The sequence below is a fragment of the Mustela nigripes genome, chromosome 12 (assembly GCF_022355385.1).
Source record: "Mustela nigripes isolate SB6536 chromosome 12, MUSNIG.SB6536, whole genome shotgun sequence".
Classification (NCBI taxonomy): domain Eukaryota; kingdom Metazoa; phylum Chordata; class Mammalia; order Carnivora; family Mustelidae; genus Mustela; species Mustela nigripes.
The window spans coordinates 133,716,570-133,777,517 of NC_081568.1; the positions used below are offsets into that span (position 1 = coordinate 133,716,570).

Consider the following 60,948-nt stretch of genomic DNA (forward strand, 5'->3'; position numbering starts at 1 on the left):
AGAAACCACATTACAGCTGGTTTAGACAGTAACTTGGGGCTTGACTATTTTCTCAAGCCATACTGCTAGAAAGCGAGCCCTTATTAATCTCCGAGGTATGGAAATGGAGTGATGTGCTTCCTACATTAAATAAAACGATTTCTTTGATACGCAAGAGGATCTTTTCATGAAGGGTTTTTGCTTTTTATCCTAAGATATGAACAATCTTTGTTCTAAATCTTTTGTCCTAAATGAACAATATTTTCAATGTCTAAATCTCCCCAAGTGGCCACTGCAATTCCAACTGTCACTGGTGAAATCGTACCACTTAGAAAACTAAGGGTACAAGTTGGTGGTATTAGAGTGAGAAAATATGCAGGAAGCAAGTGTTTGACCTGGAATAGGCATAGTTTTAAATGAGAAAGAAGCCATGGAACTGAATGGCCCAAAAGGATGTTGCATGTGTAACTCTATTTTTCTGGAACTTAGCCAAAGACCTATCAGTCATCACCTATCAAGGCCAGACGCAACCTCCTAAATCCAAGCAGACTAAACTGAACAAAATAGTTCTCAGTGACATAAGGACAAGGATCAAAGAAGAAATCCTTGCAAGGCTTTCAAATGATGACCTAAAGGACACCTGGGTGGCTCAGTCAGTTAAGCATCTGCCTTCGGCTTGGGTCATGATCCCAGGGTCCCACAGCAGGCTCCTTTCTCCCCCTGCCTGCAGCTCCCTTGCTTGTACTCTCTCTCTCTCTCTCTGACAAATAAATAAATAAAATCTTTAAATGACCTAAGACAAAGCATGTCCAGAGGACCATAGGGCCAGCTGGAAAACAGATTTATCTGGTTTATGCCCATCTTTCCCTATAGAATTTTCGTCTTCAAGAAATAACAGGTGCAGGGGCCTGAGTGGCTCAGTCATTGAGTGTCTGCCTTCCGCTCAGGATCGAGCACTGCACTGGGCTCCCTGCTTAGCGGGAAGCCTGCTCCTCCTTCTCCCACTCCCCCTGCTTGTATTCCCTCTCTTGCTGTGTCTCTCAGTCAAACAAATACTTAAAATCTTAAAAAAAAAAGAAAGAAAGAAAGAAAGAAAGTAGAGGTGTTGTGAGGATGTGAAGAAAAGGGAACCCCTTGCACAGGAAGGCAAGTTAGTGCAGCCAAAATGGAAAACAGCATGGATATTCCTCAAAAAATTTAAACTAGAACTACCATGTGATCCAGCAGTTCTACTACTGGACATTTATCTGAAAAAAAAAAAAAAAAAGAAAGAAAGAAATCTTTTTCTCCAAAAGCTATCCACACCCCCGTGTTCACTCCAGCATTATTTTTTTTTAAAGATTTTATTTATTTCTTTGACACACAGAGAGAGAGATCACAAGTAGGCAGAGCAGCACAGAGAGAGAGCATGGGGGAAAGCAGACTCCCTGCTGAGCAGAGAGCCAATGTGGGGCTCAATCCCAGGACCCTGGGATCATGACCTGAGCCGAAGGCAGAGGCTTAACCCACTGAGCCACTCAGGCACCCCACTCCAGCATTATTTACAATAGTCCAGACATGGAAACAACCTAAGTGTCCATCAATGGATGAATAAATAAAGAAGATGTGGTATACAATGGAATATTATTCAGCCATAAAAAGAAAGAAATACTTATATTTGTGACAATATGGATGGACTTAGAAGGCATTACACTAAGTAAAAAAATGTCAATGATTTGTATACCATATGATCTCACCTATATGTGGAATTTAAGAAACAAAACAGAGGATCATAGGGGAAAGGAGAGAAAAAATAAAACAAGATGAAACCAGAGAGGGAGCCAAACCATAAAGGACTTTTAATCATAGGAAACAAACTGAGGGTTGCTGGAGGGTGGGGGGGGGTGGATAGGGTAACTGGGTGATGGACATTAAGGAGGGCATGTGATGTAACAAGCACTGGGTGTTGTACAAGACTGATGGATCACTGACCTCTACCTCTGAAACTAACAATACATTATGTTACTTAATTGAATTTAAATAAAAAATTTAAAAATAATAAACAGAAATAAATGTGATCACATATAGAATGACAGAAATGAAATAACTCTCATTCAGTTGGGCTTTAAAAATCATTAGGCTATCATTGTTACTTTGGAATGTTCTGTAGGGGCGCCTGGGTGGCTCAGTCATTAATCATCCATCTTACGCTCAGGTCCTGATCCCAGGGTTCTGGGGTCAAGCCCCGCATCGGGCTCCCTACTCGGCAGGAAGCCTGCTTCTCCCTCTCCCACGCCTCCTGCTTCTGTTCCCTCTCTTGCTGTATCTCTCTCTGTCAAATAAATAAATAAAATTGTTTAAAAATAAAAAATAAAAAAATTAAAATTAAAAGCCAAGAATATATGCTACCACAGGGACTGAAAACACAGACCACTCTTGGTAGCTCCAACAATTCCAAAATATTACAGTATTTCTCTTGCAAAGAAGGCTGGTGGGCTTGTGCTTGGAGGGGGACAGGTGGGAAGGATAGCTGTGATTATGACTGTATAACTGGGAGTTCTCTCAATTAACTTCCATATAGAACACAGTGTTTATATTTATTAGAAGATAAGTAATACTGCGGCACCTGAGTGGCTCAGCGGGTTAAGCCTTTGCCTTCAGCTCAGGTCACGATCTCAGGGTCCTGGGATGGAGCCCTGAATCAGGCTCTCTGCTCAGCAGGCAGCCTTCTTCCCCCTATCTCTCTGCCTGATCTCTCTCTCTCTCTCTCTGTCAATAAATAAATAAAATCTTTTAAAAAAAGAATATAAGTAACACAAACATACTGATTTGAAACACATATGTGTATCATTAAAACTCATCAATAACCACAGCAATTGTTTAAAACTTAGATTATTTAAAGTTATTTTTAGGGGGGTGTATTATGTGACATAATTTAGAGTTGCCAGCATAGCAATGATAAAAGGCAGACTGACTTATAACTGATGTTTTATTTTTAAATTATCTGCAGACACATCCTTCATTGCCTACATTCTGGGTGGAAGCTTCCATTACCCATCTTTGGTCAGCCACCACATTCCTTACAGAAGGAACAGCACGTACAAAGGCCCTGGGGTGGTAGCACAGAGAGCAAGGGGCCAAGTGGCTGGGACAATGCCAGCAAGGGGGAGAGGAGGGGCTCAGAAGTCGAAGAGGATGAGGTAAAGCCTCTTAAGACCACACTGAGGATTTCAGTTTTCACTCTGGGTGATGTGCAGAGGTCTAGCTGAGCACTGACATGTCCTGGGTGTATCTGAGAAGCTGGGTGAACCAGAGGACTCACCCATGGGAGATAAGGGTATCACCCATATAAGGGAGGCCCAGAAAATAGGCAGTAGTTGCCAGATGAGGCAATGAGAACATGCTTTCTCCACAACCCAGGCTCTGTGGAAAGCCATCTTGGATGCAGAAATCCTCAGCCTCGGAGGACAAAGCTAAAGCATAGGGCATTTCTACCCCAGATGCTCTCCAAGAAAAGATTTCTGAAGGGAGGTTGTCACCCTTGTAGCTATCTGCAAAGACTTATCTACAGAAAAGAATGTAGCCAGCTTTGTTTCCTCTCATCTCCCCAAGGGATGTCCCACCTGTGGGCTAGAAAATGAAGGTGGGCTTTGCAATGGAGAAAAACAAATGCACCAAATTCAAGGCCACCAGTGTGGTCCAGTCCAACATCAGAGTCTCTGGAGGCTCTAATTGAGTAGAATGCTTTTCTCCTCGAGGAGATGACAAGGGTGAGCCAGATCCTGCAACTTCCCACAGCTTTCTCCCTCCCATGGCCACTGATGGTATAAAAGTGGAAATGGTCTGAGTGATGGTGGCAGAGCCCCAGCTTCCTGAGGACACTCCAATCACACCACAACAGACTTCCTCACCCCTGGTGGATTCTGGACACACAGTGGGGCTCGGGCAGCAACAGCAGCCAGAGAAATCAGGGTGCTTCTGAAGATTCCTCAAGTTTTCCAGGATCCTATCGTGTAAATATCAGCACCCAGGGCAACTTGAGTTGTGGACCTACAATGGGAAGAAGGACATTCTTGGGATTGTGACTAGGACCCCAAGCCAATTAATAGAAACATTAAAAGACATGAAACTTCGTTTTTATGGGGAAGAACCTAAGCTGCTCCTGTCAGCGTGACGTCATCCACTTAGTAAATTAGCATAATGCCCTATAGATCAAGGTCGCCATGCACTAAGTTGTTGCCCAGAAACCGGATATATCCTATGACAGCATGAGGTCAGGTGTGAAATCTACCCTAAAGTTCATTCATTCATTGTTGCTCACAGCGTTTCAAGGCTTACTTGCTACAATGATGTGCTTCCTTCTCCTGGCCCTTCCTTCCTCTCAAGCTGAACAGTTCAGCTTTAATACTTTGTGTTTGGAGTGGGGGACCTCTTCTCTTCTCCATCTTGGTAATCCAAGGATACATGAGACAGCAGCCTTATAGTGGCCAGCCTCCAAGATGACTCTGAATGATTCTCCCTTACTGGTGTTCATGGCCCTGCATAGTCCCTTGTCACACTGAACAGCAATGACCTGTGTAACCAACAGGATCCTGTAGAAATGAGAACATGTGATTTCCAGGGCTGTGTCATAATGGCATTACACTTCTGCCTTACTCTGTCTTGGAACACTTACTTGAGGGAAGTCAGCCACCAAGTCAGGAGGACACTCCAGCAGCCCTGTGGAGAGCCCCATATGGTGAGGAACTGCCCACTGCCAAGAGCCAGATGAGTGAGCCACCTTGAGAGATCCTCCAGCCCCATCAGAGCCTTCAGATGATGTGGCCCTGAGTGACACTGTGACTGCACCTCATGCTAGATCCTGGGCCAGAACACCCAGCTGAGCTGCTCCAAATTCCTGACCCACAGAGAAATGATGAGAGATAATGCCTTTTATTTTAAGCCATGAAGCTTTAGTGTAATTTCTTACTAAAACAGACTAACTACTCTGGAGAAGCCACTTTTTACAGACTAACTTAACTGTTGTTGTTGTTGTTTTTAAAAATTCTCTGCAGACACACCCCTTATTGCCTCCATCCTGGGAAGAAACTTCCATCACATACCCACTGTGTGGCTACATGGAAGCCGCCCTGCATTAACTCCTCTTCAAGAAGCCAACGTCAAGGGCATTGTGGATGTGAGCAATATAGCATCCCCACTCACCACAGACTTGGGTCCCTGGGTGTGGGCTTCAAGCCCACTGGAGTTCACATCCCTTGGAGACTACTAGTCCTCTCATCTGCTGGCTCCACTTTAAGCCACGAAAAACAGTGGGACTAGGGAGTGTGAAAGTGGGCTGCCACCTGAAGCCTGCCGATCCACACTCTGCCCTAATCTGAATGAGTCCCTACCACTACCACATATTCTCAAGAATGTGCATGAGACCCTTTCTCATGTCCAGTTGATGGAGAATTCTTCCTATGACTTCAGTTTGACTATTTCAATAGGAAACCAGCAAGAGCCTTAGTCAAGCACACAAACGTGTGATGCCACTTTGGAAAAAGGAAATTACTAAAACCCTGCATTATGGAATGCTTGGGTGGCTCAGTCAGTTGTCTACCTTTGGCTCATGTCATGGTCCTGGAGTACTGGGATCGAGCCCCACATTGGGCTCTCTGTTCAGCAGGGAGCCTGCTTCCCCCTCTCCCTCTGCCTGCATCTCTGCTTACTTGTGCTCTCTCTGTCAAATATATATAAAATCTTTTTAAAATAAAATAAAACCCTATGTATAGAAAAGATATAAAATCTCTTTAAAAATAAATAAAACCCTATGTATAGAATTCCAACACTAATATACCTATTAAAAAATTATAGGGCAGTGTATGGCAGGGGGCTGGAGGGGCAAACTCAGAGTCATAGGGCGTTGCAGTGGAGATATTATTGGCCAACAGAATGGTGATGACCTCATTGGTGTGATGACCTCATTGTTGCTTCCATAATAAATCACCGTATTAGCTGACTCCTGACAGGGCAGGCTGTATTAGTTATCACAGCATTTCAAGATGCCCTGGCCTTTAACTCTCTCTTGGCCAAGGCCTTGTTAGGACCCCTTTGTTTACAAACACCCTATGGTATGTGCCAGGCTCTGTGCTGAAGGGCAGCAGAATACGCCCCCCCCAAATTTGCATCTATGACATAAGGATTATTGAGCTAAAGCCACTTGAAAAATAGCAGGTACAAGAAAGGAACTTTGACTTTCCTTTACTTCCTGAAATCAGGAGATAAAAATCCCATGTGAAAGATGGTCTCTTTATCCCAGGAGGAGAGAAATGTTATAATCACTAGAAACACAGAGTGGAGGCCAAGAGAAATCTGTACAAATAGATTGTGTTAAAATAATTCTTATCTTGGGGCACCTGAGTGGCTCAGTGGGTTAAGCCTCTGCCTTTGGTTCAGGTCATGATCTCAGGGTCCTGGGTTCGAGCTCCTCATTAGCTCTCTGCTCAGCGGGGAGCCTGCTTCCCTCTCTCTCTCTCTGCCTGCCTCTCTGTCTACTTGTGATTTCTGTCAAATAAACTCTTAAAAATTTTAAAAAATAATTCTTATCTCTAGTCTCCCCATATATTTATTTTTCCACAATTGACTCTCTTTGTTCAACCTACTATATAAACACTTAGGCCTGGCCAATTCTCTGGGTCTCCATTTTCCTGTGGGGGCTCCCGTGCACAAACAAAAATCTCCATGCTTTTCTCCTATTAATCTGTCCTATGTCAATTTAGTTCTCTGGCCCAGAGACCTTAAGAGGATGGAGGTGAAGTTTTGCCTCCCTATAGTGCTGTGGTCTCTGTTTGTAGGTCACAATCCCATGGGACACTGCCTTTATCCCCATTCTGTACATAATAAAACTGAGACCCGAGACACTCAGGGCTTTCCTGAGGTCACATAGCCAGTAAATGGCAAAATCTAAGTCTGTCTGAGTCCCACGACTTTCTGCTACAATGTGCACAGGAGTGAGTTGGGTGAATTCAAAGAAGAGACCCTTGGACTGGCCTTGCAATGATCAGTATAAGTTTATCAGATCCAGGAGAAGTAAAGGAGAGAATACAGTGCTGAGCACCTCAAGTTTGCAAAATGGGGTTGAAACCCAAGGCTCCAGGGAAACAGGGGTGAGGGAAGAGGCTGCTGTAGGCAAAGGCCAGCTCACAAAGGGCCCTAAATACCAGGTCTGGGGTCTTGGAACTTACCTGGGTTGCTCTCAGCTGGGGAGATACAGTCAGAGTCAGTGTTGGAAACCTGGGGACAGCATGGAGGCTGAATTGGAACAGCAGTTCCCAGCATGGGTGTGGATCAGAATCATCGAGCCTGCTCATAAAACACACCTGGAACCCACACTCAAAGTGTGTGATTCAGCCAGGCTGGAGAGAGACCCAGGGATCTGCATTTTAACATTTTCCATGGGATTCCGAGATGAGTCATCACTGAAGAAACACCAGTACAGTAATCCAGAGGGAGAGAAGCAGCAAGGAGACTAATTATGAGGTTGTCACCTGAGATAAATGATGAGTCCTGAACTCCCAACAGTGGTAAGGAAAATGGAAACAGCCTCACTGCTCTAGCAGGATAATGTTTTTATAATGTTACCCTTTGTTTTTCCTTTTTCTGGTAATCCATCCCCCAGCCCCTTCCAAATAGCTAGCCCATTATGTGCTCATTGCCCCTAGGGAGTGGGATGTGACAGGACAGAAAACAAGTCTTTCTGGTATGATGTATTGGGCTTGTTTCAATTAATACAGGAGTTGGGGGGTGGGAGGAAGTTATAGATGAATCATAACTGGCCAGGAGCTGATAACTGTGGAAGCTGGATGATGGCTGCAAGGGATTTGTTATAGAATTCTGTTTACATTTGTTTTTTTAAGTTTTATTTGAAAATTTTTAAGTATTGCTAGATTTGGTTTCATAAAGGACTTAGGGACAAGGAGGGACATCTCAGACAGAGCTGAAAAGTTTTGAGAATCTTCATGAGCTAACGGAGGTAAGGAGGCTCTACCAGCGGGATACTTCTGTACCTCAGAGAAAGAAATACTCATCGGGGCGCCTGGGTGGCTCAGTGGGTTAAGCCGCTGCCTTCGGCTCAGGTCATGATCTCGGGGTCCTGAGATCGAGTCCCGCATCGGGCTCTCTGCTCAGCGGGGAGCCTGCTTCCCTCTCTCTCTCTCTCTGCCTGCCTCTCCATCTACTTGTGATTTCTGTCAAATAAATAAATAAAAATCTTAAAAAAAAAAAAAAAAGAAAGAAAGAAATACTCATCTGAGTTGTGTACCTGGGAAGAATACAGTGCATCCTCTCATCATCTGCTCAGTTCTGCTCTTCTTCCTCTTCGGGTCTGCCACATTCACAGCCCCAACAGGGCCTCCAGAGGGAGGGCCATCCAGTTGAGCACTTCCATGACTGGAAACAGGGGGGTGTCTATCGAGCTTAGGGTTCATCTGCCCACACTGGGTGAATGCTCCACCCTGATGTTTGTCAGCAATTAGGCAATGTCCTGGCCTTCACCTGCCTCTCCTTTGCTTCATTCTCCACGACGTTTAGAACCCTTGTCAGTAAGACAGTGCCAACTACTGGGGGGTCCTCCGGAGACCCCAAAATGAGGGCTTCCAAGGTCTGGACGAAAGGTAGTGGAGAAGAGGAAGACGGAGGGGAGTGATGAGAGTTCACAGAGGCTGGAGTACAGGGCAGAAAACCCAGGAGCAGAGAGCAGCCTTGCTCTGGGAAGCAGCAACACCCATCATGGAGAGGTCTCTGAGGCACATCCAGCCAAAAAAAGGACCTTAGCTAAGCTCAGCAAGATCCTCCCAGGCAAGAGTGGCACACACCCAGAGGAGAGCTGGGGTCTCCAGCAGAAGTGCGAATGAGAACAGCCAGGTCTCAGCAGTCACCAGTGGGACCAATGACATCTCCATCAGTATCTACGTAGACAAATGACACTGAGAACTAGATCCCCCAACACACACACACACACACACACACACACACACACGGTCATGTACACACTCACACCCAAGTACTAGATGAGGCTCCAGAGCCTTAAACACAAGCCCCACAGAAGGAATAAAACCCTCAATTAGCTGAGATGAAGTTTCTGCCACTCCAGCAGAATGGGAGTTCAAAATAGAAATTAAGTTGAGTTATTAAAAAACTTTAATTACATTTCTTGCATAGGTGAATTCATGAACAGAGATTCCTCCTTGCTCCTTGCAAAATAGACATTTTGGAAGCAGAATCAACAAGACTTGGAGGTCAGATGGATGATAGGGTGGTGAGGAGAAAGAAGTCTCTCCTCCCCTTGAGAGATTTGTTTCCCAAACACCCCGGGCTAATTCAGGTTCTTTAATACTGTCTGCAAAGTTTTCCCGCCTTCCCCTGATGGTCTTCTCTCAGGGCCCTGTAACATAGGTTCAATCATTCTTGCCTACTCAATTAATGATTAATCAATAACCAAATGCTCTAATAAAGCCATGTACTTAACTACCCATTTCCTATTTACTACCTAGAAAAAGTATCTGTTAGAACTGCACCATGCACACTCTACTATACTCTAACAGTGACTCTAGTCACTCTAACAGTGAGGGCTGTAAGGCCTGGAAAAGGCCACAGCAACGCACTTCCTGCCCCCCACCAGAACACCTCATCTGGACTTCCTTATTTCATTGCTTTCCCTGGGCCAAGACTCCACCACCCTCGCAGACGGTCCAAATCTCAACCTGGGATTCAAGACCTTTCACACTGGACCCGATCCCTCATCCTCTCCAACTTTATTCCTTCTCCTCTAAGCCCCCTCTCCCTCTCGGAGGAAGCAGACAGACTTAGCCCCAGATCTTCCTGTCCAAAGGGGCAAACCCATTCTCAAGGTTAGAAGGAGGAGGGCTGAGGGAGAGGGAAGGAGACCCTCCCTCAAAAAGCGCAAAGAAAGTCCTTAGTTAGGGGGCGCCTGGGTGGCTCAGTCAGTTAAGCATCTGCCTTCAGCTCAGATCATGATCCCAAGGTCGTGGCATGGAGCCCCGAGTCAGACTCCCTGCTTAGCAGGGAGTCTGCTTCTTCCTCTCCTTCTGCCTCTCCCCCTCCCCTGGACTGTGCTTGCTCTCTCCCTCTCTCAAGTAAATAAATAAATAATCTTTAAAATAAAATTTAAAAATATTTTTAAAGAAAGTCCTTAATCAGGCTGAGGTCCAACTCCAAGACTCAAGGGGAGGAAGGGGCCCTAATCATCTTTCCTCTGGTGGAAGCACTTCTTCCCGGAAGTCGACCAGGATGACAGTGGTGAGTTGGGCCAACATCACCCATGCAGACGGGAAACAATGCCAAGATCGTAAACTAGTTTGCACCGCCCTTAGAATTTCTCCTGCCCTTCTCTACACTTAAGCAACTAGTTAGTTCTGCACCCACCACATTGGGTGGAAGGACAACTAGGTCACAGGGTAGAACTGACAAACCACCCCAGATTTTGTGTTCCACACCCAAGCCCTTAACACTTTTGACTGTAGGCCCCCATAAAAGTAGTTTGGAAAAGTATACACTCTTGTGCACAAGACCAGCTAAATAAATTGTAGCACCCAGTCCAAAATGAAAATGTAGGCCTCTTGCTCAAACCTTACGAAGAATGTCAAGGGGATTAAAAAGTTCAACTTATCATGATGAGCACTGAGTAACAGACAGAACTCTTGAATCACTGTATTGTACACCAAAACTAATATAATGCTGCTATGTTACCTACACTGGAACAAAAATTAAAATCTTAATAAAACTTAAAGAAAGAATTTCCAGAAGACAAAGGCAGGGCATTTGAGGCTCAGAGCCCTTCTGAATGTGGTGCCCTGAGTGACTGCCCAAGCCGGGTGTCCATGAAGCTGGCCCTGCCTTCATACATTTTTAAATTAGCACATAAAAAACATATATATAAATAAAGTTGCAAAAGATATAATTTCAGTATATTGTATACTTGATTTAAAAATATTTTCTGGTTGCTTGGGTTGCTCAGTGGGTTAAAGCCTCTGCCTTCGGCTCAGGTCATGATCTCAGGGTCCTGGGATCGAGCCCTTGCATCAGGCTCTCTGCTCAGCAGGGAGCCTGCTTCCCCCCCTCTTTCTCTCTGCCTGCCTCTCTACCTACTTGTGATCTCTGTCAAATAAATTAAAAAAGAAAACTTTTAAAAAATTTTCTTCCAGTTCTTAGAGCAGCATAACAAGCTTATTTAATGTATGAGAAACGTTTGTCATGTTGGCTCATCAAAGTTGAATGGATAGTCAAACTATGGTACTTCCACACCACGGACTACTACCCAGCAGTAAGAAAGAATGCATATGGGTCCACAGTACAACATGCGTGAATCACAAAATAATTATGCTGAGGGGGAAAGAACTCAGGCAAGGCAGTTCATACTACATGAAATGCAAAATATTCATAGAGACAGAAAGCAGATCAGTGGTTGCCTGGGGAGAGGGGATGGAGTGGAGGGATGGATTACAGTCGGGTGGAGCCATGTGGCTAACATCTCACCCACAGTACGTGAGTGGAAATGATGGATAGTCATTTCTGGGTATTGCTCATAAAAACATACCATGCAGCCCTCACTCTGTCTTTTTCCCCATCTTCTAGATGACTGGAGAGAACACAGATGAAAGGACATGTCCTAAGAGAGAAGGGGACCGGATTCCTGAATGACTGCATGAAACAAATCCCCTTGGACTAGCATGGGACGTGACATGAAAGAAGAACTATACTACTATGGTATTAGACCCCTAACAGGTTGGGATTGTTTGTTACAGCTGTTGGCCCACCCTAACGAATACATAGTCCAGTGTCATCTCTGCCAAAAGCTAGCTGGCCAGTCTTGGCAAAGTTAAGGTTCCACCCTGGGGCCTTAGACTGGTTTCCTGAGGTTGACAGACTGGACTCAGCAGTGATAGCGGTGAGGCCATCTGTGGGAGGAAGGAGTTGGTGTTGCCTGGCCAGTTTTGTCATAAAGCTGCTGAGAAAGTCCCAGAGTGGCTGCAGAAGGGGACTGCCTGACAGTCACAGGTGTCATACTGCCACCATGTAGAAGAGGTTCTCCCACAGTGAGAGCCTTTTGGTGAATGTCCATCTGAGACACAAATCACTTTATGCTCTGAAGCCATTCTGGGCACTTTATGCACATTTATCATCCTCAAAGCTTCCTGTCACCAACCTTCAGTCTGTTTCCTTCCAAATCTCTGCCCAATAGTCTAAACCATTATCCAAAGCCCAGGAATCAGTGTGTCTGTACTTCAGGCCTTCTGGGCACACTTCCCTTTTCTAGGTCCCTTAGGCCCTCTTGAAGGCAGGCGGGAACCCCAGAGAAGCCACTTCTGGCTGAAGTCACATACTGTGCAGAGCCATCTATAAATTGGGCTTTAAACTTTTTTTCCTCAGGCAACTCATCATCAAACCATTGTAAATGATTCTCCATGAGACCATGAATACCAGAAGCAGGAGAGGAATGTAAACAACTTGCTCAGGCAGCCTACTGTACTTCTGTCTTCAGGGCTTGCTCAGACCCAAGCCATATACGTCACTCCTCTTAACAATGGAGTGCTGCTGACCGCCCCTGAATTTATGGCTGCATAGATGGGATAACATGGTAGCTCGGGTCACATGATAACCTGGTATGCCATGGTCAGGCAACCAATTTCACCAGACCCCTGGAGCAAGCCAGGAGCATCTCAAAAGGAGAATAACTATTTGCCAAAGGAGGGTATAACTTTGTTCCAAAATCCGATGCCTAGTATAAGGACCAAAGGTAGAACTACTTACTCTGCAAGCTGATCCAATAAGAAAACCTCCCCTCCTCATATGGTCCCCCATAAAGCTGACAGCTTTCAAGTGATGCAGTAATAGGTAAAAATAATTAAATACAGCATATTTTACCATTCAAGTCTAAAGAAGCCCACCAAGTATGGTACCTGCTTATTAGTGATAGGGAGTATGATGTACGGCAACCTGTCCTTCATTTTAGGACAGACCCCTGGATAAGTGTAGATAGTGGAGAGACCCCTGGATAGTGTAGATAGTGGAGAGACCGCTGCATATTTGTTTTTTAAATTTATTTATTTGAAAGAGAGAGAGTGAACATGAGCGGGGAGGGGCAAAGGGAGGGAGAGAGCATCCCAAGTGGAATCCACACTGAGCACAGAGCCCAATGCAGGGCTTGATCTCAGGATCCTGAGATCACAACCTGAGTTGAAGCCAAGAGTTGAAACACTTAACTGACTATGCCCCCTAGACACCCCTGCAGACAGACCACTGTTTGTGAGATTTATTATCTGCCTTCCAGCACACACATCATGCTTACCAAGTCATCTGGGGCCTCTCCTACTTCCTGTTCTCAAGGTCCATCAGAATGATGTCATCAGTGTCATAGTAGTTTAGCCTGGTAGCCCAAGGAATGGCGATTTGGTCAAAACTTCCCATAAAGTAAGTGTGTGTTCAGAGAGTGAGATACCCCTGAAGCAAGGCAGTAAAGGTTTACTATGAGGAACACAGACTATTTCTAAAATTTGGTATAGAAGGAAAAGCATTTACTAGACCCATAGTTGTCAATTAGAGGCCAACAACTGTACCCATATGTTCCAAGAATGATCACTCTGAAAAAGTGCCCACACCTGGGGTCCTTACCAGAATAAGTTTGCCAGAATGCTCTGTCATTCTTCAGGACCATCTATCTTCTCCATCAATAAAAGAGAATGTGGCATACACACACACACACACACCCACACACACACACACGTATACATATATATGTGAAAGAAATATATATAAAATATGTCTATATAAGAACATATATTACATACGTAGTGTATGTGTACAATATATATAAAGGAATATATGAATATATTCATCCTTAAAAAAGAAGAAAATCCTGTCATTTCCAACAACATGGATGGCTCTAGAGGACACTCTGCAAAGTGAAATAAGCCCGTCACAAAAAGACAAATATTGCATGATCTCACTTATATGTGGAATATGTTTAAAAAAAAAAAAAAAAAAGCTGAACTCATAGTAACAGAAAGAATAGTGGTTACCAGAAGCTGGGTATGAAGAAAAAGAGGTTGGGTTTTGTTTGGGTTGATTCATTTTTTGGTTTTTGTTGTTGTTTTTGTTTTTTAAAGTAGAATGGTGGTTGCCAGTGGCTGTGGGAAAGGAGAACGAGGAGTTATTTAATGAGTACGGAGTTTCAGTTTTGCGAGATGAAAAGAGCTCTGGAGAGGGATGGCAGTAATAGTTGTACCCAACGAGAATGTACTTAATACCACTGAACTATATGCTTAAAAATGGTTAGATCTTTAAGTTTTATGTTAGGCACATTTTAACACGATAAAAATAAATGGGAAAAAATACTATCTACCTTCTATCCTGGCCAAACTAAGAAGTAATGTTCATGTAGTGGGAATCACTCTGAATTCTTTAAATCTTTGATGATGGCACTAATCCCTAGAAAGAGATGAAGTATTTTTCATTTACGTTCTTGCTAGTTAAGGAAAGCTCCAGGGCCATGTAGCCCTTCTTCTCAAAATAGCCCTTGTTCCCATTAATTAGGCTAATGTCATAATTCTGCTCTGCTGATGATTATCAATAGCAACTGTACATATAACAGCCATATAGTTTCAGGGTACCAATGGTCCTGGCATGAGAGATTGGGCTCAAAACTTTTTCTAAAATTTGTACCATGTGCGTGTCTCCTATGTTCAAAAAAAGAGAGGGGGATACTCATTTTAACAATTAAATACGTAATTATCACATTTTTAAAATGTTCCTTTGCGTATCACTCAAAATCCTTTCCTGTACATACAACTTTTGCGGAAATACTGACCTAGTATTTGCCCCAGTCATCTCCTCTTCATCACCCTAGTTGTAACCGTGTATTTAACGGTCCACTTTCTCCACCAGACTTGTGGGGCAGGAGCGGAGTCTGAGCTCTGCTGTCCCAAGCACAGAACGCTAGACTCCCCAGTCGACCATACGTTGCAAATAAAGACCTAGACCATTACTTCATCTCTTTCCCCTCCGGCGGTCCACGAGACCTTGAGTTCTGGCTGGCTGATGCTGAGTTCCCGCTTCGCCTTCTGCAAGCCTTGATTTTCTCCCCTGCAAAATGGGAATGACCGTACCTGCCTCGCCGGGTGAGTGCGAGGAGTCGGAGGGTGGGTGTGAAAGTACTCTAGAAATTCATTCATTCATTCATCCACTTAACAATTACTAAGCGCCCAGGGCCGGGCAGCACGGTTCCCACAGCGACCACCCTTGCCGGGCGCAGGTCGCACCGGGTTCTCACACTCGGAGAACTCAGGTGACCTTATTCAAAATGGCGCAGGCAGCCTCCTCGGGGGCTAGTGCGGCGGCGCGGACGCCGCGCCCTATGACCTGCTGGCAGCAGCAGAGGGGGGAGCCGGGCGCCGCCATATTGGCTGTTGTCCTGCGAGGGGAGCGGCGGCGGCGGCGGCGGCGGCGGCGGCGGCGGCGGCGGCGGCGGCGGCGGCGGCGGCGGCGGCGCGAGTGGAGCGAGGGAGCGGCGCGAGCAGCAGCATGACTCGGAGGCGGAGCAGGCCGAGCGGCGGCGCGGGCCGGCGCGAGCGGATGCGGGCCGCGGGGCAGCAGAAGCCCCAGGCTCCCGAGCCCCCGCCGCCGCCGAGCCTGGAAGCGGGAGCGGGTGCAGGGCCCTCGGAGGCTCCCGTGGAACCGGACCGCGACGGCCCCAGGGAGGAGGACGAGCCCAAGTTGGCGCCTGGACCGCAGGTAGGAGCGAGCTAGGGGAGTCCGGCTGCTCTGGCACTTTCACCTCCCGGGAGCGGGGCCGGGGTGAGCTTGGGGATGGACCATCCTCCACTGGCTGGGGCTGAGGCGGGAGTGGAGGCTGGACCCTTCTCTCCAAGCCGAAGCGTGGTCCGTCCTGTCCTGTGTCCAGGGCTGCCTGCCCTCTCCCGCCGCCTCCGGGCTGGAGCAAGGGCTTAAACCTTCTGGTCGTATATCCACACTGGGACTGGGCTCTGCTCCTGAGGCCACAGCTCAGCTCTCTGCCCTTCACCTCCCCCTGGGCCCACCTGCTCCCCCACCTACCCACAGGCTGGGGCGCTGTGCCCTGGAAGGCTGCAGCCTCTTCCCTCTCCCCACCCCGGGAGCGGCCCCACCCTTTCCCCTTAGTGCCTGCAGCCACTGCCCCCTGAGCAGCTGTGTGCCCCCAGCACGTCTCCAGTGGCCTCCCGCTTCTCCCTGCCCAGCTGAGCAGTTGGAGCAGCCAGTCAGGCCGCCCAGAAGACTATTTGGTGGGGCTCCTGCGCTGAAGCATAAACTAGCAAAGCCTGCCCTTTCTTCCCTCTCTACCTCTGACCCCACAAGGTGGCCTACCCCAACCCTCGGACCCCCGGCTTTGGTGAATCCTGCTAAGAGTGAGCAGTAGCAGGACTCAGCAAAGCTTCCAGCTTGCCACCTGGAAGAAGGTCACTTTCTTTTGAGCAAAGGAGATAATGGGAGGTACCCTACCAGTGTTCCTGAGAGCCCGGGGTGGCACAAACCACAGCTGCTCTGGGAGGGTTGTGGCACCTGGGGCTGGGTGGCTCGCCCTAAGCTTGCTCTGACGAAAGAGTTTTGAGTTGGTCTTTTGGCTGAGCCTGCCAAGGAAGGCAGGCTCCTGCAGGAGTTTTGGAGGGTCGGATGCAGCGCCGGATGAGGATGAGGCGTGGCGGAAGATGCGTTTGGCTCTGCAGACACTGCATCGGGCAGCAGGGGACTCTGGGAGGCTGGTGCAGCCAGAAGGCATGGCTCTTGACAGCCTTCTAGTAGAATCTCTGGAATTGTGCATGTGAGTGGGGATGCCATTTGGGGAACCATTCCCAGAAAGCCTTCCCTGCCTTCCCAATTGCGTCAGGTGCCCCCTTTGTGCCCATAGACCCCTGTGCCTCCTTTGGTAGCACTCCCCATTCTTCATGGAGACATTCTGTTGATGTATCTGTTCCCTGCACTGCACTGTGAACTCCACAGGGGCACGGACTATGTCATCTATCTCTTATCCTCCATGCCTAGCCCTGGGCCTTGCTGACACTGAGTAGAAATAACTAGGTGAATGAGAGAGAATGAATCCGTTGAGGACCTGCGCTTATTGTAACCCAGTTTTGATGCTGGTATCCTTTGTGTTTCAGATCACAATAAGATTTTTAATTAATGAAAATGTCACCACTTATTGAGTGTCAGAAGGCCCACCTTCACCCTGAGCCCCTACCCTGGGAATCAGCTCCCCTGTTTGGACCCCACCCTTGCCTGGTCTAACTTTAGACCCTGAACCTGCTTCCCCTTCTAGCTTTCCTCTTTCTCTTCTCTGGGCCACCCTGGGAATGCTATTATCCAAAAGGGGAGCATTAAGGTAGGGAGAGCCAGGGGAGCTATTGTCTTCTCTCCTTCTCACTCACCAGCAACACTTTAAGGTCCCCTTCCACTTAGCTAGGTTATAGTATTCATGGCCAGAATTTTGGATAATGGCTTAAGTATTTAGTTTTTATTTAGGACACAGCTTTCCTAAGAACTATAAGCTTCATTATCTGCTCCACTGCTTGACCTGCCAGTTCATTAATTTATTAGTGCCAGATGCTTTATATATACTTCGAATCTTTTCACCACCCCTGTTCTTTCCTCAGTATTTAATATAGTTGTGATGAGTTAACTATTGGTTTAATTATTGGTCTGCTTTTGCTGCATAAACTCTGAGAGTGCAGGAACCACGTCAGTCACTCTTGTACCCCTATGTCTGTGGTTAACAGATGTTTAATGAATGAACTGAAAGATATAAATACTATTTCCCCATTTTTCAGATGAAGAAACAGAAACTCAGAGCAAGAAAACATTTGCTCATATATCTTCCACCATAGGTCTCAGTGCCTTCTGCCCTCCAAAAAAAGGATACTCTTTTTTGTACTGTGCGGGGTTTAACAAGGCCTTTTTTTTTTTTTTTTTTTTTTTTTTTAATATACTATAGCCACAAAGAGGTGAAACAAACTGACGAACTCTCTTCTGATTGTGTCCCACTTTTTTGCTGGGGAGGGGGTTTCTTAATCCAGAAGCAGGCTTTTGTGCCCTGGTGAAAAGCACCTGCTGAAAGGGTTGGGGTCCTTGTTCTGCCCACTAGCAAGCCTTTGATGAGGATCTCTGTCTCCCACTGCCACTTAAAATTCTCTGTGTACACAGAGTGGGCACGTAAGGTGAAACTCTGTGTTGCATGCCAAACTAAAGCCAAAGACAGCAAATAGGACTACTTGTAGTCCACAGACACGTTCTGAAGCCCCACGTCACACATTGTTTTATTTTTATTTTAATTTAAGCCAATGTTTTAAAAACCATAAGATTCCTACAAACTGGATTTGTGCCATTTCTTAAAACTCTAAAAATCTGGTGTTGCTGGGCCCACATTTCTGTAAGACAGTAATCTGCAGTCTCTGAATAGTGTCTGCCCCTAATATGAAGGACACCTGATCTGTGCCAGGCCCTGGGTTAGCTGGGAATGCAGAAGTGAATCAGATGTGGTCCCTGCCCACAAAGGGCTCATGGTCCAGAGAACACGTATACAGTAATTGAGTTAGGCTGGAAGAGCCAGGATTCCTGAGTTCAGGTTTGAAGGCCACTCTGGTTCCATCCTGTCCCCTTTGCTCATTTGCATAATTTGTTCACATTTAAATGCAGAACCTTAAGCTGGCCTATTTGGGATCCCAAAAGCCCTTCCAGTTGTTTGAGGTCACTAAACTGCATTGATCTGTTTACTTAAACAACCCAAATCCTCATTTACTAAATAAGACTAAAACAGTTACTACCTTATTAACAAAGGAAAAAAAAAAAAAGAAAGAAAAACAACTCACAAAGCAGCTGAATAAGGCAGTAGTGAGAAATAGTGTTTAGTATTCCAGACTTGGGGTGAACTCCCAAGCTCAGTCTCTAACTTTGTGACTCTGGGCATGTTTTTTCCTCTTCTGAGCCTCATCAGCAATGTCATGAGAGAATGTGGAGCAACCCACGTAGCACCAAGTACATCGAGGCTCCTGAGGCAAGAGCAGGAGTCGGAGATAGTTGGAACTGTGCCAGATGGCCATCCAAAGCCTGAGTGTTCTCACCTGCCAGTTCTGCTGTCTGTCTTTTGGCCTCTCTCGGACCGCTCAGCCTGCAGTCCAGGTGCATACTCAGTAAACCCTCAGGAGACTTGCCAGACTGTAAACCAGCAGTTGGAGCTGGTTGAGCTCATCTTGTCCTTCCCATCTCTCATCTTTCTACAGCACCTGCTGAGACCTGCCCAGCCCAGTTTAAAGAGACTCTAGAGACCTGGTTCCCCACTGCTCAGAGTTAAACCTGCTCCCTCAAGAGACTGGAGCAGAGGATCAGTCAATATCTTTATTGAAACCATCTCATTATGTTTAATCCACTCAGCAAGCATTATGACCTTTATTTTGGGCACACAGATGAATAAGATAGTTGCTCTAACCAGAGACCTCTCTCAAAATCACTGCAAACCCAGTCTAGACACTTTCATTGCAAGTAATGATATGGGCAGTGGGGGGTGGGGAAACCCTGCCACCTCTGGTTCTTCTCTGTAAGCCAGTAGAGATTCTCTATGTAGAAATGCTAAAAGGCCTTTGAAGATGAAGACTTACTTGCTAAGATTGCTTAATTTTTAAATTCCTTAAAAAGTTTTTATTTTTTAAAAAAGTTTATTTTTAATTTTCTTAAAATGTCCCAGATCTATAAACTTAATATCTGGTATTAAATAGCCTATTAATATCCTGACACCTTTATATCCTGAACCTAGAAGTTTTGAGAGCAAGGGCTATGTTTTAATTTATTTGTGGGGTATTCATTGTACATGGTCCTTATGTGCTCAATAAGTGGCTGTTAAACCAAAGTATAATAAAAAAAGTAAAAGTGAGGTTTCTTCCACTTTGTTCTTCCCACCCTCTACTGCTGGGCAGGGCTGGCCATCATTCATTCATTTAGGCCCATTACACACACACCACACCCAGTCTCCCTCTCACCTGACCTGGTGTTAATTTATTCTGCAAACACTAATGGATGCCTGATCTGTGCCAGGCCCTGGGCTAGCTGGGGATGCAAAGGTGAATCAGTCCCTGCCCACGTGTATTTATTAATTGTAGTTGGGCTACAATCGAGTGAAGGTTCAAGTCTTAGATCCTAGTACATGGCCTTTGGAAGAGTTTTAGCCTTTTTAGTTTGTTTTCTCCTATGTGTGACAGTGGTGCCAGGTTCCCTTTAGGGCAGCAAGTACTGTATGTCAAGCACTTAGCACAAGTGGCAGTCATGATTATTACAGATACTTGGTATGGGAGATGCACAGAAATAATAGTCCAGAGAAGGCTTATCAGAACTAATGTTTCAAGGTTGAGTAGCAGTTCCTTTAGAAGGGATGGTGGGAGAAAATATCTAAACAAAAAAAGACCCAGAGGCGAGAACTGCCCAACTCAGGTAGAGTAGCATGCGGTCAGGCTGGAGAGGTTATCAAGGTTCTACAAAACCACACCAAGAAGTTTGGGCTTTATCCTGCAGGCAGTGAAGAATCAGTGAAAGCTTCTAAATAAGAAAGTGAACATGATGTTCTTGGGTAAATTCGTTGAGAGCATGAGAGGAAGCCATCTCAGTGCAAGAAGCAGCTGTGATTGCTTGATTCTACCTCTCCCTCACCCCAGCCTAACTAATCATCAGATCCCCGGTGCTTTGCTGGACCCTGTCCCAGACCTACAGAATCAGAGTCTCTAGGTCTGGAGCCCAGGAATCTGTGGTTGCTAAACCTCCCAAAGTGATTCTATTGTGTGGCTGGGTCTGGGAAATGCTGAGTTGAGGGCGGCATGGGGAAGCTTTGCGGAAGCCTAGGATGTTTTTCAAAGAATGAGGCTTCCCAGAGAGGGGAGCTTTTCCATAAGCAGGAATAGAAACAGCCTTAGTTTTAAAAACAAAACAGACTTTCCCCAGTTTTCCATTTGTTGCCCCATAAAGCTATTCTGCAACTGCTAATCTTCCTTTGTGTGTCCAAACACTTACCTATGCCCATTTGGTGCTACCATCTCTGCTGAACAGTTGGGATGCAGTAAATCATGAGGCACAGGTCCTGCCCTTCGGTGTCTTAGTGTTCTGGGGAAGACAGATTTCAAAAACAGATACATAGATGATAAGCTCTATTCAAGAGGTACATAAGAAATTTTAGGACATTCCACAGCAAAGCACAGTTTATTCTGCCTATGGACTTAGGAGGAGGTAACACTCAAATTGTGCAAGGAAGAGGCAGAGGGAAAAGCATGAGTGAAGATATAAGTGCTTTATGTATTTGAGGAGAGAAACAGATATTAGGGAAAGGAATGGTTAATGATTCTTCTGGCAGGATGTGCAGAGCAGAAAAGGACTGAGGAGAGGAGGTCTTACATCTCGGGAAAGGCCCTGTGTTTGTACCCTTTGGTTCTGTCCCCATGGTTCCCCCCCATCCTTCAACCTATAGGTAGATGAACATGCTACAGTCCTAGACCATATCCCTTTAGACCCTCCTCAAGGCTCTCAGCTCTCCAGCTCCCTTTGTGGTTCCCCCTCCATTCTGAAATGAATAGACCTCTTCATCTACTCTGGAAAGTGATAAAGGGAAACTGAGGCAAAAAGAAGGGCCCTAAAATACTGAAGGATCTTACTAGGAAGTTGTAGCCATAAATTGTGGATGGGAGGGTACAAAGGGGCCTTGAAGGTCACCTGTCTAGTCCTCTGTCCTGTGCTTCAAGTAATAACTTTGGATTGGGCAAGTCTCACTTAGTAAGTTTCCCTGTCATTTCTTCCAGGACAGAAGAGGAAAGAAACTAACGGGTATTGAGCACCTACTGTGTGCCAGGCCCAGGCCAGGTACTTTACATAATTTATTTCCTTCTGTCCTCACAACTTTGTGAAGTATGGTTTTATTCTCATTTCATAAATGAGGAAATTGAGGCTCAAAGAAATTGAGTAATAATTCAAGATCATACTGAAATGGCAGAACTCGGATTTGAACTTGCAACAGTATGTCTCCAAAGTTCATACTCTTCCACCCATAAGAAACCTGTACTGGGGTGACAGAGTAGGTAATAACGGTTTGCCTGAAATTCTAGGTTGATAATAGTAGTTTACACCTTCTGGTGGCTGATTGCACCCAGGAAGCAGGTTCAACAGGTGAGCCAGCCTGGGGGGCAGCGGGGAGGCCACTGGGGTCAGAGAGACTCGCTGCCCTATCCTTGACTGAGCTTGTACAACCAGAGAGTATTCTCCACAAACCAGCTAGTATAAAACAGCTGTTCTTTCAGGAAGGAACTGAGCCAACAGCCTGAGTGGGAGTTTGGGTGAAAGCTCCAGGGCATTGTGGTACAGTTATATGACCTCCTTAAGTATTAACTTTAGCACTGATACCCTTTTATCAGTGACCCAGAGTGACAGCTATGCTGTTGGCATAGCATACCCAGGAAAGGACTGTCTTTAGAGTCTGTCCTTTGTGTAGAGCAACTGAAGTGGAGCCAGGTGGGCTTTAAGCATTTGTTCATTTATTCAGTCAGTGTCTGCTATGTGTCCAGTCCACGCCAAGCCTAGGTTCTTGGGCACACTTAAATGACCAGGATGTACTCCCTGCCCCCAAAGAGTTCTCATTCCTCCAGGGGTTTGAGGCAGACAGAATATGTCTGTGGCACAGTATAATAGGTGCTATAGTAAAAGAATTATTTCTCTCCTTAGCCTGGTCCAGCAAAAACTGCATTATCCTTTTACCAAGATCTCAGGGCATGAGTACAAATTTGCTTAGGAGTAGAACTGAGATACTGAGGCTTTCAGGGCAAGGTGTGTTGGAGGAGCTGTATAAATGGAACCTGAGATTGTTGGGTGTTGCGCATGGAAGTGAAACACAGAGAGGTCACCTGGGGCCAAGAAATGAAACGCAGGGGCCAGAAGGTGTCATGGTAGTGAGTGCAACCAGAAAGGAGCCAGGAGATTAAAGAGAGACCAGGGTAGGAAAGAGGAGCTAAAGGAAGGAGTTCCTCAAACTGGATAAGTATGTGAGAAGGCACATAATAAGCTTACATAAACTAGAGAAGCCTAGTGTCCTGGTTGGACGGTTGTTTTCATTTGTGTATTACTTTGTTATGTTAGTTTTAATTGGGTGTCATTGTAATTTGTGTTCCTGCCTGATTCTCCAAAATGAAGCATCTGGGCGTTTGGGAGTATTGACAACCCCATGCAAGAACCTGCCTGGTTTAAGCATGTGTTCTTGGGCAGGGATTCTGTATCATTTGATGTTTCCCAGCACCTAGTACAATGAGAATGGGCTCTGAGCATGTTCATTGAATGAGGGAAGGAATGGGTGAATGGAAAAGTAAGTGGCAATGACTGGGCTGATGAGCTTTGCTAGGCTAGGGATTAGTCATTTTTCTCTGCTTCTAGAAGGAAATTTTGGCTGCTTCTGTTGTCCTCTGTCTGCCTTGGAGTTGGGTGCCTTGAGAATAGAGTGCTCTAATGGGATCATTTCAGAATAGAACTTGGAAGCTATTGCAGGGCCACTGGTTAGATACAGCACACGTCTTGGGGGAATCCTCTGCAAATGTACACAAACTCTTGGGGTTAAAAGGACTCCATGAGAGGAATGAGAGCAGGTTTAGTGCTGGATATTAGATCCACCTTCAGAGCAGACCTTGATAGCTGCCTGTTCTGGTGACCTGGATTATTCCCCAGCAATTCCCAAATTGTGGACAGAAAGGTGAAATGGAAAATTTATTCATGCCTCCAAAGAGCTATCCAGATGTGCCAGAAATGCTATCATTCTTCATAGTGACTGTTGCTCAATGTGCACCCGCCAGATGACAGGAGCCTTTAGAGGCTTTACATTAGCAGTTCTCAAAGTGTTTGGTCTGAGGCCCTTTTACACTCCTAAAAATTACTGGGGACCCAAAAGGACTTTCTTTTGTTGGTTTTATCTATTGGTACTTACCAAATTAAGTATTAAAACTGAGAAAGCTTAAAAATATTTTAACTAATTTTTTAAGAATAACAATATTAAGCCTATCATGTTAACATGAATATTTTTTTTAATGAAAAATACATTTTCCAAAAAAAATAGAAGAATGGTCTCATTTTCATTTTTTCAAATTTCCTTGTCTGGCTTAATAAAAAGAAGCTGATGCTCATATATGTTTTTGTATCCCGTCTGTTGCAGTACATTGTTTTGAAGTATATTTTAAAAATCTAGCCCCAAATAGATAATGTAGTTGGAAATGGAAGGAGTATTTTAATAGTCTTTTCAGGTGATTGCTGATCTTTGCAATATGGAATCTGAGACCATATCAATGAAGTCTTTATACTCATTTACATTGAAATTTGTCGGTTTATCTAGCACCTTGAAGGGATTTATTTTATTTTTTTTTATTTTTATTTTTTTAACCAGTGCATGTTTCTAAAACATGATGCTTTGCTCATTTGGAAAATAGGCTCACTGAGTTATGTGGCTCTTCCAAATGTTTTTCCATTTCATTTTACAGTGTCAAAAGAATATATCTGTTAATATCACTGTCATTTTTACCAGAAAAGTCTTTAAGTATTGGGAAGCTGTTAAGTTCATGATGATGGATACAAAATTCTAATATCCAAATTTCCAGAATTCTGATTTTTGCCTGAAAGCTTGAATTTTGCCATTGGCCACAAATAAGAAGTTTGTTTTCCTTGAAGTGACAGGCTCGTTTTGTTCATTTTTTGAGAAAATGACTGGCAGTTTCCAAGTCTGAATAACCCACTTGTCAGTCATTCTTTCAAGTAAAAATGATGTTCCGTGAGAAAAATAGGCTTCCTTTTCCTTTGATTTTAACTATTCTTCTCCAGGAAAATCTAGATTATCACAGCATAATGTTTCTCAGGCCAAGACAGAAAAGTTTGGGGCCTGGTCAAGAGAGGGAGCAGAGATAATGATTGTAATGACTGCACACACCACCCCCCTGGGCTGGGAGTGGCCACAGTCTAGGGTTCACCTGGCTCGTTGACTGCCCTGGGGATGTGCATGCTAAAACATGGATCCCTTGTATGAGTAACCCTACACTCTCAGAGATGCTGGTTTTGCCTGGAGTGAAGCCGAATTTAATGTTGGAGATTTTTTGAGCAGATCCCAAATCTAGAAAACCCCTAGAATCTTTCCTTGCTGTCTCTCCCTCCCCCCAAATTTTTTACCTAGAACTAGACATTTATCTGGAGAGGCTCTGAAATTTAAACTGCAGTGAGAAGGAATAATTGCTGCCCGGGGCTATTGGGTTTAAGGATCAGTTCCCTAGACTTTGTGATGAAGAAAAATGGTTGGGTGTTTCATTCATTTGATAAATATTTATTATTCATGTTCTTGTGTGGGAATACTGTGCCTGATGTTAAAATGCAGCTTGAGAACAGCTAGTTGAAAGTCTGAGTTGACTTTGAGGCATAAGAGATCATGATTGCCAGGAATTTGAAAAATGGCAGGAGATTGCATTCAAAGGGAATTCTGAACCAAGAGCTTTTCTCTGCCAAAGGAAAAATTTGCAGAAACACTGGTAGTAGGGCTGCATATAACATCTCCAGTTTCAGGATTCTCACCATTCTGTGGCAGAAGAAAAGAAAATCTCAGAGAAAAAAGTCCCCAGGATCCACCAGGCATTGTATTTGAGGGCAGGCACTAAGGCTTAGGGTTAAAACAGCTTTGGGGGTAGCCCCAAGAATTGCCTGGCCCAGAAGGAAAAACTCAGGTTTATCAAACTCAGGACCATGAGTAACTAGATTCCATTGTAGCTTTTTATTAAGAACAGAATGGGCAGAGGGCCAAGGTAATAGATTGAGTGTCTGTTGCATGGAATCCTTGGACTAACCTTTGCATCTCTAATGTCACTTAATTCTCTGGGCAACCTTATGCAGTGTGAGGTGGTATCATCCCTGCTTCAGTTAGGACCTAATTAGCTTGCCAGGCCTGGTGTTTTTTTCCTTTAACTGGAAAGACAGCTTGTCCTGTAAATTTATTTCCATTGATGGCTAACCTCATTTATTATGTGGACCAGTTTGGCTCTAGGAAGAGCCACATTATTTCCATGAATGAGGCCATCTCATTGTAATCCCCAGGGAATGTGATCTTCCACTCTTCCATGCTTGAGATTGGAACCATTCAGGTGAAGGTCCAGGATGGGAAGATGGCCTTTCTCTCTCTGAGAAGCAAAAATTACAAAATTTCAAGCAGTGTCTTGCTAAGGTATATTGCCACAGCGATACTTAACAAATCTGATTTAGCCATTATTTGCCTAGCTGAGCCCAGGCCCTGTGCTACAGTGAGAGATCCAGACAAGAATCAGACCTGATACTTGCCCTCTAGGAGCGCAACGTAATAGAAGGGACAGGAAATGCAGGTAAAGAAATGAAGTAGAAGGCACAGATTCTGTAAGCAAGGCATAACGTGCTATGCAGATATGGGGAGGGGAGAGGAATTACAAGAGGGACTCTCTATGAAGGCTTTGATGGGGTTGGGTTTAAGCCCTGCCTAACTACTTACTGGTGAAGTTGGGAAGGAAGGGAGTTTGAAGCAGAGGATCCCCTTCAGCAAAGGCATGGGGTAGGGGTAGGAGAATATAGAGAATATTTGGGGAACTTAAAGAATGACTATGGGGTAGAGGACGGAGATTAAGATGTCTAAGTCACCTTAAATTCATTCCACATGAAAGATGTTTGCATTCTTATAAAATACTGTGATTGTATTTTCTATATTTTTCAAGCCTGGTCCTGAATTTAAGTGTTTCCCATCACTCCTGTCATATTCTTAATTAGTATCCAATGTTGAGGCAGTGTATTAATGGGCCTGGTACTGGACTAGGTGCTTTGTCCATTCAATGTTCACAGCCAACCATACAAGTTAGGACTTAATCCCATTTTACAGATGAAGAGACAGAGACTAGAACTTGCCCAGCATCCTACAGCTGGTAAGTGGTGGAGACCCAAGATAAGTGCCAAAGCCAGTTTTAATTCCCCTGCGTCCAGTGCCTCCCACAATTACTTTGGCACTAGGTATAGTCACACTGATCACACATTTAACTTGTAAGAATTCTGTATATGCTTTTAAAAGAGGAAAAAAAAAAAAACCCTACTTATTGAACATTGCCATATGTGTTTTACAGTTGTTATCTTGTTTGTGCCCAGACTATATATACTCTACATCACAGGCTATACAAAGAATTTCAGAATAATTTTACTCAGACAAGATTTTCCTCCTATGTAGTAACTTTAGAACCCAATACCCAAATGAAATGAAACTCTGTTGTAGTAAAACTGTACATGCTGGTGTTTTCCTTAAGACTGTGGTCACCATTAGCACAGGGAAAGGGACTTGGGTGTTGGCCTCACCTCCTCCCTCTGGAGTTGCTATGGCATCTTACAGCTATGAAAAGTTACCTGGGAACACTTCTCAAAAACGCCCCCTTTGCCTGACTTCTCCCAGTACTGTCCTTCTCCATCAGTTTCCCACCCATCCATGAGATACCAGCAGTGGGTTAGAAGCTATATCCTTTTACAGCTGCAGTTCAACAGCTGTCTTGTCCACTGAAATGTTCCCTTGACAGAAACTTTTTAGGCAGTGTCTCACATAGGTTCCACGTTTAAGATTTCTCTCTCTCTGTTACCCTTTTCCGACATCCTTGTTCTTCCCCAGATGTTTCCTTATGTTCCTGGTACTGCTATTTGGTTCCTTTCTTTTTCTAGAAACCAGAGACCGAGGTCAGTGTAATTGTAACATTACAGATTTAAGGATACCCTGATGCCAATTTATTGTGAGAAGGTGATTTTATTTGAGAAAGATGATGGCATTTATTTTCTTGGTAGGTTGAGGATGATTCCCTTATTCCTTTGCTTAGGCCTCTGCAAACACCTGTTACCTAGTGGTGGGTAAGTTTGGAAGGTATATCAGTTAATATAACTATTGCATGTAACAAACCACCCCAAAACTTAATGGCTTAGAACAGCACCATTTATTATTTCTCATGAGTCTCTGGGTTGACTGGGTGTTTCTGTCGATCAGGGCCAGCTTGGCGGATCTCAGCTGGGCTCACTCATGTACCTGATCCACTGGCCAATCAGCAAGGAAGACTCAGATTTCTCCACACATCTCTCACATCACTCCAGCAGCTAGCCTGGTCATGTTCTCATGGCAGGCAGGGGTGCAAGAGTGATCAAGCCCAGCCATGCAAAGAACCAAGTAGAAATGCATACATACTTGTAAAGCTTAAGCTGGGAGCAAATTTGCTAACATCCCATTGGCTAAAGAAAGTGATGTGACCAGTGCCAGTGTCAGAGAAAGAGGGTTCTACAAAGTTGCAGAATAGCCCTGGAAGCAGTGGTGTTGGTGGTATAGAAGCGAGCATAGGAGCTTTCCGAAGCTGCAGAATATAAGAAAGCCACTAATTGGGGTCATTAAATGTAATCTCCCAATCAGTACCCCTCAATATGACATAAAAGCCTATAGACTTATATTTCTATGCCATTTGTCCTAAAAGGAAAAAAAGTCCAAATAATAATTACTGTGTATTGGGACTATGCTTTGAGCATGCTCGGGGCTAGGCACTTTCTCCTTTTATGCATTGAGTCTCACATCAACTCTGCAAGATAGGTAGGAAGTTGGAGTTCAGAAAGTTAAATAACTTGCTCAAGATCACCTAGCTAACATGTGCTCGGTCAGGCATTAGAATGCAGGTCAGTCTGACCCCCAAAGCCCAGGTTCTTTTCACCATGCCTCACTGCCTCTCAGAAGCACCAGGGTCTGCTTTACCTTTTCTCCGTCTCAGTTTTATGTTGAATTAATTCTTTCTGATTAGCTCTGCAAACCCTTCCTCCAAAACGCTGCTGTGCTCCTAATGGAATTCTGCAGCTTTCAGGAAAGCCACACGTTCTCTCAAACTCAACATTAACTGAAAGGATCTTCCCAACCCCCAGGTGGGGATTGGTCTGTGGACTGCAAAGACAGCCCAAGATTTGTGGCCTCTCCCTGACATACCAGAGAAGGAAGGGGACTTTTCTTTAACCTTCAAGATTTGGAGATAATCAGGGCATTTGAGCATGAGCTTTGAAGTCACTTAGGAGTAGCTCACTTAGGAGTTCAACTCCTAATTCAGCCACTCACTAGCTCTATATTCTTGGGCAAGTTACTTAACTTCTCAAAATCTGTTCTTTCGTCTTTAAAGAAAAGAAAAAGGAGTAACACCTAGTTTGCAGATCTATTACAAGGACTAAAATTATGTATAGAAAGTGCCTAACCCAGTGCCTGGCACGTAATAAGTGAAGTTATTAGTATGGTTAATATTATTTCTAAGCAGAGCCTTTCCCCTCCTGGGAAACCCTGTTTCTGTCTGTTGGACAGGTTCCCCCCACCTCCACCCAGTCTGTGCAGACTTGCTGCCTGCTATGTCATCGGGAACGCAAAGGCTGGGAAGAAGGCCCTTCCCAAAATGGACTGGTGTTGCAGGGTGAGAAGCTGCCCCCTGACTTCATGCCAAAGCTTGTCAAGAATCTCCTAGGCGAGATGCCTCTGTGGGTCTGCCAGAGTTGCCGAAAGAGCATGGAGGAAGATGAAAGGCAGACAGGTCGAGAGCATGCAGTGGCGGTAGGTAACGGTTGAGAAGGGGGTCCCTGAATGCAGGAGGGCACCCTGCCCAGAGAGATCAGGCTGTTGAGCTATTCCTTCTCTGCCCTCTCAGGTGGCTCTCCTCCAGCAGCCCCTGCACCCAGTCCCTGAGGGGCTGTTGGGCCGTTTCCAGACAGCAGTAGCAGCTTGGGCTCACAATTGGGGCAAGAACGGAGAGGCTGCAGGCAGCCACCTCGGCCCTGAGGGAGCTTTTGTGGTGTGAGGGCCTGCTTGTAGGTACTGTCAATGGAGATTCTGCCCCTTCTGTGTCACCGTGCTGCCTTCAGCCCTGTGACAGCTTGAAAGCCAACCGGTATGACAAGGATGGCAAAGGTTGGTTTGAGGGTCCACCGTGTGCCTCAGTTAGAAAGCCTCCGAGATGCCCAGGAGCCATCTAAGTGGCATCTCCTGAATCACAGCAGTCAGAATTTTCTTGTTTCTCCTTCCCCCGCAGTCCCTCTCTTACCCCAGGATCGTGTCAACTTACGACTTTGGACTTAAAGACACTTCCTCTCCTTGGCAGCTCTCAGGACTCCCTAAAGGCCCACAGTTGACAGGCAGTCTGTATCTCTACTGTAGTCTCTCTCAACACTATCCACACACTCCACTTTACTGGGAGCATCACTGCTCCTCCCCCAGAAAAGGCCTTGCCCTTGCACCTGGTGTTTTGGGAATTGTACTTTGGCCATGGCACAGGGCTTGGAGGAGGAGGTGCTCCTGAGTAAGTTAAGGCAGCAGAGGGTTGGCTCTGATGTTTGCTGTTTTACCATGAGCCTTTTTCTTCCCCCTTCTCCAGATCTCCTTGTCACACACATCCTGCAAATCACAGTCTTGTGGGGGTGACTCTCATTCCTCTTCGTCCTCCTCTTCATCGTCCTCGTCCTCCTCCTCCTGCCATGGGAACTCAGGGGACTGGGATCCCAGCTCCTTCCTGTCAGCACATAAGCTCTCGGGCCTCTGGAACTCTCCGCACTCCAGTGGGGCCGTGCCGGGTAGCTCACTCGGGAGTCCTTCTACCGTCCCTGGTGAGTCTCTGAGCTCGGGAGAGAGCCAGGCCGCATAAATGTAGAGAGCTATGTTTTTCTAACCACTGTGTTAGACAAACCAGGTCAGTTATTAAAATAAGTAAAAAAGGATCTGTTCTGATGGAAGCAGGGGATACCTAGCCCTTGGCTGTCTCCATGACACTCCTTTCCCCAGAACTCTGAAGTTGAAAAATATTGTCATTGGCTCTGACAGCTTTCCCTTCAGATTCAGGAGAGGACGTGGTAGACACTGGCTGAACAGAAAGTGGAGTCTGGGAGTGTCCTTAGGGAGTTTGGACATCAGCCACCTAACACCTGTCCCCTGCAGCAGCACAGAGGACCCAGGTGCTTTGTCTTCTCAGAACTTCTTTTCTCCACCTAAGGGACACATGTAAAAGCACAAGAAGTTGCTGGTGCAGACTGCCAGAATTATTTGCCAAGGTCACGTTTATATAAGCTTTCTTTATACTCTGAGTTAACCTTTAGATACCCAAAGAAAAATTCTTGGGTTATTGAGGTACTATGTAAATATTCATTAATGTCTATTTCTAAATTGAGGGCTTGAGATGAGTGTAACACTCCATGTTAACTATATTGGAATTAAAATACAGAAGAAGAAGAATAACAAAATTGAGGGCCTGAGTTCTCCAAAGGGGTGCTACTCCCAGAATTGTGGGAGTTGAATAGAATTCCATTTATTTTGATCCATAAGCCAAAGAAGACTCAGCAAAGCCTTTTCGTACTTCTCTGATATTGGGCCACCCCAGAGTCTGGCATACCCTGGCTGCCTCAGTCCTCATGGCCCAGAGGCAGAGCTTTGGCCTGTGGCTCCACTGGCTTCTCTAGACCCTTTTCTGGACCCGAGGAATGCTTACAAGCACGCAAGTCCTGGAGAGACCCCTAGAGAAACCCCAAGAGACAGGACACATATCCCCTATTTGTTTCACAGCAGAGGTGCTGTGGCCTTCCATGGGGTGGGCATTCCTGGGTCCTTCTCTCAGATCTGGGCTCCTCAAGCCTGTCCAACCAAGTTGCTCCCTGCAGGGAAAACTCTCCAGCCCAAGATACTGCTAGACTTTTCAAAAGTTCACATGGTTCACTGTGCTGAGAGGCTGTCCCCAGACAGGTACCCTCTGGTCACAGTAAGCAGGATGTTGTGACAGTGAGCCCTTGGGCTTTCCTTTCTAGGGTCTTGGCTCTCTCTCTGACCTCCTTCTTCCCCATCCATCCACAGGTGAGGTCTTCTCTATCTCGGAGCACCACCGGCACTCAGACCTCACTGCTCCACCTAACAGCCCCACTGGCCACCACCCCCAGCCAGCATCGCTGATCCCGTCTCACCCCGGATCCTTCGGCTCACCACCCCACCCACACCTGCTGCCTGCCACCCCGGCAGCGCCTTTCCCTGCCCAGGCTTCAGAATGCCCTGTTGCCGCTGCTGCCGCCCCCCACACCCCAGGGGTATGTCAGACCCCCCACCTGCCCTCCACCAGCATGCCGCTCCTGAAGATGCCTCCACCATTCTCGGGGTGCAGCCACCCCTGTAGCGGGCACTGCAGCGGGCACTGCAGCGGGCCTCTCCTCCCACCTCCCAGCTCTCAGCAGCTCCCTAGCACTCACAGGTAAGTGAGTGGCACGAAGGGCATACTCCCTGCCAATTTCAGCCTTGAGTTGAGAAACTTTACAAAGCTATCCCCCCTCCCCAGCTCATGATCTCTCTAGGATAGAGAAGTAAATCTTAGAAAATAAAAAAAGGGTAGACTCTGTGTCTTTTGTATAGTTTTTACAATCAGAAGTAGGTGTTTATTGTTTTTTTAAAAACTTGGAGGGGCGCTTTGGTGGCTCAGTCATTAAGCGTCTGCCTTTGTTTCCGGTCATGATCCCAAGGTCCTGGGATCAAGCCCTGCATCAGGCTTCCTGCTCGGCAAGGAAGCCTGCTTCTCCCTCTCCCACTCCCCCTGCTTGTGTTCCCTCTCTCGCTGTGTCTCTCTCTGTCAAATGATAAATAAAATCTTTTAAAAAATAAAAACTTGGAAAAATTCAGAGATGTCTAATGAAGAAAAAATTTCCTCACAACCTAACAATAAACTTTTTTTTTAAAGATTTTTATTTATTTATTTGACAGAGATCACAAGTAGGCAGAGAGGCAGGCAGAGAAAGAGAGGAGGAAGCAGGCTCCCTGCCGAGCAGAGAGCCCGATGCAGGGCTCGATCCCAGGTTAAGCCTCTGCCTTCAGCTCGTCATGACCCTGAGATCATGACCTGAGCTGAAGGCAGAGGCTCAACCTGAGCCACCCAGGCGCCCCAAACTTTTTTTTTTAAGGTTTATTTATTTATTTTGAGAGAGAGAGAGCACACGTGCACGAGCAGGGTGAGGGGCAGAGGGAGAGAAAGAAAATCCATAGGAAGACGCCCCGGAGAGCTCAAGAGCCCAACACAGGGCTCAGTTTCATAACCCTGAGCTCATGACCTGAGCTGAAATCAAGAGTTGGACACCTAACTGACTGACTGCCACCCATGTGCCACGAATGATCAACTTCTTTTTTTTCTTTTTTTAAGAGTTTATTTATTTATTTGACAGAAGAGAGAGATCACAAGTAGGCAGAGAGGCAGGCAGAGAGTGAGAGGGAAGCAGGCTCCCCGATGAGCAGAGAGCCCGATGCGGGTGTCGATCCCAGGACCCTGAGATCATGACCCAAACCGAAGGCAGAAGCCCCAACCCACTGGGCCACCCAGGTGCCCCAGTTTGTAATACTGCAGTATATATTTCTTCTGATGTCTCTGTATATAAATTAGGTCCATGTTTATACATTGTTGTGTAGTTCTTCTTTAACATTATAGATCATTTCCCCAGTTAAGATTCTTCAAAAAAACTTTCAAGTGACCACAAAATGTCTTACTGTATACCTCTAAGCATAATTTATCATTCCCCTGTTTCTGGACATTGGGGCATTCTGATTTTTGTTTCTAAGATTTTATTTATTTGACAGAGAGCGTGAGTACAAGGACACAGAGTGGCAGGCAGAAGGAGAAGGAGGCTCCCCACTGAGCAGGGTGCCCCGACACAACACAGGGCTCAGTCTCAGGACCCTGGGATCATGACCTGAACCAAAGGCAGACGCTTAACCACTGAGCCACCCAGGCACCCCTGGGCATTTCTAGTTTTTAGCCACTAAAAACAAGGCTGTAATAAACGTCCTTGCGCCCAAATCTATATTTGAGTTCGGAAGTACAGGCTTAAGGATTCCCTGAAGTAACTGAGTACTGAGGAAGTTTATAGTAATGGAGATGTGGAAGATAAAATTCTTTGGAGAAGTGTGTATTTTTGTATTATAAATCAGATCTGTGTTTAGTACGCATTTGTATTTTCTCATTGTAAAATCCCACCACCCCAGTACCACCAGTGCTGGCAGTTTTCCTTACAGGTCTTTCCCACACGGTGGTGGTGTCTATAAAGTGTGCAGCTTTTTGTTGTCCTGTTTCACTCAGCTTTCCTTGTTTGGTTCCTATGTGGTCTTCTTGGCCTAAGGCTAGAGAATATTCTCCATAGTATACTTCACTGTTTTCCAGTTGCTGATGATTTAAGTCACCAGTATTTTAACATTGTAAATAATCTCTCTAAAGATGGCTTTGCTTAAAGCTTTTTCCTCTTTTGTGTTTTTTTCTCCTTGGAATAGGTCCCTCAGAAAGAAAGAAGTTCTTAGTTTAAAGGTTGTCAAAATGTCTTTTTTGAGGATTTTTTTTTTTTTTAAGATTTTTATTTATTTATTTGACAGACAAATCACAAGTAGGCAGAGAGGCAGCAGAGGGAGAGGAGGAAGCAGGCTTCCCACTGAGCAGAGAGCCTGATGCGGGCTAGATCCCAGGACCCTGAGATCATGACCTGAGCCGAAGGCAGCGGCTTAACTCACTGAGCCACCCAGGTGCCCCGGGGATTCTTAATACACATTGAAAAATTGCTTTCCAAAGGGCTCTCCAAATTGATGTAACCACCAATCTTGGGGTGCTAGTGTCTTCTTATTTTCAGCAGCACTGGGTGCTTTGATTTTGCTAATGTGGGTGAGAAATGGTTAGTTTGGATTCAGCTTCTCTGAGTACCACTGATAATGGTTTCTGCCCCTTGTTTTCTACTTCTTGCTCTATAGACTGCCCTTGAGAGCCAAGCCGCCTCACTGCTCCTCACCCTGCCATTTCTCTTAGCTCCCACCCCTTGTCCCCAGCCCAGGGCACTCCAGCTTCTAACCCAGGGCTTTTGTTCTTCCGGCTCCAATTATGGGACTTCGTGGGCCCAGGTCTTTTCTTACCCTGAAAAAATGGGCTGTATTACTTGATGCCCCCAGTGCATCCTCAAGTCCAGAGGCAAAGCAGTACAGTGGGAGGGCATGAACTTTGCAAGGCACAGGCTGAGTCCTAGCCACTCTTTGAGCAAAACAGTTAAGCACTCGGACTCTTAAAGTTACTTCCACTGTAGGATGGGGGTAGCAACATCTATTTTGGAGGACTTGGGAGATGCTTAGAAATAATAATGCTAATTAGAGTACCAGACCCAAACAGTAAAATCACTCTTAGAGTCTGGGCCACATGGAACAATTCCTTTCCTAACTATAAGGCCCCACATGAAGGCAGCTCTACCCACTGGGGCAGACTCCATCGAAGAACCTTAGAGGATGAAATTGACCTCAGCCTCCTTCGGATGCTCCAGGGTAGCCATCGGCCCACTAATCTGTTTGGATACCTACTTACTGAGCACGTGCTGTGTACAGTGCTGTTATGCTCCACACTGGGACCTAAATATAGCATAGTTCCTACCCTTAGAGAATGCAGTCTGCTCTGAGAAACAGGTGGGCAAACAGACCATCAGAGTAAAGTGTGATATACAGTAGCATAGAGAGGTATACACGCCCACTGTGTGACCCTCCAAGAGGGCCACACAGTGGGTGCAGGCACAGGGCCTGAGAGACAGCGAGGGTGTTGGCTTTGTTACTGTGAGAAATACTGATATGACCTGACTGCCTTGGCCTTTGTGGGATGAGGCAGACGAAGGGTATTCGGAACTGCAGTGGTGGGGGTGCTTCCCCAGGCTCCTGCTGCGGCCTGCTCCTTCCCTGCCCTCCCTCACCTGTGGGCTTGTCTTTCTCCCCCATCAGCAGGGACCCTGGGTGCAAGGGACACAAGTTTACACACAGTGGTCTGGCCTGCCAGCTGCCCCAGCCCTGCGAAGCAGATGAGGGCCTGGGTGAAGAAGAGGACAGCAGCTCAGAGCGCAGCTCCTGCACCTCATCCTCCACTCACCAGAGAGATGGAAAGTTCTGTGACTGCTGCTACTGTGAGTTCTTCGGCCACAATGCGGTGAGTGAACCTGCCCAGGCCAGAGAGGGCTGGGGGCCAGTCAAGGTGAGCCAAAGGAGCTGCTCTCCCCAGAGACACCCCCACCCCCCCACTCTCCTACCCCCCCTACCCCCCACCCCCACCCCCCCACTCACAGGGATAACCACCACACTGGGACCCTCTGAGTCCTCGCAGCCTGTGTCCGCTCACTTGATCCTTACAGCACATTGGTGAGGTAGGGATTTTTAAACACCTTGCTACCTTTGCTTTTTTCATGGTTTCTCTTAAGATTGACTTTTTTTCCTTAGGCAAAAGGAAAGGAAGTGGCAGAGAGAAAGCTATGATTCTGATGAGCATGCATACGTGTGTAATCACAGAGAAGCGAACGCTTGTGCGTGATGAAGGCAGAATGGAAGCAAAGGCTCTCCGTCCCCCAAGCGTGAGAGCCAGCGAGGGACAGGCCGTGAGCCCAGATGGCACCAGGCAGGAGGCTCAGGGCAGAGTACATGCTGTTTCTGGACAGAGGGCGAAAGCAGCTCAGAAGTCTCCTAAAGTGAAGAGGAAAGGGCCGCCGGGTAGGGTAGAGCAGTTGAGGACGGAAGAAATGAAAGTAATTACATTGTTAGTCACCTTTAAACTAAAAGTAATTATTCTCATTTTAGAGATGACAAAATCGAGGCACACAAAGACTCAGTGACCTGCCCAAGGTCATACAGCTTCCAAGTGACAAAGCCCGGGCTCAAACCTGCTTTCCTGGCTCCCAAGTCAGTGTGCTCACAATGCTGTTACGTACCTCCCACTCCCTCCGCCCACCGCCGCCTCAGCTCTGGGTCTGGCGGAGGCTGAAGCCACTTGGCCTTTGCGGCTATAGTAGAAAGAACAGTTGTCTCGCTTCTCGCCACATGTTCGGTGCCAGCGGGTGGGAGTGCTCCGGGCTTCCCAGGCCCAGGGTGTAACATCAGCACCTCCCCCTCCCCCAGCCACCCGCTGCCCCGACGAGTCGGAATTATACAGAGATCCGAGAGAAGCTCCGCTCGAGGCTGACCCGGCGGAAAGAGGAGCTGCCCGTGAAGGGGGGCGCCCTGGGCGGGATCCCTGGGGAGCCCGCCGTGGACCACCGAGATGTGGATGAGCTGCTGGAATTCATCAACAGCACGGAGCCTAAAGCCCCCAACAGCGCCAGGGCCGCCAAGCGGGCCCGGCACAAGCTGAAAAAGAAGGTGGGTGTGGGGGGGGAGCCTAGTTCTACTGCCTCTCCTCCCTGACGAATCCCTCGCCCCAACCCCCCAAGACTTGTGGGGCATGAGTGATGTTGGCTGCCAGAAGCTTCGGCGCAGCTCACTGCTCTGGGAAGGTCTGAATGCGTTTGGGAGGCATCAGGGTCAGGGAGCCTGGGGCCAGTGATTGGAGGAAAGATGAGTCCTGGCCTCAGAAGCTGCTTGCTGGATTCCTCAAAGCACAGGACTTGCTTCAGTCAGTCAGTCATGTATTCATTCAGCAAACACTTCTGCAAATACTGGGAGCCAAAGCATGATGCAGTTAAGTTCTCACCCTGGAGAAGCTCAGTCCAGTGGAGAGACTGACACAAAACTGGATGAGCATGTTATCATGTGACAAGCCTGGGGATGAGAGAAGCCCCCCCATCCAGGTTGGGCACGCTGGAAATGGCTTACCAAGAGGCTGGCTTGAGAGCTGAGTTTCAGGGAGTGAGTTCTGTTTCAGGCATAGAGTGAGTTCTGGTAGCAGGCATAGAACATTCACAGCAGTTGAGGTTAGTCCAAGCTCAAATAGAGGAGAGGCAGAACAGTTAGTAGAGGTGAGAAAGGGCCTCATAGGTCCCACTGAAGAGTTCTGACTTGGTCCTGTTGCTGAGGGGGCATCACTGCAGGGCTTTTATCAAAGGATGTACTTCGTCAGATCTGTTTGCCACCATGACCGTGTGGCCCTGTGGAAGGTGGCCTAGAGGCATGACCCTCCCTGAAGGGACACTGAGGCCCAGGGAAAGCTGATTGATGGTGAGTCTGGAGCAAGGGAAGCAGACATGACTCGCTTTGGTGATCTGATGATGGAACAGAGATGAAGTCAGAGATGTCTTCCAGGTGTTTGCCTGGGTGACTGGCAGGATGGTGTGCCCTTCACTGAGCAAGGACAGGATTGGCAGAAGACAGGGAATTCAGTTGGGGCACGTTAACGCAGAGGTTCTCAGGAGACCTCCAAGTGGAGATGGAGGTGTGGGGCTGGGAATTGTCAGCTTGGAGATGTAATTGAAGCCATGGGAGTGACCCAGCCCATGGGCTGAGGGAGCTCCTCAGAGGGCTGAGGAGAGAATCCAATAAGCTATTCCTGGGTAGCCCTGCTCCCAGGCGAGCCCCTGGGCTTGGCAACTCATCCCCTGCCACCTAGTTACCTCTTCACCTGCCTGCCCCCAGCTGCATCTGCACAGTGCCACACTTAGGAGCCCAGCAGCTGAAGAGTTGGTTGTGACAACCAGCTAGCTCCAGGTCCTGGGTGGTCAAACAGCCCTAGTGCTCTGGAAAGCAGCAGTAATTCCACATCTTTTTCCAGCCCAAAGGACAAACCAGGACCCTTTCCCTGCAGCCTGAAGTAGTGAGCCAAGCGGTCCCACCACTGCCTTCAGAAAATGGTCAGCACTTACTTTCTCCCATCCAGTGCTGCCTGACCAGAAGTGTCCGGTGGGCAACAGCAGTCTCTCAGCCTTCCCTGGCTTCTTGAGGCAGTGGTTTCCAGTTAGGTCTCAGCAAGCAGGAATACTTTGAAGTTCCTGGGTCTGGTGTGCTTTTCATAAATCTGTGTGCCCACACATCCCTACCCATTTGCTGATAAGGCTAGTAACACTCTTCTCTTCCTTCCTTTTCCTCCTGGCAACTTCCTTCCAAGCTCAGATCTCCTCAGGTAACTTCTTCCACAGTACTGTACCTCACACGTGTCTCTCCCCTGCCATTTATCACACTCCACGCACTCATTCAGAAACCTGCTGCACCACTTCTGTCTGCCTGGTCCAGTCTAGAAGCCAGAGTGCAACATTGCACCAGGCAGTTGCAAGGTCAGGTGATAGGCAGTCATGGTCATTATCCGTTATGCATCAGCCTCCTCTCCAGTGTTCTTCCTCTACCTCTCAAACTTAACCACAGTCTGGCTATCCACCAAAAACAGCTTCTCCTGGGAGCCGTCCAGTGGAGATTGCTCATTCTCTCACACCTCAGGAGACCAAAAAAGCTGAGTATCTTTCTGCTCCCTTGTACCACTTCCAGACCGTGACTATCTCTCATGTACTAACCCCTACTCCTTTGAAATTGACCCTGGCTCTGCCATCTACAGTCTCTTGGCCACTCCTCTTCATCCACTGAAGGCTGTCACCTTGCCCTTTCTCCTCTTCCTAAGCCATAGAGATCCCCTGACCATCATTCACTCGCTGTCTTACCAATACTCTCATTTCCTTGTCCTGTTGCTCTTCTATTACACCCACTAAGAAAAATCACAGCCCTGGGTTTGACCCCCTCCCTGCCTCTCCCCTTCCACACCTCTAGGAAAGTGCTGGATCATATCTGTCTGTGGCACCCAGGCCGTGTGGTCCCCTGCTTGCCTGCGCCTTCACATTGCCTAGCAGGCCTCTGGTCTACTTGTTCTTCATCACTTCTATTCACAGACCCTTTGTCAGCCCTCCAGATTCTTTTCCAATCTCCAGGCTTTACCCACCCCTCTTTTCTTTTTTGTTAGATGAACTCATTTCCTGGTTCAACAAGGAAAAAAGCCAGTGAATAGGCACTTCCTCAAACGTCGTACCATTCCACCGGCAGACTTTCCTTCTTGTCATGAGAGAAGAGTTACCCCTTCTGCTTAAGGCCGTGCAGTCCTTTCCTGCCACCTCAATCTAAGGTTGGCTTCCTGCCCTGGCTCCGGCCTCTCCTAGGCTGGCTCCCATCAGCATTTCACTCTCTTTTGTGCCTTGAGCATACAGCCTCTCTCTTGCCATCACCTTATCTCTTTCCTCCCATCCCAGTCAAATTTCTTGAAAACTGCTGTCTGCGTTCACTGTTTTTTCTATCAGCTCATTGCAAACTGTTTTCCTCCCTCCCCGCCACAGAACCACCAGTGACATCTTTGTTGCTAAACCATACCCTCTTAACCCATCTTCTCTGTCCACTAGGCATTTTGTATTGGTTATCCTTTTCAAACATGTTCTCTTTGGCTCACATGTCCTTGGCCAGGTGGCGGAAGGGAAGAACAGTGGGAATGCGTGTTCTCCAAATTTTTTACCTTCTCTGACCTCTCTTTTGTCTCCTTCATGGACCCCTCTTCCTTTCTTCTGACTCTCCCCTTGAGGCCCTCTCCCTAGCAAAGAAAGCCATCTAGATAGTGTTTTTCCTGGTTCACTATGTCTTCATATTTCCTCCCTGAACTTGACATTGAAAACTCCTGCTGCTACGAGGCACCTCCTCACAGATGTCCTGGTCCTCAGACTGAGCACATCCAAAACTGAGCTTGTTCTCTCTCTCCAAGGAGGCCTGCTCTTCCTTCTCCACTGTTGTCTAGTTGATGGCGCCACCAGCCTCCAAGTTGCCCGAACCAGAACCCAGGGTGCCATCCTGGGAGGAATGCGTCGTGGTAATCGAGAGCAGCGGGCCTTGGAATTGGACCTCAGTTTGAAACCTGGCTCTGCACACTTGCTGGATGACCTTGGGCATATCACTTCACCTCTAGGCCTCAGTTTCTTCATCCACAACATGAGAATAACAGTAGAGCCTAACTCAGATGGTTGCGGGAATGAAACAGTGATGCACAGAAAGGCTCAATGGAGAGCACACGTGGTCAGGGAAGCGGCGGCGGCCCCAGTAGTCATCAGTATTTGTGGCTGTTTTTTGTGGCTCATCCCATCTCCCCACCTGTCCTTGAGTCCTGGCCACACAACCTCCCAATAGGTCAAACCACCCACTTCTCCCCACCCTACCGCTGCTACTAAAAAAGCCTTCAGTGGCCAAACATTGCCCTCAGCGTCAAACGCAGACTTGAACCTGACCTGCAGGGCTCTTCAGCCCCTGCTTAGCTTGCCAGATTCATCTCTCAGTCTCTCCTCCCTGGCCTTCCCACCTACCACTCCCGACCACTCCTGAAAGAAACCTGGGCACCAGTTCTCCCTGTGAATGTTGGCATTCCCTAAAGATCATGTATGCCCGTTCCCCAGTCACTTGCTGTTCCTGCTGCCTAGAAAGTGCTAGTCTTCACTCTAGGATGATCCCTGTCACTCTCCGGGGCCCAGTGAGCTGCTGTCTCCTCTGGGAAACACCTCTGATGGCCCAGTCTGAGTTCCCAGAGCATCTTGTCCGTCCTTCCCTGTAGCACTTACGCTCTCACTCCGAATTGAACAGCCTATTTACACGCCCGTCTCCCCCAGCAGACTCAAGTCCGCAAACAGACTCCTCATGCACAGCTGAATCCCCCAGAGCCCAGCCCAGGCCTCATCATCACTGGTCAAGAAGTGATCGTCAAACAGGACTAAAAGACCTAGGAACTGCAGATCACACCTGGGTGTGCTGTCCCAACTCTGCCACTTTCTAGCCGTGTGAACTTGGGCCAGTTCCTTATTTGTGCCAAAGTCAGTTGTCCTCATCTGCAAATTGAGGATAATGGCGCAACAAGGGCAGTTGTAAGGATTAAACGAGACAATGTGAGGAAAGGATCCGGCTCATGGCACGTTAACAGAAAGCATGTGTTCTGTGCTCTCCTCTCACTACCAAATCATGCTTGGTTCCATGTCACTTCCTCTAACTAATTGTTTTCAGACTTCTTTGTTTAGCAGCAGAACTCTTTTTTGCAATTGAAGTCCTCCATGGAACCTCCATTCCTAAGAGAAAAAGCTGTGCTGGTACAGGAGAGGAGTGATGTGATGGGCCGTCCAGTCCTTCATCCATCCATGTGGCCTCAGAGCTCTGCTCATGGCCTTAAACTCCATGGCACAAGGCCAGAAACACTGCTGCAGGCTCAGCTGCTTCCCAGCTTGAGCACCACAGTGCCAAGTCACAGCCTCTTCAGCACTGGGGGAAGGGGACACATGCCCTCTCAGGTGTTCTCTGGGCAACACTGAGCTATAGGTGGGCAGTTTTTCTCCCAGATACACCAAGGGGAACGGTAAGGTTCAGAGAGAGTAAGTGATTTGTCCAAGGTCCCACAATGGTGGTATTGATCTGTCGCAGAGCCCTATTGGGGCACAGGGTCACCCTCTTTTAAGTTGACTCTGAGATGGTGGCATGCCCTCTTTTCTCTCCCCAGTTTCCTTTTCCTGTTCCTCCCCCTCCATTCCCAAATCAGCTAGAAATATGTGAAATAGTGGAAGTCCTCCAACCCCTGGCCCAACACCACCACCTCCTTCCTATAGGCTTTTGACATCTGTCTCTCCTCTCCCTCTAAAGGCCTCCTTGGTCTGCTGGTGTGTGGAGGTTGGGTAGAGGAATGGAGTGACTCAGAGTCCACAGACTTCACTGTCATTCTCCAGAACCAGGTCTGTTCACACTGACTGAGAGAGCCTAGCATCCCAGTTCTCACCTAGGCAGAGGGGCTGCTTTTACTTGTGGGGCCCCATGTAGCTGTGCATTGTAGTCCATCAGGCACACTTTAGGACTGGCCGTGATTACTTGAGGCAGCTGAGTGGTAAGTGGCTTTTATACAGAATTTCTCCCTCTTCCATAGCACCCATACACACATTCCTGCCACCCAGAGTGTCTGACCTCCCATGGTGGTCTCACCACCCCCGTCTTACTTCTTGAAAGGCCTCTCATAATGCCAACTTTTTTTGCCCCGAATACCAGCAGAGCTGGAGAGTGACTGTAGCAGCCATCTCCCTCTCTTGTTCATCCCCACTTTGGTCTTCACCCCATAATTTTTTTTTCCACTTTTTGCAGATGGGTCCACTGAGACTCAGGAAATGAATGAACCGCTTAAGGTCAGACCTGGCAGGCAAGGTGCAATTAGCTGCATTCTTATCCCTTTGAGTCCTAGTGGTTTTAGGCTCTAGGACTGACACTGGGGACTCTGATGAACAAGCTATAAAAACTTATCCTTTAGGTCTGTCTCCATCCCCAGAACATGCACCGGTCTCATTGCATTTCGTCCTCACTCCTGCAGAGTGGGGGAGCAGGTCCGGGTGGCCAAGGCCCTGCGTCTAGCCAGTTAGCTGCAAAGCTGGGCCCCAGGCCGATGTGTCAGGTGTCACACTGTGCCTAGCAGCTGCCGGGCCCTAGCTGAAACTGCTTCTTATATTGGCAGGAAAAGGAAAAGGCCCACTTGGCAGCAGAAGCTCTAAAGCAGGTGAATCGTAGTGTTTCCGGAAGCCAGGAGCCAAGACCTGCCAGGGAGAGGCTCTTGGAGTGGCCTGACCGGGAGCTGGATCGGGTCAACAGTTTCCTGAGCAGCCGTCTACAAGAGATCAAGAACACTGTCAAGGACTCTATCCGTGCCAGCTTCAGTGTGTGTGAGCTCAATATGGACAGCAATGGATTCTCTAAGGAGGGGGCTGCTGAGCCAGAGCCCCAGAGCCTATCCCCCTCAAACCTCAATGGCTCCTCAGAGCAACGGCCTGATATTAACCTTGACCTATCCCCTTTGACTTTGGGGTCCTCTCAGAACCACACGTTACGAGTTCCAGGTGAGCCGGCCCCACCATGGACAGAAATGAGAGGCTCTCACCCACCATGGACAGAGGTGAGGGGACCCCCTCCTGGTATCATCCCTGAGAATGGGCTAGTGAGGAGACTCAACGCTGTGCCCAACCTTTCCAGGGTAATCTGGGTCAAGACACCCAAGCCAGGCAACCCTAGCCCTGAGGAGCCAAGCCCAAAGGAGGTTCCCAGTTACAAGCAGGAGCTGCCTGAGCCTGTGGCCTCAAGTGGGAAGCCTCGGAAGGGCAAGAGACAGGGCAGTCAGGCCAAGAAGAATGAGGCAAGCCCAGCCCCCCGGGCCCCAGCCAGCCTAGAGGCTGCCAGTGTCAAGGGCCAGACCCCCAGCTCCAAGCAGCCAGGCAAGGCCCCGGAGCCTCCCAAAGTGGGCAGCTTTGCCGAGGCTGGAGAGGGGAGCCGGGGAAGCCAACCGGGACCAGGCTGGGCTGGCAGCCCCAAAGCCGACGAGAAGGGCAGCTCCTGGCGAAACTGGCCAGGTGAGGCCAAAGCACGGCCTCTGGAGCAGGAGTCTGTGCAGCCCCCAGGCCCAGCAAGGCTACAGAGCTTGCCACAGGGCAAGGGCCGCAGCCGCCGGAGCCGCAACAAGCAGGAGAAGACGGCCGCCTCCTTGGGTGAGTGCACCAGGAACTGAGTGGTTGACCCCCCCACACCCAGCCAGGCCACAGGGTGGAGGGTAGTCCTCGCGTCTGGGCAGTGCTGCCCCGAGAGCATGACCCCAGAGGCCTGGCCGTGGGCACTGAGCCCTCCTGGCTGTGTCTTCCTAGACGATGTGTTCCTGCCCAAGGACATGGATGGGGTGGAGATGGATGAGACTGACCGGGAGGTGGAGTACTTCAAGAGGTAGGTGTGGGGATGCCTTAACACCCACCCTCACCCTGACACCCTCAGAGAGAGAGCCTTGCCAGGCTCGCTCCCACTAGTCTATCTGCTGGAACCCAGGTGGCCACGCGGCAGGAAAAGGCATCTGTGTAAGGGACAGGGAGGAGGAGGCACTTCAGGCCCCAAGAAGCAGGATTTTCTCCAGTTTTATTTACTTTGTATATTCATTTGCACTTTCTCTCCTCTGCCTGGGCTGAGTTCTGGGCTGGAGGCAAATCAGATGCAGTCTAGATGGAGAGAGAAAGCCTAAACACACAGTCCAGCTGTAAGTGCTGTTGGAGGAGTAAGGATGTGGGGTTGCAGACCAAGCTGAGATTCAGGGGTGGGCAGTGCTCCCAGAAGAGATGGGAACCAGGCTGAGACCGGAAAAGTAAGGATGAGTGGGTCAGGTCAAGCAGGGCCTTTGTGACAGCAGAGCTAGTAGGTACAGAGGTTTGAGGCTGAAAGCAACACCCAGTACCGAGGGGAGCAGGAGGCAGCCCAGTGTAGCCAGAGTAAGATACAGCGTGAGGGGCTAACCTGTATCCCAAGGCAGTGTTACTGTCTTCATACACTGTTCATGGGCTCGCGGGCACCCTGTCCAGAAGGTCAGGAAAGCTCTCGTAACCTGCTAGGCCGCAATACTCTAGAACCAGAAGGGTTGTACAGAGCTGACTTGGTTCCTTTAGTGACCAAGACACATGGGACTAGAAATGGGGTCCAGCAAGGAAAGGGGGATCCTCTGATTGTGCTTTCCTGGTGTCTGTCAAACCTAACAGGTTCTGTTTGGATTCTGCAAAGCAAACTCGTCAGAAAGTTGCTGTGAACTGGACCAACTTCAGCCTCAAGAAAACCACTCCCAGCACAGCTCAGTGAGGTATGGAGGACCCCCAAGTGTTGCATATACTTCTCTCTGCAAGTTCTATCACCTTGTGTCCCCACCACACCATTTCATGCTCAGGAGCACACGAGTTGGGCTAGTGGCTTGTCAGCCCTGGCCCCTGCAGTGACACAGTGAGGCCTATGTGCTCTGAAGACACAGGCCCCATCTCTTCTCCTGTGGCCCCTCACGCCTAGGCCTCTGTCCTTTCATAGCTCCCTCCTGGGCCAGACCCTCCTTAGAGCCCTCCTGCCTATGTTCCTGAAGGGCCCTTCCTGCACTGCCATCCCTGGGCTATCTCTACCAGGCCTCCACTTCCCTCACCATCTGCCTCTCAAGAGCCGAGGCAGCCTTACTCCCCAGATGACTGCCCCCACTCCTGACATTGTTAGCCTCAGGGTTGAATTTCATTGCCCAGCCTGGTAGGCTGCCATTTAGGGTGCTTTCCAGCTAAAGCCATGCAGGAAGGGGCTAGCGCCAGAGGACCAGGGAGAGGGCAGATGAGATAGACCAAGGCCTCAGTGAGGTCATTTAGGCATGGAGGAGTTTGTAAGCACTCTCTCCCCAACCAGGGCAAGCCCCATGAAGAAATTAATAGCTAAGCTGCCTCCTGAAGAAGAGACCTAGCCCCAGCTGGGCTCGGGGCTCCTCTCCCAACCACCTACACAGGTCCTTTTGTGTGAAATGTTGACATACCAGATGACGCTGTGGACTGAGAACAGAAGACCAAGAAGCCACTGGACTGAGCACCATAGTGCAGGAGAGAAGAGTTACTGGCCCACAGGCCTTGGTGCCCGGTTTGCGGCCTAATGGCTGTGCAGTGCCCTATCTTAACCCTGTGCTCTGTCCCTGGGATCAGGCCTTTTCTGCCTGGTGACACAACTGCCTTTAAAGCACAGGAAACTGGGGCAGGTGAGCTGAACTCATGGAACCCCAGGAGGATCCTCCTCCTTCTCTTGTAAGTGCCAGGGCAGCAGACTTCCTGGACGTTCAGCCGAGTCTCTTGTCCTCCTCTGGGTCAGGATTCCCCACCCTTGAGGCTGGGCTCCCTATGGCCCCTTGGGCTGCCTGGAGACAGGACTGTCTTTAGACTCAGCTCAGCCCCTCTCTCTGAAGGGGCTGGACTCCCTGGTCTTTTGCCAAACTGAAATGTCCACACACTCAGGAGCTTCTGCTAGGGCGCCCTTCTGCCCCTTTTGTCCACTTTCACAGGATCCAGGAGTTATGGGGACCCCTGGCACTTTCATTTGTTGCCTCTTCTCAGAGAAAAAGGGGCATACCTCCTCCCACAGCCCAGTGCTCCTGTCAGCCAAGAAACCTCATTCAGCCATCTTCTCTCAAGGACTCCCTCTTTGGTTGATCTCTCTCCCAAGACGGGGGATGTTTCTCCCTGCCCTACCCCACCATAAGGGCTCTTCATTGACCTTTTCCACCCTCCTCAGAGTGGGATCAGGAGGCCGGAGAATGTGTGAAAAAGCAGTGCCGGCACAGATTCGGGACCTAGCCTGGGCTGTGTCCCCAGAGTGTGAGGCAGGAATCAGAGTGCATATGCTGCCTTTCCTCCACCTGTCAGCAGGAGAGCAAAGGCCAGAGTCGGGGATCTTACCCACCCTGGATGGGATAGACATGCTACCGGGGAGCTGTCCCCTGGCAGGGTCTCAACCTGCATCCTCTGCTGAAGGTAATCAAGGAAGTCTATTCAACATTTTCAGCCCAGGGAGCAAAAAACGGCAGGCAGCTCCTCCTACGCAGGGGACCCATGGAAACCCAGAGCCAGCACAGGGAGGCTAGGGCACAAGCTCACTCACGGTACGGTCATGCTCTGTTTTCTCAGCCCCCTGCCGGGTCGAGCTGCTTCAGGGTGTCCTGAGACCCCCAACTGCCAGCCGAAGGTCTACAGTTTCTTCCTCCACATCCCTACACCTGCCCAAGATCCTCCCTGCTCCTCACGTCCTGGACCAACCAAAAGTTGAATGGATGCTGTGCTGTGCTGGGGCCCCTCAAGACCTCCGCAGAGCCGCTTCCTGGTGCTACGCAGCCCCCTCACTCAGAGCCTGGGGGCTGGACTGGCCTGTGGGCCGGGGGCTGATGGTACTGCTGGCCCAACACTGCTCTCTTTGTGTTTGGTTTTGTTTTTGTTCTTGTTTTTCAATTCTTTACTTTTGATACTGTGAATATCTTTCCTGCCGAAAGATAAAGCAACATTTGGACACAGTCAGTGTGTTGTGGTTTGCTGGTCTGGGACAGGGGTGAGGTGAGGAATGTACTCAGAAGCATGGGATCTTCCTTGGTCATTAGCCTCACTGAGCAAATGACCAGTTTGGCAGTTTCCACTTAATTCTCAGAACAGTTCTAAGTGGGACTGTTACCCCATTTTACAGATGAGGAAATTAAAGCCAAGACAGGAAAGTGACTTTAGTGCACTCGGTCTGGCTGAGAAGTTAGATCTGAGGCCTGTATAACAGCAGCATCTGTGCACTTTATCCTGGTGGGAGGACGCTGGTGTGTGACCTGAAACAGCCCCTTCCCCATGCCCTGTTTCCCTCTCTGCAAGATGGTGGAGTGAGACTCTGTGTCCGGGCAGCTGCTGTGAGAGGTGGTCTGGGAAAAGCCTCAAAGCCTTTTCTGTAGCCTGGATTATTGACGTGGTCAAGGGAAGTGGAGTAAATGGAGTTTCTGTAAATTGGATCGGACTTTTCAGTGGGAATGACACATACAGCCAAAGTACCTGAGAGTTGAGGATAATGAACCCTTCTGTAAAGTAAAGCAAACTACCTCATTCCTACCTCCCACCTCCTATAGATCTGGTTTGAAAATTCAGATTTTAATATAATAGGTTTGCTTAAAAAAAAAAAAATGCGTCACACACACCTGTGTTCTACCTCCTTGTCCCTGTTGTCATTTCCTCAAGCTGACACTTAAGCTTGTGTGGGGGAGCAGTGGAGGCTGTAGCCACATAGTCACTAAGAGTGCTTTATAGAGTGTTGGGAAGCAGGATCGGAAACTGTTCCCTCTCCCTTCCCCTCCTCCCAGGTTCATCCCCACCATGGGCAGTCAGTGCCAGCTTTCTCTTCTAAAGAAGTTAAAAGGCATCGCCCACAGGCTCACAGTTCCTGGTCTGTGGCCCTTCCTAATCTCCAGAGAAGTCTGCATATGCCCCGGTGAAACCTGTTTCTGCATACATACTATCTGTGTTCCTCTCTCTCCCTTCAACTCCCGCACCGGGCTCCTGCCCTGCCGCTGAACTGGCATAGCTACCTAAAATTCTGCTTCATCATTCGAAAATTGCCTGTCTGATCAAGGAACTGCTTTACCTACAGAGAAACACCTGTGGATGGCGCTCAGAGCCTTCCGTGCCTGGTCCTTGCCTCCCGGCACTTCACTCCAGCCCCACCAGATTACTTCAGTCTCCCAGGCCTGTGGCCTGGCACCCACAGGTCTCCCAACTTTACTCACGTTTCCTTCTTCCCAAGTTACCTTCCCTTCATCATGTCCTGCTTATCCTTCACATTCCAACTGAAAGGCCCTGCCGTGCAATGCTTCAAAAAGTACTACTTTATCGGTCTTAGAATATTTCTCCTTAACCTCAAGACCTGTTTTATTTTTGTCTCCTCAAATAATCCATAAACTCACAAGCCAGGTTTGTGTCTTGTTCATCTTTTATCTGTTTCAGCGTTGTGCACAATGCCCAGTATGTGCTGATAATAAATACATGAATGAAGAAAAAAGTAGTACACATCACTCCACTTTTAAGAGTCCCCAGTGAGGAGCACCTGGGTGGCTCAGCCCTCCGACTCTTGATTTCTGCTCTCAGAAATCAAGATTCCTGATCTCAGCATCGTGGGGTCTAGTCCCAGGTCAGACTCTTGCTCAGCATGGAGTTTACTTGAGATTCTCCCCAGCCTCTCCCTCTGTCCCTCACCCCCGCACGCTCTCTGTCAAAATAAAATGTTTAAATATAAATGAAGTACCCCTTGAAGTTGAAGTTACTTTGGCCGTCAGGGCCCTGCATACTCTGGGCCCACCCAGCCTCCCTATCCAGCTTTAGCGCGGGCCACCCCACCACACAGCAGCCGGCCACGTGGTTTGTTCTTTGAGGAATCTGTACTGGCATATGGCCAAGCCTTCAGTCCTCCAGAATCCTCAATCAGAAAGCTTCTCTTTCCTCCACTCTCTTGTTCTGAGTCCACACCTCTGGAAGCTCAGATGCAGGTCTCTTCGAAGACTTCTCTGGTTCCGCAGGCAGTGAGTTACTCTATTGCAGCATTTACAATAAAAAATCGCTCCTTAGCTATGTACAAACCCTCAGCGAAACACTAGTCACCAGCATTTTATTTACCCTTCATCACTCTGAAATTGTGTCTTACATAGACGAGGACGGCTGTCAGAGCTGCCGCGTTTAGGTTGATTCATTTTTCCGTAAGCCACACCCCGTCCCCGCGCCTGGGATGGAGGCCCCGGCGGGGTCCCAGTTGGCCCCGTCCAGGATCGTGCCGGATGACGTCAGACTCTGGGCGAGGTTTTGCAGCGGGCCAGCCGGCCTCTCCGGGATCAGCCGTCTCCACTCGGGACCTTCCGCCAGACTTCGTGTTGTGAGCCTTTAGCGCATGCTCCAAGTCTTCCAGCGTCCCATAATACCTTGTCTGACGCTTCGCCCTGGCCCTTGGCAACAAATGCGCAGCCGCCCAAGGGACTTTGACGCCAGCGCGGACCTGACAGGTTCTCCGAGGAAAGTTTGTCCCTCTGCGCGACCCGGCACTCAGAGGTCGTTGCTAGGCGCCCAAGTTCCGCTTCACATCCGATTGGATTTCACTCAAAAGTTGAGGCGGGGTTTTACCGTGGCGCGCATGCGTGCAGCAAAGGATGGAGGACTCGGAACCCGAGCGGAAGGTAGGAGCGAGGCAGGGGTCCTCGCGGGTGGCGAGCGGCAGTGAAAGCGGGGGACTGAGCCTGACTCCCGTGTATCTGTAGCGGGCGCGCACCGACGAGGCGACTGCCACAGGAAGCCGCTCCGAGACGGAGGATGAGGACGACGAAGACTATGTGCCTTACGTGCCTTTGCGGCAGCGCCGGCAACTGCTGGTGAGGGCCCGGGTTCGGAAGAGGAATGGGGGCGTGGGAGCCGGGGTCGAGGGGCGGTGGGGGGAGGTGGCCGCCAGTGGAGCGAGCTGGCAGTACTCGGGACCGTGGCCCTCCGGCGAACGAGGAACGGGCGACCAAGATCCTGAGGCAGGCCCACTGGGCCCAATGCGCCTCTCTGTTTTGGGCTTGGTTCTGCGGGGCGCTGGTGGAACCTCAGCTCCAGAAGCTACTGCAACGAAGGCGCAAAGGTGCTGCGGAGGAGGAGCAGCAGGACAGCGGCAGCGAGCCCCGGGGAGATGAGGACGATATCCCGCTGGGCCCTCAGTCCAACGTCAGCCTCCTGGATCAGCACCAGCACCTCAAAGAGAAGGCTGAAGGTGGGCTGCAGAGCCGCGGGGAGGTTCAGCTTAGTGCAGTGCTTGGTGTCTGACCTCTGCTTCTTTCCTCAGCCCGCAAGGAGTCTGCCAAGGAGAAGCAGCTGAAAGAAGAGGAAAAGATCCTGGAGAGTGTGGCTGAGGGCCGAGGTGTGGCTGTAGTCAGGGCAGGGTGGGTGGTGGACTGACAACCCCAGACATGTTATATCTCGAGGGCCTGGCCTCTGGGAAGGAAGAGCCAGCCCTGAGCCACGTCTGTCCCCTCAGCCTTGATGTCCGTGAAGGAGATGGCCAAGGGAATCACATACGACGATCCGATCAAAACCAGGTATGTGTTTCAGTCTGGGGAAGACAGTCACTCACTCTTAACTTGGACTGGTATATGGCTGAGACTGGCAGGTGTACCCCAGAGCCAGCTGTGCCTGGGGCCTCTCTTGACCCCCACCACCCACTCACAGTTGGACACCCCCCCGCTATGTCCTGAGCATGTCTGAAGAGCGGCATGAACGGGTTCGGAAGAAGTACCACATCCTGGTGGAAGGCGATGGTATCCCACCACCCATCAAGAGCTTCAAGGAAATGAAATTTCCTGCAGGTACTGGGAACTTTGGTAGTCAGACAATTGTAGGGTTGTGTCCCAGCCCCCTCTGTGCTCAGCAACTGCAGAGATGGGTCTAGCCAATGGAGATGGAAGGACTTGGGTTTGAACTTCAGTTGCTCCAGTTATCGTGGAGGTCTTGGACAAGTCTTTCTTTTTCTCTCTCTTTCTCTGGGCCTCATTTGTAACTTGAAGGGGGTAGTGCCGAGTTTAAAGTTTTGGGGTCCTATACAGTATCTGTGAGACACAGGGATGATGCTGAGGTTGTTTTCCGTAGCCATCCTGAGAGGCCTGAAGAAGAAGGGAATCCACCACCCAACACCCATTCAGATCCAGGGCATCCCCACCATGTGAGTGTGGACCTGGGAGCCCTGTAGGGGGCGGTGATGGGGAGGAGCAGTCACTCGGTGTCCTTCTGGAGACTCATTCCCTACATTCTACTGAACCTGATCCTCAGGTCTCTCCTCTCCCAACAGACTATCTGGCCGTGACATGATAGGTATTGCCTTCACGGGTTCAGGCAAGACACTGGTGTTCACATTGCCTGTCATCATGTTCTGCCTGGAACAAGAAAAGAGATTACCTTTCTCCAAGCGCGAAGGGCCCTATGGACTCATCATCTGCCCCTCGGTAAGACAGACCAGGCTAGAGGGCAGGGCAGAGACAGGAGTGCCTTCTGGTGCCAACCTCCACCCTGTGCCTACAGCGGGAACTCGCCCGGCAGACCCATGGCATCCTGGAGTATTACTGCCGCCTACTGCAGGAGGACAGCTCCCCGCTCCTGCGCTGCGCTCTCTGCATTGGGGGCATGTCTGTTAAAGAGCAGATGGAAACCATCCGACAGTAAGCACAGGCACCTCCACCCTGTGGGCCTCCCCAGAGCCACTCAGCAAGCTAAAGGACTCTTTGCTTTAGCTACCCCTGCAGACCCTTACAGAAGCCTCCTTGTCCTCCAGTTATCGTCCTCAAGGAGTTCCTCGTGTAATGGGGAGATCAGTTGGGGTGGGGCAGAGGGATGTGGTAAGGTACTGTGGGCGCACAGCAGATGGAATGGGGGCATCTGGGTGGTCAGGGGGTCAGGGCATTCTGGGCAGAAGACACAGAGGTGGGGGATTCAAGATGTCCAGGAAGGCCAGGGTCCTTCAGTGTGGTCCAGCATGGAGGCTGAGACACTAGGGCAGGGCCAGATCTGTGGCCTTTCCACACAGTGCAGTCCCCAGCAGATAGTGCTCTTTGACCTGGGCCAGGCTCTGGGGTTATGGACAGGCCACACCCAGTCCCTTCTTTCAAGGCATTCCTGGTCCCAGGGAAGAGTCAGATACAGAAGGGATTAATTTAGCATTCCGGGAAAGTGAGCCCATCAATGCCTACAAAGGGACGTGCAGGAGCACATGGCGCAGTCTGGCTGGAGCTTCAGGACCGCTGTCTTCTAGAGAGGGAAGGATATGTCAGGCAGAGTTGATTCATGGCTGGGGAGGAGCTCTGGAGCACAGCAGTAGTCAAGAAGGCTGCAGCGCATCCAGAAGAGACACGTTTTACAAGTAGGACAGGATGCTGGAAGAGATTACCTTTCTCCAAGCGCGAAGGGCCCTATGGACAGGGGAGGAGAGACAGGAAAGAGGCCAGAGAGCAGAATGAGCAGACTGCCAGCCCATAGGTGCAGGGATGGGCAGGTAGCCCTGACCTCAGGGTCTTCTCTTGATCCCTAGCGGTGTGCACATGATGGTAGCCACCCCTGGGCGCCTCATGGATTTGCTGCAGAAGAAGATGGTCAGTCTAGACATCTGCCGCTACCTGGCTCTGGACGAGGCTGACCGCATGATTGACATGGGTTTTGAGGGTGACATCCGCACCATCTTCTCCTACTTCAAGGTACCCGTCCCTTCCTGGCTAGGCCATTCCTGCCACCCTCCCCAGCACACCCCATTCAACTGTGGCAGGCCCTGAGGCCTAGCACTGCCCACCCACTGGCCCTGCTTCGGGGCGTGACATCCCAGCTACTTGGTCTTCCCAGGCCCCAGCATGCCCTCAGTCCTAGCCCTGCTCTTCCTCAGGGCCAGCGACAGACCCTACTCTTCAGTGCCACCATGCCTAAGAAGATTCAGAACTTTGCCAAGAGTGCTCTGGTAAAGCCGGTCACAATCAACGTGGGGCGCGCCGGGGCTGCTAGCCTGGATGTCATCCAGGTGGGTAGGCGCTCCTGGGGAACAGGGTTTCACTAAAGAGGGTTGGATGTGGCCTGGCCATGGGGAAGCTCTTGGAGTAGGGTTGAGGGGCCCCCTTGTGGACACTCGGGGTTTCATTCAAATCTCCAGCCCTTCAGGCGGCCAGTGCCTACAGCGGGCAAGAGGCTTCTGGTTTCCTCCCAGCTAGGACTGGGAGCCCAGGCTCTGTGGCAGGGCCATGGCTCGTGAGCCCATTTGCAGGCCCACCTGACCTGGCCCTTGTGATGGCAGGAGGTGGAATATGTCAAGGAGGAGGCCAAGATGGTATACCTGCTCGAATGCCTACAGAAAACACCCCCACCCGTAAGTGTAGCCCACCAGGCTAGCCCAGGACCCCTGGCATGAGAGGGAGGGGGCAGTGGGGGCAGCATGCTGGAGAAGTTCGGTTGGGGTCCGCTCCTGTGACTGAAGTTGGCCTTCTCGGACAGGTGCTCATCTTTGCGGAGAAGAAGGCTGATGTGGATGCCATCCATGAGTACCTGCTGCTCAAGGGGGTCGAGGCAGTGGCCATCCATGGGGGCAAAGGTCAGGGGTAGTGCCTGTGTAGACAGGGATTCTGCTGCCACTGCCACCGTTCTCCTAACCCTTTCCCTGCCTGGTGGGCCCACCGCTACTCCCCAGACTCCCGTCCCTCTAACAGCTCCTGCCTAACCCTCCCCAGACCAGGAGGAACGGACCAAGGCTATCGAGGCGTTCCGGGAAGGCAAGAAGGATGTTCTGGTGGCCACAGACGTAGCCTCCAAGGGCCTGGACTTCCCTGCCATCCAGCATGTCATAAATTATGACATGCCTGAGGAGATCGAAAACTATGGTGGGGAGCTTGGTGGGGGTCAGGGAGGTGGGCCAGCCCCCAGCCCCACAGGCAGTAGGTCAGAGGCTCTGTTCCCTCTCCGCAGTGCACCGTATCGGCCGCACCGGGCGCTCTGGGAACACAGGCATTGCCACCACTTTCATCAACAAGGCCTGTGGTAAGGCTGCCCCCTCGGGATCACTTCCGCTGTCCCCGGGTCCTCTGCTATGGCCACCCAGGTCCTGGCTGCAGGGCCTAGGGTTGGGCCTGACAGTTCCCTACCCCCCCAGACGAGTCGGTGCTGATGGACCTGAAAGCTCTGCTGCTGGAGGCAAAGCAGAAGGTGCCCCCTGTGCTGCAGGTGCTACACTGCGGGGATGAGTCCATGCTGGACATTGGAGGTGACTGCAGGCGGGGGACACGGGCCAGGGGTGCGGGGGGAGCATAACGGGAGCACCATAAAACATGTCCAGGTGGCGTATCAGAGGGCTTGGGGGCGGGATCTAATGGGAAGCCAAGGTCTGGGCTGTGGAGCCTGGTCCTGCAAGCATGCTGACTCTCACCCCCGTGTCCCCAGGAGAGCGTGGCTGTGCCTTCTGTGGGGGCCTGGGCCATCGAATCACTGACTGCCCCAAACTCGAGGCTATGCAGACCAAGCAGGTCAGCAACATCGGCCGCAAGGACTACCTGGCCCACAGCTCCATGGACTTCTGAGGCTTCTGCCGTCCCTTGTCTCCGAGAGACTTCAGTCTCCAGCCACCATCTGTACACACCAGCCCCCTTGACAAAAAGCCAGCATCTTCCGCCCAGCCGGCCTGGGCTGAGCCAGGCTGGGCCTGGCTGCCTGCGCCCTGTGTACCCCAGAATTACTATTTTTGTTCCCTTTACCCCTGCTGTCATTAAAGCACAAACCTCTTCTTGTCTCAGCCCAGCCCTGCATCTGTGTTTCCATCCCTGATCCCTGCTTCCTGGACAGGCTGTACGCTCTGACCTCCACAGCCCCTGTAAGGCAGGGGAGTTGGCATCTCCCACCACCACGCAGGAGGAAACCGGGCCCTTGGGAGCTGCGGGGAAATACTCGGAGCGGGAGAAACCTGCATGCCCATCTCAGGCCACATTCCCTTAAGTGCCCCCTGCTGAGAAAAAAAGCCTAATGCACACTGCTTCCCTCATTCTGCCACCCGGGAACTTTATTCTGGGGGGCAGCAGGGAGCCATATGGGCCTCGCAGCCCCATATGGCCCCAACAAGAAACAAGCGAGAAAGTACTCCCATCACAGCGCCAGCGTGTGGCCTGAATCACTGCCCAGTGCCAGCCAATTCTCCTGAGCTTTCTGTCCAAATCAATGTCAATTTGGGCAGTAAGCTCCTGAGAATTGGCTAGAAATTCCTGGCAAACTCACTTCTGGTGGTGGGGACCTTCAGGGGAGCCGCCCGGGACCGGCCAGGGGTCCCTCATGGTGTTGCCCAAAGCCTGTGAGAAAGCGCTCAACGCTGGGTGCACGGGAAGCCCAGGTTGCCTCCGACCCGCCCTCTACTCAGCCCCATGGGGAGCTTGCCTCAGCACCAGCAGGTGGGACCTGCCATGCCCCTAGGCCCGAACCCTAACCCAGGGTTGGGTTCTCAGGCTTCCATCTCCCGAGGCCTGACCCTCAAGCCTTCCAGACTGGGGACCTCTGAGCCATACCACAGGACACCACCTGCCACCCAGGAGGAAACCGTGCCCTTTGGAGCTGCACAAAACCCTCAGATTGGAGGAAACCAGCATGACCTCTGGAGGCCACCCCTCCTTTGGCGCCCCACCGGGCCACCAACATGGAGCCTGAGGCTTGGCCTGACCCCTCCCTCAACTTGGGCCCTGGAAAGCTCCCCTCAGCTGTGGCCCTCAGGGGAGTCGGGTGGATCCGGCCGAGTTCCCAGATGTTCTCAACACGCAGGTAGTGAGAAAGCACTCTAAATAGCAGGCAGAGCATGGCCTGAATCACCGCGCAACACCAGCCAATTCTCATGAGCTTTCTACCCAAATCAATATCAGTTTGGGGAGAATGCTCCTGAGAATTGGCCGGAAACCCCCAGTGAACTCACTTCCAGCTGCGCAGGCCTTCAGGGAAGCCGCCTGGGCCTGGCCGAAGGTCCTGAGTGGTTGCAGCCCAAACCCTGTGAGAAAGCGCTCTAAAACCCAGGCGCATGGGTGGGGGCCTTTACTCAGCCCCTGAGGTTTCGTTTTCAGCACTGGCAGATCTGGCCTGGCATGACCTTAGGCTTAGGTCTAGGCCCTAGGTGGAGTTTTCAGGCTTCCGTCCCCAGGGGCCCCAAGCCCTCCAGATTTGGGACTCTGGAGCCACATCCCAGGAGTCCTCTTGCCACCCAGATGGAAACTCTGTGTTGTTGAAGCTGTGCAGAACCCTTCAGAGCTGGAGAAACCTGCATGCCCCCCTGAGGACACCACCACCTCTGCAGCCCTCTGGCTATGAACCCTCTCAGCCTGACATGCCGCCTGACCCTGCCCTCAACTTAGCACCCCAAGGAAGCCGCCTCAGCACTGGCAGATTGGGCCTGCCATGCCCTTAGCTCAGCTCACCTCAAGGACCCCAGTCAGCTCTAGGCAGACCTGGAACTCCCATCTGCCTCAAAGCTCTGAGATCCCCCCTTCTTCTTCCAAAATTACGCTGGCCCAAGTCTTTCATGAGAAAGGGAAAAGGCTATCTCCTGAATGCTTAACACCTCCTTTCCTCTTCTGTCCTATTTCTCTAGCACTTACCTTTGTACCTGGGCAAACTATGAGGAACGTGTGAATGGAACATGTACAAGCTCTGAGATCTGAATCTTCCTGGCAGCTTTTTGAGGGCTCCTTATGCAACAAGAAACTAGTGTATCCTACCACGGTGTATTTGAAAATGATCATCTACAGAATGGGAGAGTGAAAATCACTCCATTTTACCTCTCTCTTCATGAAGCAGCACAGGGTCTTCTGCCTTCCTTCATTGACTTCAATTCCAATTCGTTTCCATGTAGTGATAATTCCTTTGCTTCAGGGGTAGGATTTCGTGATTTCTCACCTGCATAGAACACCCAGAGCTCATCACAAGTGCCTCCCTAATAACCGTCACCCATTGAACCCTTCCTTCCACACCCCAGCCCTCTAGCAACCCTCAGTTTGTGCTCTAAGGTGGAGTCTGTTCCTCATTGGTTTATCTCTCTCCCCTCACTCTGTTCATCTGTTTTCTTTCTGAAATTCCTTAAGTCAAGTCATAGGGTATTGGTCTTGTCCTACTGATTTTTGCTTAGCTTAATCCACTCTAGATCCAACCACATCCTTGCAGATGGTAAGATTTCCTTCTTTTTGAAACTGGGTCCTAGTCCATTGTGTGTAGCTATAGATATAGATATAAATCTCCCACATCTTCTTTCTCCATTCTTCAGTGAATGGACATTGGGACTCCCTCCATCATTTTGCTATGGTTGATAATGCTGCTATAAATAAACATCACGGTGCTTGTATCCCACTGAATGTGCATTTTTGTGTCCTTTGGGGAAATCCCTAGGAGTGCAATTGCTGGATCCTAGGGTTGTTCAGTTTTTAGCCTTTGGGAGAACAACCATACTCTTTTCCAGAGTGGCTGCAGCAGCCCACATGCCCACCGACAGTGCAGGAGGGTTCTACTTTAAGAACATTACCTGCCGACAATTTCCTAAGGAGGAAACAGAAAACCTGTGGGATAACCTGACTCACCGAGTGTCAGGCACGAAATTCACCCCAGGATTCCTGACACCAAACCCCTTGAAGCCACCAGCATGCCTCAATCCAGGAGAATTCCCAAAGACTGTCCTCTGTCTTCACCGCTCATGAAACTAGGTGTTCCTGGCCCAAGTTCCCAGATGGTGGCAACACACATCTAGCCAGAAACTGCTCTCAACAGCGAGCACGAGTGTGACCTGAATCACTGCACAATGCTGGGCTTTTTGCCAAAATCGATATTGATTTGGGCAGAAAGCTCTTGAGAATTGAGATCATGAGAACACCCAGCAAACTCCTTTCCGGCTACATGGACCTTCAGGGCAGCCGACAGGGCCTGGCCCGAGGTCCCAAGTGGTCACGGCCCAAACTCTGCAAGAAAGTGCTCTAAAAGCCAGGCGCACGCATGGCCAAAACCTCCCTCTACTCAGCCCCCTGGGGTGCCAGTCTCAGCACTAGCAGGTCGGGTCTGACATGCCCCTAGTCCCTAACCCAAACCCTAGGTTAGGTTTTTAGGCTCCTATCCCCCAAACCCTCCAGACTGGGGACCCCTGAGCCATACCACAAAACTCTACCTGCCACCCAGGAGACAAATGTGCCATTGGGAGCTGCGCGAAACCTTCATACCCAGAGAAACCTGCATGCCCCCTTAGGCCACGCCGACCTACTGTGACCCCCTCGAACCACAAACCCAGAACCTGACACTCAGGCTCACACCCTCCCACATCAAAGACCCAGGGAACTTGCCTCCGCAGGGGCGCTTAGGGGAGCCACGTGGGCCTGGCTCGTGGACCTCATGGCTGCAACATGCATCTAGCAAGAAGGTGCTCCCAACATCTGGTGGGTGCCAGGCCCAAATCACCGCCCAACACCAGCCAATTCTCACGAGCTTTCGGCCCAAATTGATATTGATTTGGGCCGAAAGCTCGTGAGGATTGGCTGGAATCCCCAGGAGAGCTCGCTCCTGGCAGTGGGGGCCTTCATAGGAGCCACCTGGGCCTGGCCCAGGGTTCCAGTTGGTCGCAGACCGAAGCCTGTGAGAGAGCACACTAAACACTGGGTGCACGCATGGCCTGGATCTCCTCCAAATGCCTACCAAACCTCCCTCTCCTCAGATCCCTGGGGAGCCCCCCTCAGCACCAGCTGGTGAGGCCTCCATGCCCCTTGGCCCGAAACGCAACCCTGGGTTGGGTTCTCAGGCTTCCTTCCTCAGAGTCCTGGCCCTGAAGACCCCAGATTGGGGACCTCTTAGTCACACCCCAGGAGTCCACCTGACCCCAGGAGGAAACTGTGCCCTTTGGAGCTGCGCAGAACCCTCAGAAGGGGAGAAACTGCATGTCCCCCTGAGGCCACTGCCAACATCAGCAGCCCCCCTGGCCACAAACCTAGAGCCTGATGTCTCATCTGACCGCAGCCCTCCATTAACCTCCCTGGTGATCTCACCTCAGTATCCACAGATCTTTCCTGGACTCCCAGATTCTCATGGGACTCTTCACGGGGCATATTCTGGGAACAAAGGTCATGCCAGGGCTACAGAAACCTCTGGCAATGGTTATAACGAGACTCTGGGATGTCAATGGAGTCCCAAGACATAGGACATCTCAGAGTTTGTCTGCAAAGACACAGTTGGTAGGAAACCCAGATGCTGACAGAGGGTAGAGGAAGATGAAAAAGCTAGGCTTTTTGTAGTCTAGGCCAGGCCAGTGCCACAGAGGGCCCAAGAAGCCAGCTGCTCCATTAAACATTGCTGAGGGCTCAATCAGACTCATCCTGAAGCCCGCACATGCTAGATCCTCTGCTAACTCAGGAGAACCCTAAATGTGCTCATGGTCTTGGCCTGAACAAGACGACCATCAGTGTGGTATATAACCCACAAGATATACCCACAAGGCAGTGGGGACTGACTCAGCCAAACAGTACCTACATTGAATTCAACCACAGACAAACATGATGTGGGAAGCTTGAGGCTGACAGAGAAATGGAGTCAGGGAGGGAATTCCTGAAGCCTTTTTGGCCAATCTCACTATCATCTTTCTTTCCATTCAAGTACAGGGACCGGGGTCAGGCAGGATAGATCCCAGTGTCTTCCCACTCTGCCACTGGAAAGAAGAGCCCTCTCCCCCTTCACCCATCATGTTGCTGATCTGGGGTGTGGGAAACTACCACCCTGGGCAAAATGGGACCTCACGCCATATTCTCACAATCAAGTGTATCTGGAACAGTGGTTATGGACGTTCTGTGGCTGCTTTCAAGCCACAAGGCAAGAGTGCAGTCATTGTCAGAGACCCCACGTGGACTGCAACACCTAACAGAAAATCTTTACAGAAGACATTACAGAAAAGTCTGTGCCAATCCCTGGTCTCAAAGATCCTAGGATTGTGCCCCTTCTTTGAGTAGAATGTAGTTTCTTCCGGATCAAATCTAATTTCTTCACCCCCAAAGGCAAGGACTTCCAACATTTTAGCCAGAACACCATCTCCATCCTCCTCTATGGACACCTTGAATGGCACATCTACAGGTCTGCCACACAACAGGAATGCACTGTCATTTCCATGGTAGTGATGCTCAGAAACGGAGGTCTAAGTGTGAACTTTGAGGGTGAGCGTGTGTTTCCTCTCTGGTAGCCCCAGTGTGCAAGGAGGCTACAATACAGCAGCATGCTTTCTGTCCCGCGGGAAGTCACTCAGTGTGGTTGCACAGTGATCTCAGAAGG

At 49.4% G+C, this 60,948-nt stretch overlaps 2 protein-coding genes across 13 annotated transcripts; both read left to right on the plus strand.

Moving 5' to 3' along the window:
- Positions 1-15,486: 15,486 nt before the first annotated feature.
- FAM193B (family with sequence similarity 193 member B) lies at positions 15,487-47,649 on the plus strand. 12 transcript variants are annotated; one of them, XM_059418391.1, is made up of 12 exons: positions 16,625-16,807; positions 21,813-21,873; positions 27,856-27,918; positions 29,387-29,629; positions 30,447-30,675; positions 31,910-32,297; positions 35,822-36,023; positions 36,983-37,222; positions 43,284-44,304; positions 44,458-44,533; positions 45,331-45,428; positions 47,266-47,649. In XM_059418391.1, the coding sequence occupies exons 4-11, from the start codon at positions 29,516-29,518 to the stop codon at positions 45,425-45,427; spliced, it is 2,367 nt and encodes a 788-aa protein (XP_059274374.1). In that variant the 5' UTR covers positions 16,625-16,807; positions 21,813-21,873; positions 27,856-27,918; positions 29,387-29,515; the 3' UTR covers position 45,428; positions 47,266-47,649. The 12 variants fall into 12 exon arrangements, with proteins under 12 accessions (XP_059274368.1, XP_059274369.1, XP_059274378.1 ...); XM_059418392.1 differs by lacking the exons at positions 16,625-16,807; positions 27,856-27,918 and adding an exon at positions 15,727-15,744; XM_059418390.1 differs by lacking the exon at positions 27,856-27,918.
- A 2,585-nt stretch (positions 47,650-50,234) lies between these two features.
- DDX41 (DEAD-box helicase 41) lies at positions 50,235-55,426 on the plus strand. Its single transcript, XM_059418398.1, has 17 exons — positions 50,235-50,321; positions 50,403-50,513; positions 50,731-50,890; positions 50,963-51,037; positions 51,155-51,215; positions 51,346-51,482; positions 51,763-51,835; positions 51,962-52,115; positions 52,192-52,328; positions 53,195-53,357; positions 53,540-53,671; positions 53,942-54,013; positions 54,139-54,235; positions 54,372-54,521; positions 54,607-54,678; positions 54,791-54,901; positions 55,078-55,426. The coding sequence occupies exons 1-17, from the start codon at positions 50,295-50,297 to the stop codon at positions 55,212-55,214; spliced, it is 1,869 nt and encodes a 622-aa protein (XP_059274381.1). The 5' UTR covers positions 50,235-50,294; the 3' UTR covers positions 55,215-55,426.
- The last annotated feature ends 5,522 nt before the right edge of the window (positions 55,427-60,948 follow it).

Excerpts from the sequence above, each read along its gene's own strand:
- FAM193B (XM_059418385.1), top strand. The coding sequence starts at position 15,535 with ATGACTCGGAGGCGGAGCAGGCCGAGCGGCGGCGCGGGCCGGCGCGAG. Across the intron at positions 15,745-29,386 it reads AGTTGGCGCCTGGACCGCAG|GTTCCCCCCACCTCCACCCA; the intron begins GTAGGAGCGAGC and ends TCTGTTGGACAG. Across the intron at positions 30,676-31,909 it reads GAGTCCTTCTACCGTCCCTG|GTGAGGTCTTCTCTATCTCG; the intron begins GTGAGTCTCTGA and ends ATCCATCCACAG.
- DDX41 (XM_059418398.1), top strand. The coding sequence starts at position 50,295 with ATGGAGGACTCGGAACCCGAGCGGAAG. Across the intron at positions 51,038-51,154 it reads GAGTGTGGCTGAGGGCCGAG|CCTTGATGTCCGTGAAGGAG; the intron begins GTGTGGCTGTAG and ends CTGTCCCCTCAG. Across the intron at positions 52,116-52,191 it reads GACTCATCATCTGCCCCTCG|CGGGAACTCGCCCGGCAGAC; the intron begins GTAAGACAGACC and ends CTGTGCCTACAG.